Source organism: Pristiophorus japonicus, chromosome 4 (genome assembly GCF_044704955.1).
Source record: "Pristiophorus japonicus isolate sPriJap1 chromosome 4, sPriJap1.hap1, whole genome shotgun sequence".
Taxonomy (NCBI): domain Eukaryota; kingdom Metazoa; phylum Chordata; class Chondrichthyes; family Pristiophoridae; genus Pristiophorus; species Pristiophorus japonicus.
The window spans coordinates 11,280,087-11,352,175 of record NC_091980.1 but is presented as its reverse complement, the minus strand read 5'-3'; the positions used below and the strand labels follow the sequence as shown (position 1 = coordinate 11,352,175).

At 43.3% G+C, this 72,089-nt stretch overlaps 3 protein-coding genes and 1 pseudogene across 3 annotated transcripts in view; all 4 read right to left on the bottom strand.

Annotated features, from left to right (window-relative positions):
- LOC139262003 (protocadherin-10-like) overlaps positions 1-2,321 on the bottom strand; it is a 2,373-nt gene extending 52 nt beyond the window's left edge. Inside the window, exon 1 of the mRNA XM_070877172.1 lies at positions 1-2,321. This exon is cut by the window's left edge and continues 52 nt beyond it. Coding sequence (XP_070733273.1) covers positions 1-2,321 — 2,321 coding nt within the window.
- A 3,813-nt stretch (positions 2,322-6,134) lies between these two features.
- Positions 6,135-18,509, bottom strand: LOC139261954 (protocadherin gamma-A11-like; annotated as a pseudogene).
- Positions 18,510-29,956: 11,447 nt separating this feature from the next.
- LOC139262002 (protocadherin-10-like) lies at positions 29,957-32,350 on the bottom strand. Its single transcript, XM_070877171.1, has one exon. It carries the CDS (start codon positions 32,348-32,350, stop codon positions 29,957-29,959), a length of 2,394 nt encoding a protein of 797 aa, XP_070733272.1.
- Positions 32,351-47,824: 15,474 nt separating this feature from the next.
- Positions 47,825-57,704, bottom strand: LOC139261953 (uncharacterized). Its single transcript, XM_070877120.1, has 2 exons — positions 55,329-57,704; positions 47,825-50,282 (listed from the first exon to the last, which is right to left on the bottom strand). The coding sequence occupies exons 1-2, from the start codon at positions 57,702-57,704 to the stop codon at positions 47,826-47,828; spliced, it is 4,833 nt and encodes a 1,610-aa protein (XP_070733221.1). The 3' UTR covers position 47,825.
- Positions 57,705-72,089: the final 14,385 nt, after the last annotated feature.

Below are 72,089 nucleotides of genomic sequence, written 5' to 3'. Positions count from 1 at the left end.
GGGTGACAGGGCTTAAGAAACAAAAAATCGCTTTTGGATGATTCTGGAGATAAACACATGGTATAGCGATAACCTTGAGTCTGAGCAGGTCCGGTATAATTTAATGGTTCATTTGGTCCAGGTCTGCGATTAAAGGCATCAGTCGAATTCCTCCGCCTGTCATTTTCAGCAATAGTGCTGTCTTGTTTAAGTTTCAAGACGACCAAAAAAATTATGATTCCAAGAAATAAGAAAGTTGTTGATCCTAAAATGATGATTAAATAACGATTTAAATCCCCAAAATATTCCGACTGTCTGGATGTCTCCGTTCGTTCATACGTTTTTTCGGTGACGTTGGACAAGATTGTAAAGGAGATTGTTGTCGTACTGGAGAGAGTGGGCTGTCCATTGTCCTTCACGCAGAGGACGAGTCTTTCTGTCATGATGTCTTTGTCCAGTAAATGTCGAGTTGCTTTGATTTCTCCAGAGAGAAACCCCACAGTAAACAGACTGGGATCAGTGGCCTCCAACAGTTGGTAGGAAAGCCGTGCGTTCTGACCAGAATCGGCATCAGTCGCGATGATCTTGATGAGCAAGTATCCTGGATGCATTGACTGAGGCACAATCGCAACTGATGCTGTGCTGTTCCACGTTGAAGGTGAAACAATAACCGGAGCATTGTCATTTTGGTCCAAGATAATAACATTCACGATGGCAGTGCTGCTTAGTGGGGGAGATCCACCATCCTGAGCTTGAACATTGATCTGGAAATGCTTCAATTGCTCATAGTCAAAGGAGCGCAGCGCATAAATGTTCCCATTTTTGGAGTTAATCATGACGTAGGCCGAGGTAGAGAGTTCCCGCATCTTATTCCCCAGGAGAGAATATGTGATTTTTCCATTCTGAGCCAAATCTGCATCCAAAGCGGCAACAGCAAATATAGACGCACTTGGAGTGTTGTTTTCCATTAAATACACATTATATGAGGGTTGTGTAAACCTCGGTGCGTTATCATTTACATCAGTTACCGAAACTGAGAAGGCTTTATCTGTTGAAAAAGGAGGAGACCCTCCGTCCCAGGCTGAAATTGAGATGTTGTACACAGGGGCCATTTCACGATCAAGAATACCATCGGTAACCAACTTATAATTGTTTCTCAAAGGATTTTCAAGCTTAAACGGAATATTCCCTGGAATCTGACACTGAACGTGTCCATATTCACCAGAATCTGGATCCGTTACGCTGATCAGAGCGATCACAGTCCCGGGACGAGCATCTTCCCGCACCGCGCTGGACACCAAGGTCACGTCTAACTCCGGTGCATTATCATTCGTGTCTATAATATCGACCATAACTTTGGTGTGTCCTGCTCTACGATCTAATGCATTTTCCACAGCTTGTACATCAAGTTCATAAACTTTTGATGCTTCAAAATCCAGTACGCCTTGTACTCTGATCTCTCCAGTTACCGGATCTAATTTGAAAAGCTCCCGCATCCTTTTGGAAACGTGATTGGTGAAAGAATATGTTAGTTCAGCGTTCGTACCTTCATCTAAATCAGCAGCGTTAATTCTTGTCACCAAGGTACCTTTTGCGACATTTTCTACGATATTCGCCCTGTAGACTTCATGATCGAATAAAGGTGCGTTATCATTCGCGTCCAATACTGTAATGATAATCCGAGCTATGCAGGATCTCTGGGGAATCCCACCGTCAATGGCCGTCAGTACAAGATTAAATGTTGACTGTTGTTCACGGTCCAGGGACTTCTCTAATAACAGCTCCGCACTTTTACTGCCATCTCTTCTTGTTTGCACATTAATACCGAAGTACTCATTTGGACTGATCTGGTAAGAGCTGATTGTATTGGTGCCCACATCCGGATCGAGCGCGCTCTCGAGCGGAAAGCGCGCCACCGGCGCAATTATCTCACTGATCGGCAGGTAGAATTCACTCTTTGTAAAACTGGGCGAATTATCATTTACATCTAGTATCTTCACTGCAACGGGATGTATTTCCGAAGGATTATCCAGCGCTATTTGAAGAGAAAGGGAGCAGGTAGAGCTTTGTCCACAAAGCTGTTCTCTGTCGATTCTTTCATTCACAAATAAAATCCCATTCTCAAGATTTACCTCCATGTATTGTTTTATGTGATCAGAGATCAGCCGAAAGTTGCGAGACGATAATTCCCAAACGTTTAACCTTAAATCCTCAGCGATATTCCCCACAAAGGCCCCGTGCTCCAGCTCCTCCGGTATCGAGTAGCGAATCTGTTCCGAAACCAGGTCCGACACACAAAGCAGGAAAATGAATGACGCCCCGCTCATCAGTGCATTCGCCATTGTTATGCGCTGGATGTTGTAGCAAAATATCCAAACAACGACCAATCGTTTATATTAAATTGTCTATGATGCCACAACAGTGATTCGAATATATATCTAGATACTACTATTGAACCTTGAAATGCAATGACTCGATCAGAGCAGATTCTCCAAACATGGCTGCACAACATAAACGCAGGCACCGTCTGTCTCTTCGTTTCTGTTCTGTGTTGTCCTGGCGGTGGAGGGGGTCGATCTCTCGCAGCGTCTCGGCTCCTTATTGGTAGACAGCGACACGAAGAGTCTCAACCAATAACTGCAGCAATTATTCTTAAAGCTTGACTGTTTCGATGTGTTTAATCATCAACGACCGTTATATTTGCGAGTGTACAATTGCGTATATCTAGACTAGCGCTCAAAAATTACAGTTTCATTTTGTAGTTTTATTTTTTGAGGCTATATAACATACTTTATGCATCCTGACAATTACTTTGCACCAAATTAAACATTAGCAAATATAATTGCATCTTACCTTCTGAACAAGTGCATTGAAAGTAAAATATGAAAGAGTAGAGTGCTTTCAGTGCACAAATCTTCACATAACCGGATAGCAGGCTCGTTCCACTAAAAAAAGGTTCTCATCAAGTCAGATAATAACAGGTTTGCATCCCATTTTTGATAAACTTCTGACATCGTGCATCTTTGGCAACTGGGCTAGGCTGTTTTTTGTTTAGCCTGAGACATTCAGAATAGATTTTGTACAATTTGCCGGAGAGTATGAGCACGAAACATTTTAGTTTCAACTGCATTTTATTAATATCCAAGACCATATAAAATGTTGCTGTAAAACTCGATGTAATTTGTTGCTTATATTTCAACACATAACAGTGAAGTTGATGCTGTCGATACTCTTTCAGCTTGCCCTGTATTCCCGATAATTAGTAAGAATAATTTGATTTTGTACTAAAAGTCTGAACGATGATTGTGTGTATTGTTGAGAGAAAAAATCAGATTTTGAGCTGCAGAAGTGAGTAAATACGTTGATTCAGTCGAAAGTACAGAGTCATCGAGGAGGAAACTGCAGTGCAGACTGTCCCATCTCGAAGTTGCGTCCTTCAGTAATAGCAGAGGTTGTACAGGATGAAAGTGGTAGGTGCAAGTAGAACAGAATTATGAACAAATATTAGACGGTTATAAGTAACGTGTCTGTTTGGTTCCTGTTCAAACTTCAGGCTACTGGTTACAGCCGCATCTTGCACTGTTCACATGTCATCACTTTCGCTTTATCCAGAGTTTATATTGAAAGTGTAAATTAAAAAGTAACCTTCTATTGATGGTTTCATAATCTGATCAAAATTGTCACTGAAATGATTGCAATTTGTCAACCTTCATATCTTCAAGATGTATGTATTTTTATGGTGAAATCAGTGGTGCAAATAACATGTGTGGGCTTTTCAGTTAACCTTTTGGGATTTCTAGTAGATTCGTGAACAACGGTGGATATTTCCTTTGAGAATTTAGTGAAAAACACAATTCTTCTTAAACGCATTCACAATTTCACAATATTTAGTGCTCAAAGCAAACCATGTCATCTAATATATTTAACACACAGACGTGTGAGGTAGTGCTCATTTGACTTGTCGTTAGATACCTGACGGCCAGTTGCCGTCGCACAGACCATAACCAGCATTAATAACAGCAACTTTGACTTTCACATTCACATCATATCAAGAAATGGCTGAGCCCACTGGATACTGCATACCCGTTAGACCCTGACGAAATCTCGGCTCTGGTGCTCAAGACTTGTGCTCCAGAATTAGCTGCCCATCTGGCCAAGCTGTACTGGTACAGCTAAAACACTGGCACCTACCCAACAATGTGAAAAATGCACTGGGATATCCTGTCCATAAAAAGCAAAACAAATCCAATCCGCTCAATCACCAACATATCAATGAATTCGGAAGAACAATGAAAAATGCAATTCAATCCGGATTCCTGTGAGGATTGGTGCTGGGGCCTCAACTATTTACAATCTATATTAATGATTTGGATGAAGCGACCGATTGTAATTTAGCCAAGTTTGCTGATGTTACAAAGATGGGTGGGGAAGCAAATTGTGATTAGGATACAAAACATCTGCAAGGAAATTTCGACAGGCTAAATGAGAGGGCAGAAATTTGGCAGATGAAGTATAAGTGGCAAAATGTGAGTTTAACTGCTTTGGCAGGAAAAATAGGAAAGCAAATTATAATTTAAATGGAGAAAAATTGCAGAGTGCTGCAGTACAGATGGACCTGGAGGTCGTTGTGCACGAAACACAAATGGTTCTTATGCAGGTACAGCAAGTGACCAAGAACAAGTAGAATGTTGGCCTTTATTGCAAGGGGGATATAGACTATAAAAGCAGAGAAGTCCTGCTACATATCATCATCATGGACAGTCCCTCGGAGTCAAGGATGACATGCTCTATACTGAAAATGTGTTCTCAGGTGACTGAAGAATCCAATACAGGACCTACAATCTCTGTCATAGGTGGGGCAAACGGTGGTTGAAGGATCAGGGCGGGGGTGAAATGCCTGGGTTGCTGCGTGCTCCTTTCGCTGGCTTCAGCTTTCTTTCAGCGAAGAGACTAGAGGTGTGCAGCGCCTTCCCGAATGCTTTTCCTCCACTTTCGGCATTCTTGGGCCAGGAGTTCCCAGATGTCAGTGGGGATATTACATTTTTCAAGGAGGCGTTGAGGGTGGCCTTGAACCGTTTCCTCTGCCCACCTGTGGCTCTTTGACGTGTCAGTGCTCCGAGTAGAGTGCTTGTTTTGGGAGTCTCGTGTTATCCATGTGGTTGATGTGCCCCGTCCAACGGAGCTCTTCGAGCCTCGTCAGTGCTTTGTTGCTGGGGATGTAGCCTTGTGAGAACACTGACTTTGGTGCGCCTATCCTGCCAATGGATTTGCAGGATCTTGTAGAGGCAGCAATGGTGGTTCATCTCTCGGGTTATAATGTGCCTGCTGTAGATAGTGAATGATTCTGAGCTATATAGGAGGGCGGTTATAATCACTGCCCTATAGACCATGAGCTTGATGCTGGGTTTGAGGTCCTGGTGTTCAAACACTCTTCCTCAAGAGACCAAAGGCTGCACTGGAACACTGGAGTCAGTGTTGGACCTCGTCTTCGATGTCTAAACTTGTGGAAAGTAGGGTTGCGAGGTATGGAAAATGGTTCACCTTGTCCAGGGCCTCGCCGTCAATTTTGATAACGGAGGCAGTGCTTTGTGGCAGGGGTAGATTGGTAGAGGACCTTTGTCTTACAGATGTTTAGTGTAAGCCTCATGCTCTCGTACACCTCGGTGAAGGTGTTAAAGCTTGGAGTTCGGCCTCCAAATATGTACAAATGCAGGCATCGTCTGCGTACTGTAGTTCCATGATGGAGGATGGTTCGACCTTGGATCTGGCCTGTACGCAGTGGAGGTTGAACAGATTCCTGTTTGTCCTGCAATTTATCTCCATTCCAGCGGGGAGCTTGTTGAGGGTGTGATTGAGCATTGCAGTTAAGAAGATGAACAATGAGCGTTGGTTTGATGAAACAGCCCGAACGTAGAATGGGTCTGTCGTGGATCCGTTGTTCAGGATCATCTCTTGCATATCATCGTGGAGCAGGTGGAGGATGGCGACAAACTTTTGAGGGCAGCCGAATCTGAGGAGGACGCTCCATAATCCTTCATGGTTGACAGTATCAAAGGCATTTGTGAGGTCAAAGAAAGTCACCTACAAGCGTTGGTGCTGTTCCTTGCATTTCAATTAAATTTGACCAGCGGTGAAGATCATGTCCATTCTGCCCCTTATTGGTGGATTCCCCATTGAGACTCGGAGAGGAGTTCTTCAGCCACAGGAGGAAGGCGATTCAGGGGGATTCTTGTGATTACTTTCCCAGTGGTCAACAGCAGGGAGAATCCTCTGCAGTTACCGTAGTCCGCATTGTCAACTTTCTTGAAAGCGGTTATGATTACACCATCTCTGAGATCACCTGGCATGATCTCCTCCTTCCAGATCAGAGAGATAAGTTGATGAGTTCATGGATCCACACTAGTAGTGCTTCTCTGCCAAGTTTTATTGCTTCAGCGGGAATACTATGTGTTCTTGATGATTTGCTGTTCTTCAGTTGTTGGATGGCCTTTTCAACCTCGTGCCGGGCTGGGGCTGTGTTGAGATGATGGTGGGTGGCATGCTGTAGAATCAAGTCGAGGACATTCACGTCGAGGACAGAGTCTTGGTTGAGGATATCTTCGAAGAGCTCCTTCATTCCTTCAAGCGGGCACTGACTGCCTCTCTCTCCTTGATAAGCGCATCTCTGTTCTTGGCCAGTAGTGGGGTAGGCTTTGGGTGCTTGGGTCGTCTTGACTGCACGGCATCTTGAAGTGTGGAAGATGCCTGTGCGTGAAATTTTTTAATGTGGGGTGGCTGTTGCACACCAGCTACCATACGGGTCTGACAGAGCAAGGTCTTGGTCCAGTGGCAAGGGGATTCAAGTCCAGTGGAGACCAGGCTCTGCTGTATGGGCCTAGTTTCTACACACACACACACACATACTCTTACTGTAATCCTTCCTCCTTTCCACAGGTCTTCCTGTCCCTGGGGCCACGACCGCACTGTTGGTATATGCTGTTTCGCTCCTGGGCCACGACTCTGCTGCTGGTTCAAACTGTGCTGCTCCTAGGCCAATACCCCGCTGCTGGTTTCTGCTGCGCCGCTCCTCGGCCACGAACCTGCTGCTGTCTTCTGACCTCTCACTGTTCTCCGAACTCCGATCTCCCATTGTCTTCTTAACCCCCACTGTCCACCGACCTCTGGGTTCTCGTCATCGTTCCACTGTCCTCCGACCTCTGGCCTCTCGCTGTCCTCCGACCTCCCTTCAATCTCCCGCTCTCCTCCAAACTCCCACTGTCCTCTGATCTCCTGCTGTATTCTGAATTCACGCTGGCCTCCAATAATCCAGTGTCCTCCGAACTTCTGCTGACCTCCAAACTCCTCTGGGCCCCGACCCCGCTGCTGTGCTCCACCTCGCACTGAGAGTCGCCAAACAATCCGTTACCTAGGATGCTGTGACAGATTGTCGCCCAATTTGCCTTCGCCGCAACTCTCGAATTGGCTCATGCTGCTCTCTGCGGTGGCTTCGCTCCTCTTGCTGTTCCTACCCAGTTCGGGTGTGCCGACGCAGAGATGTGTCGCAGACCTGGGGCTCGCCTCTCTTTAAGCTCTTGCATTTGCTCTGCTCCTTTTGAAGTTACCACCCAGGAAACAATCCTTCTACAATTCTACAAGGTACTGGTGAGGCCACACCTAGTGTGCTGCGTATTAGTTGGTCTCCTTATTTAATGGAGGATATATTGCATTGGAGGCTGTTCAGAGAAGTGTCACTATGTTGATTCCGGAAGTGAGAGTGCTGATTTATGAAGATAGATTGAGTAGGTTTGGGCTAGACTCATTGGAGTTCAGAAGAATGAGAGGTGATCTTATTGAAACATATAAGTTAATGGGAGGTCTCGACAAGGTGGATGCAGAGAGGATATTTCCACTCATAGGGGAATCTAAAACTAGGGGGCATAGTCTCAGAATAAGGGACCGCCCATTTAAAAATGAGATGAGGAGGAATTTCTTCTCTCAGAGAGTTGTAAATCTGTGGAATTCTTTGCCCCAGAGAGCTGTGGAGACTGGGCCATTGAATATATTTAAAGTGGAGATCGACAGATTTTCAGTGCTAAGGCAATAAAGGTTTATGGGGAACGGGCAGGGAAGTGGAACTGAGTCCACGATCAGATTAGCCATGATCTTATTAAATGGGGGAGCAGGCTGGAAGGGCCAAATGGCTTACTCCTGCTCCTATTACTTATATTCTTATAGGTATATTGTAATGTATCTGGGGAGGTCTACCAAGGCAAGGGAATAAACATTAAATGGTAATGACACTGAAAAGTATAGAGGAACAAAGGGACCTTGGAATGCAAGTCCACAGATCCCTGAAGGTAGCAGGCCAGGTAGATAAGGTGGTTAAGAAGGCTTATGGAATTCGTTCCATTATTAGTCGAAGCATGAGCAAGGACGTTATGCTTGAATTGTATAAAACATTGGTTAGGCCACAGCTGGAGTACTTTATGCAGTTCTGGTCAGCGCCTTGCAGGAAACATGTGATTGCACTGGAAAAGGTGCAGAGAAGATTTACAAGAATGTTGCCTGGACTGGAGAATGTTAGCTATGAGGGAAGAATGAAGAGGCTGGGTCAGTTTTCTTTGGAGCAGACGAGGTTGAGCGGAGACCTGATTGAGGTGTATAAAATTATGGGACTGGATAGAATGGATAGAATGGATCTGTTTGACGGGTCACCAACCAGCGGGCATAGATGTAAAGTAATTGAGGGGGGGGAGTTCTAGAGGAGATAAGAAGGGAAGTTACTTCACCCAATGGGTGGTGTGGATCTGGAACTCACTGCCTGAAATGGTGGTAAGGGCAAAAACCCTCACCACATTTTTAAAAATACTTGGATGTTCACTGAAAGTGCCATAACCTACAGGACGACGGACCAAAAGCTGGAAAGTGGGATTAGGCTGGATAGCTCTTGGTCGGCCGGCGCGGGCTTGATGGGCCGAAATGGCCTCCTTCCATGATGTACATTTCTATGAATTATCGCCAAACAATCTACTCCCAGTCATCAGCAAAGGGAGGGAATGTGTCAACAACAGTACTATCAAACTGCTCTTACTCAGTAATAACCAATCACCGATGCTCAGTTTACATTGTGCCAGGATCACTTGGATGCGGACCTCATTCGAGCGCTGGTCTCAACATGGGTAAAAAAGCTGAGATCCAGAGCTGACGTGAGAGTGATTGCGCTTGAATTCAAGACAGCATTTGATTGAGTGGCATCAAGGAGTGCAAGTAAAATTGAATTCAATCGAATCAGGTGGAAAATCTTCAATTGCTGAAGTCATACCTAGTACAAAGGAAGATGGTTCAGTTCTTGACGGCCTTTATTCTCAGACCCAGGACAGAGATGCAAAATTTCCTGAAGGCAGTGTCCTAAGCCACACACCTTCAGCTGCTTCTTCAATGACGTTGCCTCCATCATAAGTTCAGAAACGTAACTGTCCGCTGATGAGGGCACATTATTCAGTTCCATTCGCAAGTCCTCATGTATGGAAGCAGTCGATGTCTATATACGTCAGGATCTGGTTGGCTTCAGGCTTGGACTGATAAGTGGAAAGTAACATTCGCCCCCACACCCCCACCCCCCCCCCACACACACACACAAGTACCAGGCAATGAATATCTCCAACGACAGAGCATCTAATCACCACCTATTTGCATTAATGGCATTACCATCACCGAATCCGATACCATCAACATCCTGGTTGTCACCATTGATCAGAATCTCAACTGGTCCAGACACATGCTTACTGCAGTTACAAGAGCAGGTCAGAGGCTAGGTATTCTGTGGTGGTGTGTCACCGCCTGAGTCCCCAAAGACTTTCCACCAACATACAATGCTCAAGCCAGGAGTGTGATGGAATACTCCCCATTGCCTAGATGAGTGGTGCACCAACACCACTCAAGAAGCTCGACATCATGCTGGATAAAGCAGTTCACTTAATTGACAACACACCCACAACCTTAAACTTTCACTCTCTCCACCATGAACACACTCTGGCTGAAGTGTGTACTATCTCGAAGATATACTGCAGCAACTCGTTAAGGTTTCTTCGAGAGCACTTCCCAACCCCACCACATCTACCTTCTAGGAGAACAAGGACAGCAGGCGCCTTTGAACACCATCACCTCCAAGTTCCCCTCGAAGTCAAACATCATCCTGAATTGGAAATATATCACCGTTCCATCATCATCGCTGGATCAAAATCCTGGATCTCCATCCCTAACAGCATTATGGGAGTACCTTCACCAAATAAACTGCAGCGATTCAAGGAGGCGGTTCACCACCACTTTCTCTAGAGCGAATGGGGATGGTCAATAAATTCTGGACTTGCCAACGAAGCCCAGATCCAGGAATGAATAAACAAAACATGAAAGCTTTGTAATCACTATGAAAACGATCTATACAGAAGTGAACTTTTATTTCACAACACTGACACGATAACCGAAGCATCTGAGCTGTCATCAAATGATTTTTGTCAAGGTCACGTTGATGTTCAATGAATGGACTCGTAGTTTGTGCATTGAACTGGGATCAGTAAGCCTTTGACTTAGACTTGGAAACGCAAGATATAATACTGTGGAAATACATGCGTTTTGTCTGTGACTGCATTCTAAATAAAAGTTACACGTGCTGAAAATAAACGCCATTTTGTGCAGTTACTTATATTAATAATCTGCACTGGCGAATGAGAAAAGCATATACCAAGATATTTCACTTATGAAGTCTTTTTAACATGAAGACTTTCGATGGCCTAATCTGAAACACATGTCCGCTGACCCAAAGAGGCTTTGAAAAGATGTGACCAGGCATGGTCAAAAAAGTGAGGGAGTAGATACGAAGGTCCATAATGACGCAATTTAGGGGTGTGGGACCTCGGTGGCTGACGGCACTGCCTCCAATGGTGGGGTTTAGGGAGGGGTGATGACAGGGAACTGCAATAGAGACCAGAGACGAGGAAACGCAGATTCCGTGATGGGGATTGTCGTTCTGAAAATGGTTGCAGAAATCGTGAGCGGATAGCCGTGAAGTAATTTGCACATAAGGAAGACGATTTAAAATCTAAGGCATTGGGAGACCATGGTATGATCCAAATAAGCGAGAACGGCACCATGAGTGAGCTGGAATTGGGATAGGATAAGGCGAGTAAAGTTTTAGCTGAGCTGAAGCGAGTCCGACCAGGAGAACTTTAGAATAATTGAACCCGGGAGTGATAATAATGTTGATGAGGGTTTCATCCAGAGGTGGGGTAAGTTAGGGCATAGTGGCTGATGTCATGCAGGTATAAGCTCCAATCTTTGTGATTCGAAGAAATGGAATATGAAGCCCAATTGGGGGTAGAATCGGTGCTAAGGTTGTTAAATTAGAATCACAGAAACTTACAACACAGAATGAAACCATTCAGCCTGCCGTGCTTGTGCTCGATTTTTAATAGAAACATAGAAACATAGAAAATAGGTGCAGGAGTAGGCCATTCGGCCCTTCTAGCCTGCACCGCCATTCAATGAGTTCATGGCTGAACATAGAAGACTATTGATTAGACTCATATCCAGGGGTTTTGTTCGTAACCCTGCAAGTTCTTCACCCTGAAGTGCCTGTCCAGCTCTGTTTTAAACCTATTTATGCAATCAGCTGCTACTACATTTTCAGGGAGAGCTTCGCAGATTGCAACAAATCTATGAGCGAAAAAAACTCCTCATCTCTCCTTTTTACCTTTTTCAAATTATTTTGAATGTATGACCTTTAGGTATTCCTCAGCTTCCAGACACACCACATAACTGAAGTCCCTCATCCCTGGTAACATCCTGTAAATCTCCTTGTACCCTTTCGAAGGCATTTACATCCTTCCTCAAGTGAGGTGCCAGAAATGTCCTCAATACTCTAGCTGACTTCTAACCAGTGATAACTTTCTGGCATGATCTTTTCGCTTTTAGATTCTATTCCTCTATTTATAAACCCAAGTATCCCAAATGCTTTTTAAACCATCTTATCAAAATGCTCTGCCACTTTTAAGGATTTTTTTCTAATGGACATCAAGGTGTCTCTGCTCATCTACCATTTCAAAATTGGATCATGTATGCTATTATGTGTTGCCATATTCGCCCATTCAAAATGCAGCACTTCACAGTTTTCCATAATGACGCCATCTGCCATACTTTTTTCCCATTTAACCTTCTTCTTTTTATGAAGACCCCGGAGTCGAGAATGGCCTGCTTCCACATTAAAATCCTGAAGCTTACAACTATCCTCATCGTCATCTATAACTTTACCAAGTTTTGTATAATCTGCAAACATTATATTGCTGCTCTCTACAATGAGTCTAGGGCCTAGAAATTCAGCTCTGATGGAGGAGCAAAACAAGACAGTTAGACACAGTACTTGATATTCGGTTCTATTGACTGCAATGGAGTTGAATATAACTGTGGCTGATCCAATACCGCCTGCTTTGCGCCACGGCCTGACACGAGTTTTGAGGCCTCGGCATCCATAACATTTGAAAAGACTAATGGATCCAAAGTTGACCCTTGGGAAACAGCACTGCGAACCACCTCCCCGTCTGACAAGCACCCATTCAGCACAAGCCTCTGCTTCCTTTCACTGAGCCAATTCTGTATTCACACCAAAACATTCTTCTTCATTCCATTGGCTTCCATCTCCTTGATAATCCTCCAGTGGCACATTGACAAATATTTTCCTAAAGTCTATCTATACAATATCCAGTGCAGTACTTTGATCAACCTTGTTACCTTGTACCTTTTTCGGTCATCAAAGAATTCAATCAATTTAGTCAGACACGATTTGTCTTGAACAAATTCATGCTGGCTCTTCTTGAATAACCCCTGAATTTCCTAATCATTTTTTCCCAGATAATAGTTTCCAATAACTTTGGCACCACAGAACAAAATGTGATTTTTGACTTAGTTCTCTTGTGGGTGGCAACTTGACCGAAGTGATTCTAACTCATAAAATTAATTTTTGTTTCCACGTTTCTTTGTAATTGTAGTTGACAAAAAGTTTCGAAAAGATATTTGCATATGCTCTATCAATTTCGAGCACTTGCGAAGCTATCTGCAAAGCTGCAGTACGAAAGGAGATCAGAGTCCAGTGTGATCTGGTAAAGAGCATTCTACAATACTTGATAGATCAATTGTTTTAATTTTCTAGTGGATCTCCAGTCATATCTTAATGACCTGCCTGGGTTCATTGATGAAGTAATGGGGAGGGTTGATAAAGTTAGTGCAGTAGATATATATGTGGACTTTCAAAAGGCACTTGTTAAAATACCACATAAAAGACTTATTCGAAAAAGAAGCACGTGGGTGCATAACTTTACTAAGGGTAAGGAGCCAGAGAGCAGTGCGGAACAGATGTTTTTATGACTGTAGTATGTAGTGTGGTCCCACAGGAATCATTATTAGGATCAGTGCTTTTCTTGTTATGATTAAATGACCTGCGTTATAGAGACTATAATTTCAGAGCTTAGGATGATTCAAAACATGGCAATAAATGGTGAGGAAAGTAGCAGACTTCACGAGGAAATAGACTCGTGAAATGCGCAGAAACATGGCAGGTACAATTTAGTTCAGAAAAACCGTTTGGAAGGCATATGGGATACTTTGCTTTCTAAATTGGATACAAAAACATGGATGTCATGCTAAAGGTTTCCAAATCACTAGTTAGGCCTCCGCTGGAGTAGTGTCTACAATTCTAAGCACCTCGCTTCAGTAAGGATGTAAGGAGTCGGAGAGAGTAGAGAGTATGGTTACAAACATGATAGCAGGGTTGAGGCAGTTGCGTTATATGGAGAGATTGGAGGAGCTGTGTTTGTTCTCCTTGGAGCAGAGAAGGTTAAGGGGAGACCCAGTAGAGAACTTCAAACATGTGAGATGTTTTGATAGAGCAAGTATGGAGAAACTGATTCAGCTGGCAAATGAATTAGTAACCTTTGAAATAATTGGAAAAAGAACTGGAGGAGAAATGAGGAGAAATGTTTTCACGCAAAAGGTTGTTACGATCTGCAACGTACTACCTGAAAGGGTGCTGCAAGCAGATCCATAGCAACTTTGAAAAGGCAATGGAACATCCACTAGAAGATGAATAACTTGCAGGGTTGCCCGAAAAAAGCTGCGTTGTAGGAATAAATGCAATAACACAGCCGACACAGGTACGACGGACCGATTGATCACCTTTTCTGCTGTAATATACTATGATTCTATCAGCCATTCCAAGCAAAGATATTGCTGTTACATAATATTCTTGCGTTGGTGTCCTGGGTACCCAAGTCATTGAAATGCAAGGTACGATGACACGGTGTCAGAAACAGAACATCACTTTTGGTTGATTCTGGAGACAAACACACGTTATATCGATAACCTTCATTCTGTTGGGATGCAGTATAATTGAATTGTTCGTTTGCTGCAGGTCTCCGATTAAAGGCACCAATCGAATTCCTCTGGCAGTAACCACATTCTGTAGAGCTGTTGTCTTCAGCAATATTGCTGCCTTGTTTAAACTTCAAGACGACCAGCAAAAAATTATGATTCCAAGAATCAAGAACAATGCTGATCCCAAAAATGGGATTAAATAAAGATTTAAATCCGAAAAATATTCCGAGGTTCTAGTTTGTTGAGTTCGGTCAGAAAACGCTTGTGTAACATTGGATAAGACTGAAAAGGAGATTGTGATGGTACTGGAGAGACTCGGCTGTCCATTGTCGTTCACACAGAAGACCAGTCTTTCTGTGATGATGTCTTGGTCCCGAGCACTTCGCATTGCTCTGATTTTGCCAGAGAGAAGACCCATACTAAACAGACTGGGATCAGTAGCCTCCAACAGTTCCTAGGAAGGCCGTGCATTCTGACCAGAATCGGCATCAGTGGCGGTTACATTGGGGCGCTCATATATTTGATACACTGGCTGGGGCACAATATCCACTGAAGCTGAACTGTTCCACGTTAACGGTGAAACAATAACGGGAGCATTTTCATTTTGGTCCAAGATAATAACATTCACGATGGCAGTCCTGCTCAGTGGGGGAGAGCCAGCATCCTGGGCTTGAACTTTGATCTGGAAATCTTTCAGTTACTCATAGTCAAAAGCGCAGCATGTAAATATTCCCATTATTTGAGTTAATAGTAAAGTAAACAGAAGCAGACATTTCTTGCACCTGATTTTCTACAACAGAATAGGAGATTTCATTATTCTGGTCCAAATCAGGATCTAAAGCAGTAACAGCAAATATAGAAGTACCTGGAGTGTTGTTTTCTATCAGATACACATTATATGCCGACCTTGTGAAGGAAGTAGGGTATAAGACACTTCTCTGATGAACTCCTGTAGCTGTTTCCTGGGACTGAGATGATTGACCTCCAACAACCACAACCATCATCCTCCTGTTTTGTCCTATGACTCCAGCCACTGGAGGGTTTTCCCCCGATACCCACTAACTTAAATTTTACTAGGGCTCCATGATGGCACACTCGGTCAACTACTGCGTTGATGTCAAGAACAGAGAGTCCCACCTCACCTCTGGAATTCAGTCCTTGTTTGGACCAAGGCTTTAATGAGATCTGGAGCCGTGTAATCCGAGCGGAATCCAAACTGAGCATCAGTATGCAGGTTATTAGTGAGTAAGGGTCGCTTGTTGCACTGTCGGCGACACCTTCCCTCACTGTGCTGAACATTAGCAGTAGGCAGCTCATAATCACATCTATGTGCAAAATTTTCAAGTCCAAACACAAGCTTTTAGCCGAGGTAAAACCTTCAAGTAATCACTTTAATTAGGTCATTAAGCAACATTTCAGTTGACAACTTCAGAAAAGTGTTTCTTTGTTTATTTTTGTTTATTTGTTCTAAGTACTTATTGAGAGCATTAAAAATATAGTTACTGGGGAAAATAGCAGTAAAGAAATCATGAGAAAACATATTGAACAATTTGTAGGAAGCGTTGCGCTTTCACCTTCTCTATACAATAGCAGCCAGTTCGTGACACAGACTATAGCAGGGAGGTGTTACACTTCCCTTTGGAGAACACTATCACACCAGCACTTGCAGAAAAAACAGATTCTGGAAAAAGTTCTAGTGAGAGTTTGCGCTCCTGCGCTTCCCTAATTAATAAAAAATAAATAGATTATTTCCCAAATAAAACTGTTTTTTTTAGGTCTGCAGCAAAGCTCAAACAATGTTTACCTTTAAGATATTCAATGTAATTGTCAGAAACTTAATTTTGGGCTGTATACACCATTTTCAGGCCGATTCACTGCATGCAATTAAAACATAAAATATTTTAATTCAATGTGAATGAAAAATTTCGTTCGAAAAAACCTCACTATTATGTCACTGGTGAATATGTAACAAGTGCTAACATTATGCATCTGTGAAACAAACCATTTCAATATGCATGCAATTAAACACACAGTACAACAGCGATGAGAGGAATGAGAGAGGCGCACATTGATATACAATTCATGAAAACAGAAAACATGCTAACGTTAATTGAGTATGTATTATTCAGCGCTATCATAAAGGCGGATGGTATCTTCAAAATCACTAATTTGTAGGTTCATAGGAACAGAAAAAAGCAATTTCGCGTATCAAACATTCTACTACCAATGTGAGTATATAGCTATCTACAAAGCACTTAACCTCTAATTCAACGCGTAACAGATAGCTCTTCACCAAAGTGAATTATCATCAATTCCTAGCATGTAAATTGCTTCTGAACTATTTGGATGCGTTGATGTCTCGAACATCCAAGTCATTGAAAGGCAAGGTAGGATGACAGGGCTTAAGAAACAGAAAATCGCTTTTGGATGATGCTGGAGACAAACACACGGTATCGCGATAATCTTCAGTTTGAGCAGATCCGCGATAATTTAATGGTTCATTTGGTACAGGTCTCCCATTAAAGGCATCATTCGAATTCCTCCGACTGTCACATCAAAGAGCACAGCTGTCATTTTCAGCAATAGTGCTGTCTTGTTTAAGCTTCAAGACGACCAGAAAAATTATGATTTCAAGAAACAAGAAAGATGTTGATCCTAAAATGATGATAAAATAACGATTTAAATCACCAAAATATGCTGAATGTCTGGGTTGCTCAGCTCGTTCAGAAATTGTTTCTGTAATGTTGGACAAGAATGTAGTGATTCAAAGTGATAACAGCAAATATAGACGCACTTGGAGTGCTATCTTCCGTTAAATACATATGTGAGGATTGTGTAAACCTCGGTGCGTTGTCATTTGCATCAGTTACCGAAATCGAGATGGCTTTACTTGTTGAAAGACAAGGAGACCCTCCATTCCAAGCTGAAATGGTGATCTTGTACACAGGGGTCGCTTCACGATCCAAAATACCAACTTATAATTGTTTCGCACAGGATTTTCGAGCTTAAACGGAATATTCCCTGGAAACTGACACTGAACTTGTCCATATTCACCAGAATCTGCATCCGCTACGCTAATCGGTGTGATCACATTCCTGGGACGAGCATTTTCCAGAGAACCGCGTTGGACACAAAGGTCACGTCCTTCTATGCAGCCTGATGCATTATCCACAGCTTATACATCAAGTTCATAAACATTTGATGCTTCAAAATCCAGTACGCCTTGAACTCTGATCTCTCCTGTTTCCGGGTCTAATTCTAACAGATCGCGAAACCTCTGGCAAACGTGATTGATGAAAGAATATGTTAATTCTGCGTTCGTACCTTCATCCAAATCAACAACGTTAATTGTTGTCACCAATGTACCTTGTGCGACATTTTCTAGTATAGTCGCCCTGTAGACTTCATGATTTAATAAAGGTGCATTATATTTCGCGTCCACCACAGTAATGATAATCTGAGCTGTGCCAGATCTGTGGTGTATTCCACCGTCAATGGCCGTCAGTACGAGATTAAATATTGACTGTTGTTCACGCTCCAGGGACTTCTCGAATAACAGCTCCGCACTTTTACACCCATCTCTTCTTGTTTGCACTTTAATACGAAAGTACTCGTTTGGACTTATCTGGTAAGTTCTGATTGTGTTCGTGCCCACGTCCGGGTCGAGCACGCTCTCGAGAGGAAAGCGCGCCCCCGGCGCAATTATCTCACTGATTTGCAGGGAGAATTCACTCTTTGTAAAACTGGGCGATATATCATTAACATCTCGTATCTTCACGGCAATGGGATTCAGTTCCAGAGGTTTATCGAGCACTATTTGAAGAGAAAGGGAACAGGTAGAGCTTTATCTACAAAGCTGTTCTCAGTCGATTCTTTCATTCACAAATAAAATCCCATTTTCCAGATCTACCTCCATGTATTGTTTTATGTCATCAGAGACCAGCCAAAAGTTGCGAGACGATAACTCCCAAACGTTTAATCTTAAATCCTCAGCGATATTCCCCACAAATGCCCCGTGCTCCAGCTCCTCGGGAATCGAGTAGCGAATCTGTCTCGAAACCAGATCCGCCACACAAAGCAGGAAAATGATGAGTAATGAAAGACGCTCGACTCATCATTACACTCGCCATGGTTCTGCGCTGGCTTTTGTAGCAAGTGTCCAAATATCGCCCAGACGATTATATTAACTTGTCTACTATGCCATAACAGTGATTGCAATATCTATCGAGATACTAATATTGAACCTTGAAAGACAAAAACTCGATCAGAGCAGATTCTCCGAACATGGCCGCACAGCATTATCGAGGCCACCGTCTGTCTCTTCGCTTCTGTTCTGTGTTTCCCTGGCGGAGGAGGGGGTCGATCTCTCGCAGCGTCTCGGCTCCTTAATGGTATTGAACGACACGAAGAGTCTTGAACAATAACTGCAGCAATTATTCTTAAAGCTGGACTGTTTGATGTGTATAACCATCTACCGACCGCTATATTTACCAGTGTACAATTGCAAAGATCCAGGCTAGCGCTCACAAAATTACACCTTCATTTTGTAGTTTCCTTTTTTAAGTCTATATAACATGTTTATGCAGCCTGACAATTATTTTGCACTAAATTAAATATTAGCAAAATATAATTTTATCTTATCTTCTGAAAAATTGCAGTGAATGTAAAATATAAAAGACAGCAGTGTTTGTATTCGAATAAACATCACATAACCAGATAGCAAGCTCGTTCCACTGAAAAACGATTTTATTTCCGTCAGATAATAAAAAGGTTAGCATCGCATTCTGGATAAACTTTAGACTTCGTGATGCTTGGGCAACTGGACTAGGCTGGATTATGTTTAGCCTGAGACATTAATAATAGTCCTTTCCTACATCTTGCACGAGAGACTGCGCACGGAACATTTTAGATGCAACTGCATTTTTTAATATCCAAGGCCAAATAACGTGTCCCTAAATTACCACCAACTCGGTGTAATTTATTGCTTCAATATCCAGACATATCAGCGCAGTTGGCTGTTGTAGGTGCTTTTCACCTTGCCCTTTCTCTGCGGTAATTACTATGAGTGATTTCATTTGGTTACTAATGAACGAGAATTGTGTATATTATTGAGTAAAAAATCTGATTTTGAGGAAATATGTTGATTCCTTTAAAAGTACAGAGTCATCGTGGAGAACATTGCAGCGATTGGAGAGGCTGTGGCGGATAGTCTGAAAAGGAGAAGTGTAATTCAAGCAGAATTCTGAACATTAGCAGGTTATAAGTAACGTGTCTATGTGGTTCCTGTTCAAACATGAAGCTTCTGTCTCCGGCCGCACCCGCCACTGTTCAGATGTCAACCTTCTCGCTTTGTCCAGAGTTTATATTGAATAGGTACGTTAAAAATTAACCTTCTATTCACGGTTGCATAACCTGTTCAAAAGTGTCTCAGAAATGATTGTCCTTTTTTCAACGTTCACAAAATCAAAATGTATATATTTTTACGGTGAAGTGAATGTCGTAAATATCATGTGTGGTATTTTGCAGCTAATGGTATTTCTAGTGGAATCGTAACAACGGTGGAAATTTCGTTTGAGAATCAAGTGATCAACACAACTATTAAACGCATTCACAATTTCGCAACACTTAGTCCTCAAAGGAAATGCTGTCATCTGGCACATTTAACACATACACCCTGAAAACCTGCTTGCAAAAGTGTAACATTCCCACCCACAACTGGGAATCCATGCCCCAAGACGGATTAAAGTTGAGGAGAAGCATTTGGGATGGCGCAGAACATCTCGAATCTCTTCTCCGGGAGCAAGCTGAAGCCAAGCACAAAGAGTGGAAGGAGCGCATGACAACCCAACCACCCGACACACCCACCCTTCAACCACCGACTGCTCAAACTGTGACAGAGACTGTCATCGTCAGAGGCAGTCCCTCGGGATCGAGGAAGACTAGCATCCACTCTTAGCATGAGTTCTTCGGTGGCTGTAAAGTCCAATACGAGAACCACAGTTTCTGTCACAGGTGGGACAGATAGTTTGTTGACGGAAAAGGCGGGCAGGGAGAATGGTTTGCCGCATGTTCCGTCCGCTGCCTGCGCTTGATTTCTGCAGGCTCTCGGCGATGATACTCAAGAGCTCAGCGCCCTCCCGAATGCACTTCATCCACTTAGAGCGCTCTATGGCCAAGGACTCCCAGGTGTCAGTGGGGATGTCGCACTTTATCAGGGAGGCTATGAGGGCCTCCTTGTAAAGTTCCCTCTGCCCGCCTTTGGCTCATTTGCCGTGGATGAGTTCCAAGTAGAGCGCTTGTTTTGGAAGTCTCGTGTTGGGCATGCGAACTATGTGGCCTGCCCAGTGGAGCTGATCAAGTGTGGTCAGTGCTTCAATGCTGGGGATGTTGGCCTGGACAAGGGTGCTAATGTTCGTGTGTCTGTCCTCCCTGGCGATTTGCAGGATCTAGCGGAGACATCGCTGGTGATATTTCTCCAGTGACTTGAGGTGGCCACATCTCTGAGCCATACAGGAGTGCGGGTATTACTATGGCCCTGTAGACCATGAGCTTGGTGAAAGTTTTGAGGGACTGACCTTCAAACACTCTTTTCCTCAGAAATCCGAAGGCTGCACTGGCGCATTGGAGGCGGTGTTGGATCTCATCATCAATGCCTGCCCTTGTTAATAAGAGGCTCCCGAGATAGGGGAAGTGGTCCACATTGCCCAGGGCCATGCTGTGGATCACGATGTATGGGAGGCAGTGCTGTGCGGCGAGGACAGGCTGGTGTAGGACCTTTGTCTTACTAATATTTAGTGTAAGGCCCATGCTGTCATACGCTTCCGTGAATACATCGACTGTGTCGTGGAGTTCACCCTCTGTGTGTGCACAGACGCAAGTGTCATCTGCGTACTGTAGCTCGACGACAGAGGTTGGACCTGGCCTGGAGATGGCGAAGGTTGAACAGCTTCCCACTTGTTCTGTAGTTTAGCACCACTCCAACGTGGAGCTTAGCAACTGTGAGGTGGAGCATGGCAGCGAGGAAGTTTCAGAAAAGTGTTGCGGCGATGAAGCAGCCCTGCTTGACCCCGGTCCGGATATGAATTGCGTCTGTGAGGTAAGGATCATGGCTTGCATGTCGTCGTGGAGCAGGTGGAGTATGGTGACGTACTTTTGGGGGCACCCGAAATGGAGGAGGACGCTCCATAGACCCTCGTGGTTGACAGGTCTTTGTAACGTCGAAGAAGGCCATGTATGAGAGCTGGCACGGTTTCATGCATTTTTCCTGCAGCGGTCGTGCTGCAAAAATCATGTCCATTGTGCCCCGGAGGGGAGGAAATCCTCACTGTGACGCTGGCAGGAGTTCCTCGGGGATAAGACGATTGAGGAGGACTCTAGCGACGACTTTTCCCGTGGTTGATCGCAGGTAGATTCCTCTGAAGTTGCTGCAGTCGAACTTGTCCCCTTTTTTAAAGATGGTCACGGGCACTGCATCTCTAAGAACTCCCAGCATGCTCTCCTCCCTCCAGATGAGAGAGATGATGTCGTGTATTCGCACCAGTAGTGCCTCTCCACCGTATTTCAGTGCCTCAGCGGGGATACCATCCGCTTCCATAGACTTGATTTTTTTTAGCTGTCTTTTGGCCTTTTCTACCTCATGCAGTGTTGGGGTCTCACTAAGGTGATGGCGGGTAGCATGGTGCGGAATGGAGTCGAGAACACCCAAGTCAAAGGTAGAGTCTCGGTTGAGGCGATCTTCAAAGTGTTCCTTCCAGCGGGCCCTGACTGCCTCAGTGTCCTTGATGAGTGTTTTCCTGTTCTTGGCCAGGAGTGGGGTGGTGCCTTGAGAGTTTGGTCCATATGTGGCCTTGACTGCAATGAAGAATCCTCGCACATCATAGCTGTCGGGCAGCTGCTGTATCTCCTGTGCTTTCTCCATCCACCACCTGTTCTTTAGGTCCCAGGTTCCTTGTTGGACCTTAGTCTTTAGCCGTCTGTAATGCTGCTTTGCTGCTCCCGAGTTGGGTTGCTGTTTAAGGCTCGTAAATGCCCTGCGCTTGCAATCTATTAGTTCTTGAATCTCCTAATCATTCTCATCAAAACAGTCCTGGTGTTTCCTTGTTGAGTGACCGAGCGTCTCCTTGCAGACATTGGTGATGGAGGTCTGGAGGGCAGACCGAGCACTGTAGGCATTCAGCATCTCTGGTTCATCAAGGCACGCCAGGTTAGCTGTGAGGCGCTGACTGCAAAGGGCTCTCTTAACTGGGTCTTTATGTGCCCTGGCATTGACTTTTCTGCAACACTGCTTCTTCTACCCCCTTTACCTTAAAACTATGTTGATGTCAATGATAGATCTGATTAGGCAGTTGTCTGTCCAACAATCATCAGCTCCTGTCATGGCACGGGTGATGCGCACATCCTTGCGATCCGTGGCTTGGACGATGCCAGTGCTTGAAGCGATGGTGTTGCCACGACAACTTGTATTTGTCTCTCTGGTGGAACAAGGTGTTGGTGATGACAAGTTCATGCTCTAGACATTTTGTCAGGAGTTGGGTACCGCTGGAGTTGGCTTTCCTACTCCCTCTCTGCCGATCACGCTTCCCCAGAGGTCTCTGTCCCTGCCAACTCTGGCACTGAAGTCACTGAGGAGGATCAGTTTGTTGCTCGCGGGGATGCAAGTCATGGATTTTTCGAAGTTGGAGTAAAAACACTCTTCGGCCTCATCTCTTGCAGGGAGTGTTGGGGCATAAGCACTGATGATTGTGGCGCACTGGTTCCGGGATAGGGTGAGTCAAAGTGACATGTAGGCGTTCGTTAGTCCTGCAGAGGGAGTCTTTGAGGTCAACCAGCTCATTTTTGATGGCGAAGCTGACTCTGCGGAGGCGGCGTTCTGCCTCCGGTTTCCCTTTCTGGAAGAAGGTGTAACCTCCACCTTGTTTCTTGAGCTGGTTTTCACCTGCCCACTGGGTCTCGCTTAGGGCTGCGATGTCGATATCAAAGCATCTAAGTTCTCTGGAAATGATAGTGGTGTGGCATTATGGTCTGTCGCTGTTGGGGTTGTCCATGACGGTCCTGACGTTCCAGCTCCCGCACTTCATGCTAATAGAGTGGAAGATGCCTGTACGTGCACGGCAGCAACCACACGGGCTTAGATGAGCGAGCGAGGTCTTGGTCTAGTGGCAAAAGGTTCCAGGACGACTGGAGACTAGGCACTGCTTTATGGATCTAATTGCCTATGGCGAGGTGCTGCCCGCAGGCAGTAGGTCTGCATTCAAAGCATCATACTAGTGTTGTCGCAAGTCATCCTCGATTCCAGGGGGCAGCCTAAGAAAACAGACATTAAACCGCAAAGTATAATGCTGTGGATAAAGTCACATGTATTATTTATTTATTTTAGAAACTTTTAGAATGGATTCACACATACAAGTGTTGAAAATCAAGCTTGGATTGTGGTTATTTATGTCAGTAAACTGTGCTGGCGAACAAGAATGGTTCACGACAAGAATATATTTTAAAAGATGTTAGCGATTAAGAGTGTCGTTGCAGAGTGCCGTTTCACCATTGCTGAATAATTCTTTTCAGGCTATCTGTAAAGCTGCAGTACGAATGGATAAGCAGGTCTCAGAGCCTGTAGAAGAACCGCTCTCAATACCACTTATTTTGACCATTTTTTAAAAATAACTAATGTATCTCCAGTTGCTTTACCCAGGATAAATTGACCATATTGTCGGCATGGGTATGGGGATCCTTCACTGCTGAAACTTAAGTAGGAACTGCAACTAATTGTGTGTGGCAGATGGAGTATGTGACATATATGTACCAATAATATATCGGTGGAGTTACTCTCCAATGGGAGTGTATGTATCACGCATGTGATAACATCAGGCCTGCTAATTGGTTCTAGCTAACTTCCATTTAAAAAACGGCATTCTGGCAGTTTTCCTGTTGTTTTATCGATTGAATATCAGAACTACGCCAATTCGTTAGTGGAAACTGTAAAGAAAAGAAAGACGTGCATTGATATAGTGCCTTTTACGACCACTGAACGTCCCAGAATGCATTACAGCCCATTAAGTAATTTTTGAAGTGTGGGCACTGTTGTAACGTAGGAAACGCAGCAGCCAATTTGCGCACAGCAAGACCCTACAAACAGCGATGTGATACTGACCAGATAATCTGTTTTTGTGTAGTGATTGAGGGATAAATGTTGCCCAGAACACCGGGGATAATTCTCTTGCACTTCTTCGAAATTGCGCCACAGGAGAGTTCACATCCACCTGAGAGTGCAGACGGAGTCCTCGATTTAACTCATTCAAAAGACAGCTCCTCCGTCAGTGCAGCACTCGCTCAGTAATTAGGTGTGTACATATACCCGCGTATTTAACTTTTATTTCAACTGATGATTCACTGCAACATAGTATGATGCACTAATTCAGGTTGTATATCATTTATTTAAAGATTAAAGCGGGGTATGTGGTTGTATTTCCCTTTGAAGCATACCTGTGCGTTGGAGGCAATGGCGGGAGTCACGGGCTTTTGTAGCGCTAACAGAGATGCTGGGATTTGGCAATTATCCTGAATTTTTGCGAAACTCGGGTGAGGGTCCTGTGGATTTGACTGCACAGCATTGGGACTGCTGGAGTTTAGCAGCATGCTCGTTCTTCATAGCTGTGCAGGGCAGCCTAGGGCGTGTTAGAACCATCGAAACTCCGCGTGGTGCTTGGCGAAATTATGGGTTAAACATAAACTTTTCCTCAGTGGTGTTTTCCTGTCATTTCTCAGCACGGAGGAAGGGTATACTGTGGTAAATCCCAAGTCTAACACTATTTCTTTATAAAATTTATAGTAACACTCAATGTTGTGCTATGTGATTGCTTCCTTGACTTATATTGCTCTGTCTTTCTCTTTCATACACACAGCGTCTTGTTTTTCTTTAAAAATAGAATATAACATGAAAAGCTTTTGAGTGCAAACAGTTATGATATAACATCAATATATAGCCCTTAACAGCATTGGGGCATCCTCGGAAATTGGTCACAATATGCTTACTCAGAAGGTAACAAAACAGGTTTTCTTTTATAAAAGTTTCAAGGAAATGGCATTGCAGACAAAGCCAGCATTAATTTCCCATCCTTAATTACCTTTCAGAAAAAGCCTTTTCAACCGCTGCAGTCCGTGTGGTGAAGGCACGCACACAGTTCTACAGGGAGGGAGTTCAAGGATTTATATCCAGAGCTGATGAAGGAACGGCGATATATTTCTAAGTCAGGAAGACGTGTGACTTGGAGGGGAACTTGGAGGTGGTCCTGTTGCCGTGCGTCTAATGCCCTTGTACTTCTAGGTGGTCGAGGTCGCGGGTTCGAGAGGTGTTGTCGAAGAAGCTTTGGCACCTTGTGGATGATAAACAATGCAGCCATGGTGCGCTGGTGATGAAGGGTGTCGAGTTTATTGAGTATAGTTGGAGCTGCAGTCATCCAGGCAAGTGGAGAGTTTTCAATCACAAATCTGGCTTGTGCCTTGTAGATGGTGGAAAGGACTGGGACGAGTGGAGGGATGAAGTTGAGATTCTTGCCACAGAATATCCAGCTGCTGATCGGCTCTTGTAGCCACAACATTAAGGGGTTGGTCCAGTTAACTTTCTGGTCAATAGTGACACACCCCGCCCTGCCGCCCGCCCGCCCCCATGATGTTGATGGTTGGAGATTCGGTGAAGTAATGTTGTTGAATATTAAGGGAGATTGTCTGGCACCTCTTTATCGCAAATGTTTCTTGCCGCTTATCAGCCCAAATCTGCATGTCATCCAGGCTTTGCTGCATATGGGCATCGACTGCTTCATCACCTTAGGTTTTCCAAGTGAAAATCAACACTGCAATCATCAGCGAACAATCTCATTGCTGACCTTTTGATGGAAAGATGGTCATTGATAAAGCAGCTGAAATGTTTGGACCTAGTGCATTGCCCAGCAGAACTCCTGGAGCTATTTCTTGGGGCTGACATCGTTCACCATCAAGAACCACAACGATCTTCATTTCTGCTATGCATGACTATAGTCATTGGAGTGCCTTCTCCACTTAGCATTGGCTTCAATTTTACTAGGGCTCCTTGATGCCACAATCGGTCAACTGCTGCCTGGAATTCAAGGAAAGACCCTCTCAGCTCACCTCTGGAATTCAGCTCTATTGTGCATGTTTGGACGAAAATTGTAATGAGATCTGGAGATGAGTGCTCCTGGAAGAACCCAAACTGAGCATCGGTGGGCAGGAGATCGATGAGTGAGTGTCGCTTGATAGCACTATCGCTGACACCTTGCCTCACTTTGCAGATCATGGCGAGTACACAGCTCAGAGTCACATCTACATGTAACATTTTCATGTCCAAAAGACAGGAGTTTAGCAGATGTTAGACCTTTCATGAGGAAATTGAAAACAATTCATTTGACAACTTCCGAAAGGTGAATTTTTGTTTGTTTTTGTTTATCTAGTATAAGTCCTTATTGCAACCATTAGAAATATAGTTACTGGGGAAGATGGCACCTACAGAATTCATGCAAAACATATTGAACAATTTTTAGGACGTGCTGGGCTTTCGCCCTCACTACACAGTAGCAGCTATTTGTGAAACAGGCTATAACAGGGGGCTGTTACATTTCCCTTTGGAGAATACTATCGGACAAGCACCAGCAAAAATAGTACACACTGGAAATAGTTACAGCGAGATTTTGCATGCCCCATGTACCAAAATAAATATAAAATGAATAGATTATTTCCCCAATAAAGCTATGATTTTCGTCAAGCCTTGGGCACAGCTCAGGCGTTGTTTATCTTTACGATATTCAATGTAATTGCTATATAATTAATTTTGCAAAATATTTGCCATGTTAGAACCATGGAAACTCGGCGTGGGGCTTGGCGAAATTATGGGTTATACATAAGATTTTCCTCATTGGTGTTTTCCTATCATTTGTCAGCATGGAGGTAGGGTATGCAGGGTTAAATCCCAAGTCTAACATTATAGCTTTATAAAATTTACAGCAACACTCGACTTGGACTTATGTGATTGCTTCCTGGAATTGTAGCGCCCTTTCTTTCTCTCTCAGCTGCACAGCGTCTTGTTTTTACTTTAAAAATAGAATATAAAATCAAAAGCTTTAGATTGGAAACTGTAAGGATGCTCCATCAATATACAGAACTCAACAGCACTGAGGCATCCTCGGATATTGGTCACAATATTCTTGCTAAGACTGCAAAAAACGAGTTTTCTTTTATATAAGTTTACAGAGATGTGGCATTGCAGACAAGGCCAGCATTAATTGCCCATCCCTAATTACCCTTGAGAAAGTGGTGGTGAGGCCCCTTCTTCAATTTCTTCAGTCCGCGTGGTGAAGGCTTGCTCACCATTCTATCAGGGAGTGAGTTCAAGGATTGTTACCCAGAGACGATGAAGTAACCATGATATATTTCCAAGTCAGGATGCCGTGTGCCTTGGAGGGGAACTTGGAGGTGATCCTGTTCCCATGCGCCTGCTGCCCTTATCCTGCTAGGTGGTTGAGGTCGGGGGATTGTGAGGTGCTGTCGAAGAAGCTTTGGCGAGTTCCTGAAGTGCATCTTGTTGATGATACACAATGCAGCAATGGTGTGCTGGTATTGAATGGTGACGAGCTTATTCAGTATTGTTGGAGCTGAATCATCCGGGCAAGTGAATAGTATTCAATCACAATCTTTACATGCGCCTTGTTGATGGTGGCAAGTATTCGGGGAGACAGAAGTTGAGACTCTTGCTGCAGAATACCCAGCCGCTGGCCTACACTTGTAGCCACAGTATCATGTGGTTGGTCCAGTTAATTTTCTGGTCAATGGTGACCCCCCCCCCCCCCCGCTCCAGTATGTTGATGGTGAGAGATTCGGTGATGTAATGTTGTTGAATACGAATGGAGATTGTATGACACATCCTTATCGCAAATGTTATTGCCACTTATCAGCCCAAGCCTGAATATTAGCCAGGGTTTGCAGCTTTTGGGCATAGACTGCTTCAAAATCTGAGGGATTCGAAAGGGAACTCAACACTGCAATCATCAGCGAACATTCCCACTGCTGACCTTTTGATGGAAGGAAGTTCATTGATGAAGCAACTGAAAATGTTTGGGCCGAGGACACTGCTAGGAGGAACTCCTGCAGATACTTCCTGGGGCTGAGATCATAAACCATCAAGAACCACAACGATCTTCATTTGTGCTAGTTATGACTATAGTTAGTGGAATGTTTTCCCCCGCTTTCCATTGGCTTCAATTTTACTACGACTCTTTGATGCCACACTCAGTCAACTGCTGCCTTGTTGATAAGCAAAGAACTTCCCACCTCACCTCTGGAACTCAGCTCTTTTGTCCACGTTTGGAACAAGGCTGTAATGAGTTCAGAAGCCGAGTGATCCAGGTAGAACCCAAACTGAGCATCAATGGGCAGGTTATTTTTGAGTGAATGTCGCTTGACAGCACTATCGCTGAAACCTTACCTCACGTTGCTGATCATTGAGAGTACATTGCTCAGAGTCATATCTATGTGCAACTTTTTCAAGTCCAAACACAGGCTTTTAGCCGATGTAATACCTTCAAGTAAACACGTTAATGAGGTCATGAAAAGTAATTCAGTTGACAACTTCAGAAGGTGACGTGTTGGTTTTCTTTGTTTATTTGGTCCCAGTCATTATTGAAATCATTAGAAATATAGTCAATGGGGAAAATAGCACCTAAAAAAATTCATGCGAAAACATAATGAACAATTTGTAGGAAATGCTGGGCTTTCGCCCTCACTATACAGTGGCAGCTATTTGTGACACAGGCTATAACATGCAGGTGTTACACTTTCCTTTGGAGAATACTATCGGACAAGCACCTGCAAAAATAATGCATACTGGATATAGTTACAGCGAGATTTTGCGTGCCCCAAGAACCCAAATTAACATAAAATAAATAGATTATTTCCCCAATAAAACTGTGTTACTTGTGAAGTCTGGGGCCCAGCTCAGGCGTTGTTATCTTTAAGATACTCAATGTAATTGCCATATAATTAACTTTGGAAAATATTTGCCACTTTCAGACGGAGGTATTCACTGAAATTTCTCACTGCATGTACCGATAAAATAAAATATTTTATGACTTTTCAAAGAAAGGATTTCGTTCTATGAAACCTCACTATTAAAATCACCGGTGATTACGCATCAAACCTTTAAATTACGCATCTGTGAATAACTAGTGAAATGTACATGCGATTGACCAATCAGCATAGCAACGATGAGAGGGCTGAGAGAGACACACTTTGATTATACAATTCTTGACAACAGACAATGGAACAGGTGAGAGCCAGCTTTCATGCTAACGTTAATTGTGTATTCAGCGCAATCAGAAAAGTGGATGGTATATTCAATATCACTAATTTTAGAGTCATCGGAAGAGGATTAAGCTATTTGGCCTCTCAATCATTCTAATACCAATGTGAAGATTTGGATATATACAGAATACATATCCTGTAATTTAATGCACAACAAATAGCTATTTACCAAAGTGAATTATCTGCCATTCCCAGCATAGAAATTGCTGCTGAATTATTTGTTTGCGTTGGTGTCCCGGACAGCCAAATCATTGAAAGGCAAGGTTGGCTGACAGGGCTTAAGAAACAGAAAATCGCTTTTGGATGATTCTGGAGATAAACACACGGTATAGCGGTAATCTTTTGTTTGAGCAGGTTCGGTATAATGTAATGGTTCATTTGGTCCAGGTCTCCGATTAAAGGCATCATTCGAATTCCTCCGCCTATCACAACAAACTGTACCGCTGACATGTTTAGCATTAGTACTGTCTTGTTTAAGTTTCAAGACGATCAAAAAAATTATGATTACAAGAAAGAAGAAAGATGTTGATCCTAAAATGGTGATTAAATAACGATTTACATCCCCGAAATCTTCCGACTCTCTGGATGTCTCCGTTCGTTCATAAGGTTTTTCGGTGACGATGGACAAGATTGAAAAGAAGATTGTTGTCGTACTGGAGAGAGTCGGCTGTCCATTGTCCTTCACGCAGAGAACCAGTCTTTCTGTGATGATATCTTTGTCCAGTAAATGTCGATTTAATTTGATTTCACCAGAAAGAAGCCCCACAGTAAACAGACTGGGATCAGTGGCCTCCAACAGTTGGTAGGAAAGCCGTGCGTTCTGACCGGAATCGGCATCAGTCGCGATTACCTTGGTGAGCAAGTATCCTGGATACATTGACTGAGGCACAATCTCCACTGATGCTGAGCTGTTCCACATTGAAGGTGAAACAATAACTGGAGCATTGTCATTTTGGTCTAAGATAACAACATTCACGATGGCAGTGTTGCTCAGTGGGGGAGATCCAGCATCCCGAGCTTGAACTTTGATCTGGAAATGTTTTTGTTGTTCATAGTCAAAGGATCGCACTGCATAAATGTTCCCAATTTTGGAGTTAATCGTGACGTAGTCAGACGCGGACAGTTCCTGCATCTGATTCTCTAGGATGGAAAATGTGATTTTTCCATTCTGATACAAATCAGCATCCAAAGCAGTAACAGCAAATATAGATGCACCTGGGGTGTTGTTTTCCATTAAATACACATTATATGAGGATTGTGTAAACCTCGGTGCGTTGTCATTTACATCAGTTACCGAAACTGAGATGGGTTTAGTTGTTGAAAGAGGAGGAGACCCTCCATCCCAGGCTGAAATAGTGATGTTGTACACAGGGGCCATTTCACGATCCAGAATACCATCTGTAACCAACTTATAATTGTTTCTCAAAGGATTTTCGAGCTTAAACGGAATATTCCCTGGAACCTGACACTGAATGTGTCCATATTCACCTGAATCTGGATCCGCTACGCTGATCAGAGCGATCACAGTCCCGGGACGAGCATCTTCCCGCAGCGTACTGGACACCAAGGTCACGTCTAACTCGGGTGCATTATCATTCGTGTCTATAATATCGACCATAACTTTGGCGTGTCCTGCTATACCATCTAACGCATTTTCCACAGCTTGTACGTCAAGTTCATAAACATTTGATGCTTCAAAATCCAGTACGCCTTGAACTCTGATCTCTCCAGTTTCTGGGTCCAATTTGAACAGCCCGCGCATCCTTTGGGAAACGTGATTGGTGAAAGAATATGTTAATTCAGCGTTCGTACCTTCATCTAAATCAGCAGCGTTAATTGTTGTCACCAAGGTACCTTCTGCGACATTTTCTGCTATTTTCGCCCTGTAGATTTCATGATCGAATAAAGGTGCGTTATCATTCGCGTCCAATACCGTAATGATAATCTGAGCTGTGCCAGATCTGTGGGGAATCCCACCGTCAATGGCCGTCAGTACAAGATTAAATATTGACTGTTGTTCTCGGTCCAGGGACTTCTCTAATAACAACTCGGCGCTTTTACTCCCATCCCTTCTTGACTGCAATTTAATACCGAAGTGCTCATTTGGACTGATCTGGTAAGAGTTGATTGTATTTGTGCCCATATCCGGATCGAGCGCGCTCTCGAGAGGAAAGCGCGCGCCCGGCGCAATTAGCTCACTGATCTGCAGGGAGAATTCACTCTTAGTAAAACGGGGTGAATTATCATTTACATCTAGTATCTTCACTGAAACGGGATGTATTTCCAGAGGATTATCCACTGCTATTTGAAGAGAAAGGGAACAGGTAGAGCTTTGTCTACAAAGCTGTTCTCTGTCGATTCTTTCATTGACAAATAAAATCCCGTTTTCCAGATTTACCTCCATGTATTGCTTTATGTGATCAGAGACCAGCCGAAAGTTGCGAGCCGATAATTCCCAAACGTTTAATCTTAAATCCTCAGCGACATTCCCCACAAAGGCCCCGTGCTCCAGCTCCTCCGGAATCGAGTAGCGAATCTGTCCCGAAATCAGATCCGAAGCAGAAAACAGGAAAATGAAATACACCCCGCTCATCAGTGCACTCGCCATTGTTCTGTGCTGGATTTTGTAGCAAATTATCCAAATATCGGCCGATCGATTATATTAACTTGTCTATTATGCCACAACAGTAATTAGAATATAAATCTAGATACTAATATTGAACCTTGAAATGCAAAGATTCGATCAGAGCAGATTGTCCGAACATGGCCGCACAGCATAAACGCAGGCACCGTCTGTCTCTTCACTTCTGTTCTGTGTTTCTCTTGCGGAGGAGTGGGTCGATCTCTCGCAGCGTCTCGGCTCCTTATTGGTAGACAGCGACACGAAGAGTCTCAACCAATAACTGCAGCAATTATTCTTAAAGCTCGACTGATTCGATATGTTTAACCATCGACCGACCGCTATAATTATGAGTGTGCAATTGCAAAAATCCAGACTAGCGCACACAAAATACAGTTTCATTTAGTCGTTTTCTTTTTTAAGTTTATGTAGCATACTATATGCAGCCTGACAATTATTTTGCAAAAAATTAAATATTAGTAAAATACAATTTTATCTTACCATCTGACAGAGTGCAGTTAATGTAAAATATAAAAGTCAGGAATGTTTTCAGTCAATTAATCATCACATAACTAGATAGCAAGCTATTTCCACTGAAAAAAGGTTTTCTTCCAGTTAGATAATAATAGGTTAGCATCGCAATCTCGATTAACGTCAGACATCGTGATTCTTCGGCAAGATTCATGTTAAGCCTGAGAAATTAATTGTAGTCCGTCCCTACGTCTTGCAGGAGAGGATCAGCACGAAACATTTTAGATCTAACTGCATTGTATTAATATCTACTCCAAATAAAGTTTCGCTAAATTACGACCTACTCGATATAATTTGTTGCTTATATTTCCAGATATATCAGCGAAGTTGGCCTTTGTAGATAATCTTTCGCCTTGCCCTTTCTCTCCGATAATTACTATGAGTTACTAAAAATGTGAACTATAATTGTGTGTATTGTTGAGGAAAAACATCTGATTTTGAGTAAATATGTTGATCCATTCAAAACTACAGAGTCATTGATGAGGAAACTGCAGCGCATACTCTTGCAGCTCGAATATGCACCCTTCAGTAATCGGAGAGGCTGTGCAAGAAGCTTTGAAAAGGAGAGGAGCAGGTCAAGCAGAATTCTGAACATTAGCAGGTTATAACTAACGTGTCTATTTGGAACCTGTTCAAACAACAAGCTACTGCCTACCGCCGCATCCTCCAATGTTCAGATGTCTAACCTTACATTTTATCCAGAATTAATATTGAAAAGGTACGTTAAAACGTAAGCTTCTATTCACGGTTGTATGAGCTGAACAAAATTGTCCCTGAAATAATAGTCCTTTTTCAACCTTCACAAGTTCAAGATGTACGAATTTTATGGTGAATTTAACGTGGTACATATCATGTTTGGGGTTTCCAGATATTCATTTGATATTTCTTGTGGAATCGTGATCAACGGTGGAAATTTCCTTTGAAAATTTAGTGATAAACACAATTCTTAAACGCATTCTGAATTTCGCAGCACCTAGTGCTCAAAGAAAATGCTGTAAACTGCCACTTTAACACATACACCCTGAAAACCTCCTTAAAAAAGGGCAACATTCTCAGCGACGACTAGCAATCCATGGACCGAGACCGATTAAAGTGGAGGAGAAGCATCTGGGAAGGCGCCGAACACCTCAAATCTCTTTTCCGGGAGCAAGCTGAAACCAAGCACAACAGCAGGAAGGAGCGCACGACAACCCAAGCACCCCACACCCACCCTTAACCCACCGACTGCCTAACCTGTGACAAAGATTGTTGGTCTGCATTGGAATCATCAGACAGCTGAGAACTCATTTTAATGTGGATGCAAGTCATCTTCGACTCCAAAGGATTGCCTACGAAAACTACATTAAACCACAAAGTATAATGCTGTGGATAAAGGTGCATTTATATATTATGTGTTAAGAAATATTTAAAAAATGCATTCACAGACACAAGCGTTGAAATCCTAGTTTGGTTTGTGGTTATTTATATCTGTAAATTGTGCTGACGAACAAGAATGGTTCACAAGAACAATTTGTTTTAACTATGTTGGAGATTAAGACTGCCGTTACAAATGCCGTTAAACTATTGATGACGTGTTCTTGTTAAGCTATCTGTAAAGCTGCAGTAAGAAAGGATAATCAGGGCGAACAATCTGTTGAAAAACCGCTCTCAATACCATTTATTTGACCATTTTTCTTTAATTACTAATGTATCTCCAGTTACATTGCCCAGGTTAAATTGTTCATTATGTCGGCATGGGTTTGGGCACCCTCGACTTGTGGAACTTAGCAACTGCAAATAGTTGTGTGCGGCAGATGGAGTATGTGAATACATGTACCAATAATATATTGGTAGAGTTACTCACCAATGGGAGTGTTTCTATTACGCAGCTGATAATATCAGGCCTGCTAAGTTGTTCTAGCTAACATCCAATTTGAAAACTGCATTCTGCCATTTTCCTGTTGTTTTGGGGATTGAATGTCAGAGCTATGCCAATTCTTCAGTGGAAACAGTAAATAAAACAAAGGTTTCCATTTATATAGTGGCTTTCACGACCACTGAACATCCCAAATTACAGCCAATTAAGTACTTTTTGAAGTGTGGTCACTGTTGTAACGTGGGAAACGCAGCAGTCAATTTGCGCACAGAAAGCCCCCACAAACAGCAATGTGATACTGACCAGATAATCTGCTTTTGTGATGGTGATTGAGGAAGAAATGTTGCCCAGGGCAACGGGCATAATTATTCTGCACTTCTTCGAAATGGCGCCATAGTAAAATTCACGTCCACGTGAGAGAGCAAACGGAGCACTCGGTTTAACGTATTATCCTAAAGATAGCTCCTCCGTCAGCGCAGTACTCCTTCAGTAATGAGGTGTATATTTTATATATATATATATCTACACGTACCTTTAATTTTATTCGCTACAATGTAGGCTGATGATTCACTGAATCATGGTATGATGCACCAATTCAGGTTGTATATCATTTATTTTAAGATTACAGCAGGGTATGTGGCTATATTTCCATTTGAAGCATACCTGTGCGTTGGTGGCAATGGGGGAAGTCAAGGGCTTTTGCAGCTCTATCAGCGATCCTGTGATTTCGAAATGATCCTGGAGTTTGGCGGAACTCGGCTGAGGGTCTTGAGGACTTGAAAGCATTGCAGTGGGACTGCTGGAGTTTAGCAGCATGCGTCTTCTTCTACAATATAGCTATGCAGGGCAGCTTAGGGCGTGTTAGAACCATGGAAACTCGGCATGGGGCTTGGCGAATTTCTGGGTTACACATAAGCTTTTCCTCAGTAGTGTTTTTCTATCATTTTTCAGCACGAAGGAATGGTATGCAGGGTTAAATCCCAAGTCTAACATGATTGCTTTATAAAATTTATAGCCACAATCAATTTGGTGTTATGCGATTGCTTCCTGGACTTATAGCGCCCTGTCTTTCTCTCTCACACACAGGTTCTTGCTTTTACTTCAACAATAGTTTAATCATTGACAGTTGTTCACGGTCCAGGGACATCTCTAATAACAGCTCCGCACTTTTACTCCCATCCCTTCTTGTCTGCACATTACAACACGAAGTGTTGATTTGGATTGATCTGGTAAGCGCTGATTGTATTTAGGCTCACATCTTGATCGAGCGCGCTCTCGACTGATCTGCAGGGCGAATTCACTCTTTGTAAAACTGGGCGAATTATCATTTACACCTAGTAACGTCACTGCAACGGGATGTATTTCCAGAGGATTATCCACCGCTATGTGAAGAGAAAGGGAACAGGTCGAGCTTTGTCTACAAAGCTGTTCTCTGTCGATTTTTTCATTGACAAATAGAATCCCGTTTTCCAGATTTACCTCCATGTATTACTTTATGTGATCAGAGACCAGCCGAGAGTTGCGAGCCGATAATTCCCAAACTTAAATCCTCAGCGATGTTCCCCACAAAGGCCCCGTGCTCCAGCTCCTCCGGAATCGAGTAGCGAATCTGTCCCGAAACCAGGTCCGACACACAAAGCAGGAAAATGAAAGACGCCCCGCTCACCAGTTCATTCGCCATTGTTCTGTGCTGGCTTTTGTACCAAAATATTCAAATATCGGCCAATCGATGATATTAACTTGTCTATTATGCCACAACAGTGATTAGAATATATATCTAGATAATAATATTGAACGTTGGGATGCAAAGACTCAATCTGGTCAGATTTTCCGTACATAGCCGCACAACATAAACGCAGCCACCGTCTGCCTCTTCGCTTCTATTTTATGTTTCCAAGGCGGAGGAGGAGGTCGATCTCTCGCAGCGGCTCGGATCTTTATTGGTAGACAGCGACACGAGGAGTCTCAACCAATAAATGCAGCAATTATTGTTAAAGCTAGACTGTTTCGGTGTGTTTAATCTTCTACCCACTGATATATTTACGGGTGTAAAATTGCAAATATCCAGACAAAATTAGAATTTTATTTTGTAGTTTTATTTTTTTAACTCTATATAACATATTATATGCAGCCTGACAATTATTTTGCATTAAGTTAAACATTAGCAAAATACAATTTTGTCGTACCTTCTGAACAAGTACAGTGAATGTATAATATAAAAGACCAGAATACTTCACATAACTAGATAATAAGCTCGCTCCACCGAAAAAAATGTTTTCCTCCAGTCAGATTAGCATCGCATTCTCGATAAACTGCATACTTCGTGCTTCTTCGATAAGTGGATTTGGCTGATTTAAGCTTAGCCTGAGAAATCAATAATAGTACTTTCCTACATCTTGCAGGAGAGGCTCAGCAGGATGCATTTTAGATCCACCTGCATTTTATTAATGTACAGGACCAAATAAAGTGTTGTTCAATTACCGGTAACTCGATGTAATTTGTTGCTTATATTTCCAGAGATATCAGCGCAGTTCATGCTATAGATACTATTTCACCTTGCTCTTTCTCTCCGATAGTTACTATGAGTGAATTGATTTCGTTACTAAAAGTGTGAACCAGATATGTGTGTATTGTTGAGAGAAAAAATCTGATTGTGAGCTATAAAGATGAGTAAATATGTTGATGCATTCAAAGGTCAGAGTTATCGAGGAGGAAACTGCAGTGCAGACTGCTCCAGCTCGATTATGCGCCCTTCCGTAATAGGAGAGGCCGTGAAGGTTGGTCTGAAAAGGACATGCGCAAGTCAAGCATAATTACGAACAAATATTAGCAGGTTACAAGTAACGTGTCTATTTGGTTCCTGTTCAAACTTCAGGCTTCTAGCTATGGTCGCATCTTCCATTGTGAGTGGTAGTATTTGCTAGTGCTGTTGGGGAGGGGTTAATCTAATATGGCAAGGGGATGGGAACCTATGCAGGGAGACAGAGGGAAATAAAATGGGGACAGAAGCAAAAGATAGAAAGAAGAAAAGTAAAAGTGGAGGGCAGAGAAACCCAAGGCAAAAATGAAAAAGGGTCACATTACAGCAAAATTATAAATGGATAAAGTGTGTTAAAAAGACAAGCCTGCGGGCCCTGTGACTCAATGTGAGGACTATTCATAATAAATTGGACGAATTAACTGTGATATAATTGGGATTACGGAGATATGGCTCCAGGGTGACCAAGGGTGGGAGCTCAACAACCAGGAGTATTCAACATTCAGGATGGGTAGGCAGAAAGGAAAGGAGGTGGGGTAGCTTTTCCGGTTAAATAGGAAATTAAAGCAATAGTAAGGAAGAATATTAGCTTAGATTATGTGGAACCTGTATGGGTAGAACTGAGGAATACCAAAGGGGTGAAAACGCTAGTGCGAGTTGTGTACAGACCACCAAACAGTGGTAGTGAGTTTGGGGACAGCATCCAACACGAAATTAGGGATGCGTGCAATAAAGGTACAGCATTTATCATGGGTGACTTTAATCTACATATTGATAGGGCTAACCAAACTGGTAGCAATGCAAAGCAGGAGCATTTGCTGGAGTGTATTAGGGATGGTTATCTGGACCAATATGTCGAGGAACCAACTAAAGGGGTGGCCATCCTAGACTGGGTGATATGTAATGAGAAAGAACTAATTAGCAATCTTGTTGTGCGAGGCCCATTGGGGAAGAGTGACCATTATATGGTAGAATTTGTCATTAAGATGAAGAGTAACACAGTTAATTCAGAGACTAGGGTCCTGAACTTAAGGAAAGATAACATGGATGGTATGAGACGTGAATTGGCTAGGAGAGACTGGCAAATGATATTTAAAGGGTTGACAGTGGATAGGTAATAGTAGATATTTAAAGATCATATGGATGAACTTCAATAATTGTACATCCCTGTCTGGAGTAAAAATAAAACGTGGAAGCTGGCTCAACTGTGGCTAACAAGGGAAATTAGTGATAGTGTTAAATCCAAGGAAAAGGTATATACATTGGCAAGAAAAAGCAGCAAACCTGAGAACTGGGAAAAATTTAGAATCCAGCAGAGGAGGAAAAGTGATTAATTAGGAGGGGGGAAATATAGTATGAGGGGAAGCTTGCTGGGAACATAAAAACTGACTTCAAAACTTTCTATAGATATTTGAAGAGAAACAGATTAGTGAAGACAAACGTAGGTCCCTTGCAGTCAGAAATCAGGTGAATTTATAATGGGGAACAGAGAAATGGCAGACCAATTGAACAAGTACTTTGGTTCTGTCTTCACGAAGGAATACATGAATAACCTTCTGGAAATACAAGGGGACCGAGGATCTAGCGAGAACGGGGAACTGAGGGAAATCCTTATTAGTCAGGAAATGGTGTTAGGGAAATGGATGGGATTGAAGGCCGATAAATCCCCAGGGCCTGATAGTCTGCATATCAGAGTACTTAAGGAAGTGGCCCTAGAAATAGTGGATGCATTGGTGATCATCTTCCAGCAGTCTATCTACTCTGGATCAGTTCCTATGACCTGGAGTGTAGCTAATGTAAGAACACTTTTTAAAAAAGGAGGGAGTGGGACGACGGCGATTTATAGACCAGTTTGCCGGACATCGGTAGTAGGGAAAATGTTGGAATCAATTACTAAAGATGAAATAGCAGCGCATTTGGAAAGAGGTGACATGATAGGTCCAAGTAAGCATGGATTTGTGAAAGGGAAATCATGCTTGACAAATCTTCTGGAATTTTTTGAGGATGTTTCCAGTAGAGTGGACAAGGGAGAACCAGTTGATGTGGTATATTTGGACTTTCAGAAGGCGTTCGACAAGGTCCCACACAAGAGATTGATGTGCAATGTTAGAGCACATGGGATTGGGGGAAGTGTGCTGACATGGATTGAGAACTGGTTGTCAGACAGGAAGCAAAGAGTAGGAGTAAATGGGTACTTTTCAGAATGGCAGGCAGTGACTAGTGGGGTACCGCAAGGTTCTGTGCTGGGGCCCCAGCTGTTTACACTGTACTTTAATGATTTAGATGAGGGGATTAAATGTAGTATCTCCAAATTTGCGGATGACACTAAGTTGGGTGGCAGTGTGAGCTGCGAGGAGGATGCTGTGAGGCTGCAGAGCGACTTGGATAGGTTAGGTGAGTGGGCAAATGCATGGCAGATGAAGTATAATGTGGATAAATGTGAGGTTATCCACTTTGGTGGTAAAAACAGAGAGACAGACTATTATCTGAATGGTGACAGATTAGGAAAAGGGGAGGTGCAAAGAGAACTGGGTGTCATGGTACATCAGTCATTGAAGGTTGGCATGCAGGTGCAGCAGGCGGTTAAGAAAGCAAATGGCATGTTGGCCTTCATAGCAAGGGGATTTGAGTACAGGGGCAGGGAGGTGTTGCTACAGTTGTACAGGGCATTGGTGAGGCCACACCGGAGTATTGTGTACAGTTTTGGTCTCCTAACCTGAGGAAGGACATCCTTGCTATTGAGGGAGTGCAGCGAAGGCTCACCAGACTGATTCCCGGGATGGGGGGACTGACCTATCAAGAAAGACTGGATCAACTGGGCTTGTATTCACTGGAGTTCAGAAGAATTAGAGGGGACCTCATAGAAACATTTACAATTCTGACGGGGTTAGACAGGTTAGATGCAGGAAGAATGTTCCCAATGTTGGGGAAGTCCAGAACCAGAGGTCACAGTCTAAGGATATGGGGTAAGCCATTTAGGACCGAGATGCGGAGGAACTTCTTCACCCAGAGAGTGGTGAACCTGTGGAATTCTCTACCACAGAAAGTTGTTGAGGCCAATTCACTAAATATATTCAAAAAGGAATTAGATGAGGTCCTTTCTACTAGGGGGATCAAGGGGTATGGCGAGAAATCAGGAAAGGGGTACTGAAGTTGAATGTTCAGCCATGAACTCATTGAATGGCGGTGCAGGCTAGAAGGGCCGAATGGCCTACTCCTGCACCTATTTTCTATGTTTCTATGATAGGTTCGCTTCCAGTCAGCATGGATGTGCGAAAGGGAAATCATGCTTGACAAATCTTCTAGAATTTTTTGAGGATGTAACGCGTAGATTGGACAATGGAGAACCAGTGGATGTGGTGTATTTGGACTTTCAAAAAGCTTTTGACAAGCTTCCACACAAGAGCTTGTTGTGCAAAATTAGAGCACTTGGTATTGGGGGTAAAGTATTGATGTGGATAGAGAACTGCTTGGCAGACAGGAAGCAGATAGTCAGGATAAATGGGTTCTTTTCAGAATGGTACACAGTGACTAGTGCGGTGCCGCAGAGCTCAGTGCTGTGACCCCAGTATTTACAATATACATCAATGATTAAATGAAGGAATAGTGTGTAATATCTCCACGTTTGCAGATGACAATAACCTGGGTGACGGTGTGAACTTTGAGGAGGATGCTAAGAGGCTGCAGGGTGACTTGCACAGTTTAGGTGAGTGGGTAAGGGAGAATCTAACCACTGTCTTTTGACATTCAATAGCTTTACCATGACCGAATCCCCCACAATAAACATGCTGGGGCTTACCATTGACCTGAAACTAAAATGGACCAGACACATCAATATTGTGGCTACAAGAGCAGGTCAAATGATGGGCATTCTTTAGCGACTGTCTCACCTCCTGTCTCCCAAAAGCCTTTCTATCTACAATGCACAAGTCATGAATGTGATGGAATAATCTCCACTTGTCTAGGTGAGTGCAGCTCCAACAACACCCAAGAAGCTAAACACCACCCAGGATGAACCAGACTACGTCAATGCCAAGTCACCCACCACATTCAAATTTCACTCTCTCTACCATGGCTGCTGCAGTGTGTACCATCTAGAAGATGCACTGCAGCAACTCGCACATGTTTCTTCACCTCCCAAACCCACGACCTCTACCACCTAGAAGGCCAAGGACAGCAGGCGCAAGGGAACGCCATCACCTCCAAGTTCCTCTTCAAGTTACATACAGTCCCGACTTGGAAATATATCGCCATTCCATCATCGTGACTGAGTCAAAATCCTGGAAGTCCCCTCTAACAACACTACGGGAGTACCTTCACCAGACACACTGCAGCGGTTGAAGAAGGCAGTTCACCAGCACCATCTCAAGGGCTATTAAGGATGGGCAATAAATGTTGGCCTTGCCATCGACCCCAACATCCCAGCAATAATAAATACAATTTTTAGTTTTTTAATCCCTATTAAAATGTGCTATACATAAATATATTGTTATTTCACAACACGTACATGATAACCGAAGCATCTGGGTTTTCATCAAATGATCTTATCAAGGTCATGTTGAGGTTCAATGACTGGACCCGTAGGTTGTGCATTGAACAGGGGTTTGTAAGTCTTTGACTTTGTCATGGAAACGCAAAAGTTTAATACTGCGGACATACACGCTGTTTGTATGTGATTCCATTCTAAATATAAGTTACAAATGTTGAGAATAAACGCTTGCTGTGCTGTTATTTGGATTAATAATCAGTAATGGCGAATGGGAAAGGCCATTAACGAGATATTGCATTTGTTAAGAGTATTTATGGCAAATATGTTCGAACGCCTCATCTGAAAGACATGGTCGCTGAACCAAAGACGCTATTGTAACGTAAGAACAACGGTTTGGTCAAAAAAGTGGGTGTAACGAAGAAATTGGAGGAACAGATGCGGAGGTCCCGAGTGGCGCAATTTAGGGATGTTGGATCTCGGTGGTTGAAGGCGCTGCCGCCAATGGTGGGGCGTGGGGGCGGGGGCTTTGGGGGGGGGGGGGGGTTGAGGGGGGGAGGGAGTGGAGGTGATGGGAGGAATCTGTAACAGAAGCCAGAGGCGAGGGGACGCAGATTCCGGGACAGAGTTTGTGGGTCTGGAGGAGGTTGCAGAAATAATTGACGAGTAGCCTTGAAGTAATTTCCATATAACGAAGAGGATTTAAAATCTGAGGCGTTGCGAGACCAGGGGGCTTTGCAGATAACCGAGAACGGCGCAACGGGTGAGCTGGACTCGAGATAGGATAAGGGCAGCAATGTTTTACATGAGCTGAAATTCATGTAGGGGAGAGGAAGGGAGGCCGACCAGGAAAACATTGAAATAATTGAACCCGGTGGTGATAAAGGCGTGGTTGAGGGTTTCATTATTAGGTGAGATAAATTGGCTGATGTTATGCATGTAGAAGCTGGCAGTCTTTGTGCTGTGAAGAAAGGGGACATGAAGACCAGCTCTGGGTGTAATCGGATGCTGAGGTTATGAAATTAGAATCATAGAAACTTACAGCACAGAAGGAAGCCATTCGTCCTGCCGTGCTTGTGCTGGTTCTTTGATAGAACACTTGTGATTAGACTCACCTCCCGGCATTTTGTCCATAGCCCTCGAAGTTCTTCATCCTGAAGTACTTATCCAGCTCTCTTTTTAAATTATTTATGGAATCAACTGCCACCATCTTTTCAGGGAGAGCTTTTCCGATCTCAACAACTCTCCGAGGGAAAAAAGTCGCCTCATCTCCCCTCTATATCTTTCGCCAATTATTTGGAATCTATAACCTGTTGATCTACTCGCCAAAGCAAAAGCGTATTCTTTATTTACTCTATCAAAAGCTGTCATTATCGTGAAAACCTCTATTAGGTCATCTTTAATCTTCTCTGTTCGAAGGATAAGATTCTGAACGTTTCCAGCCAGACCTGATAACTGAAGTCCCTCGTCGCTGGTAATATCTTGTAAACATCCTCTGTACCCTTTCTAATGCCTTTACCTCTTTCCTGAAAAGAAATGCCCAAAATAGTCCTCAATGCTACAGGTGAGGCCTAACTAGGATCACTTCGCTTTTATATTCTATTTCTCTGTTTATAAACCCAAGTAACCCATATGCGTTTTAAATCACCTTATCAACTTGCTCGATCACCTTTCAGGATTTTTTCTAATGGACATCAAGGTCTTTCTGCCCAGCCACAGTTTTCAGAATTTTTTCATTTATGGTATACTGTGTTTCCATATTTGTCCTCCCAAAGTGCAGCATTTCACACTTATCTGTATTGGACGCCATCTGCTATGTTGCTACCCATTTAACCATCTCTCTGTGTCATTCTGAAGCCTCTAACTATCCTCATTACCACCTACTATTTTACCAAGCTTTTTATCATCTGCAAACTTTATATTGCTGTTTCCTACAATGAGTCTCGGGCCTATAAATTCTGCTTAGATGGTGGCTCAGAACAGATGCTATCGGATCGGTCACCCAATAGATACAATGCCTGATATTCAGTTATGTTGACTGCAATGGAGCTGAATATAAATTGCAGTCATTTTGCAGCATCAGCCGAGACAAAGCTCTCGGCCTAGGTCATTCATAAAAATTGAAAAGACTAATGGATCCAAAGCTGAGAAACACCACTGCAAACCACCTCGCAGTGAGAGAAACATCATTCACCATCACCGTTTGCTTCATTTCACTGAGCCAATTCTGTATCCGCATCAGCACTTTCTCCATCATTCCATGCGTTTCAATTTTCTTAAAAATGCTCTTGTGGCATTTTGATGTATGCTTTCAGAAAGTCCATATATCCAATATCTACGGCAGTACCTTTGTCAACATTCGATATTACCTCATCAAAGAATTTAATCAATTTAGTCAGACACGATTTTCCTTTAACAAATCAATGCCGGTTCTATTTGAATAACACGTGCATTTCCAAATGAAAGTTTATTTTGTCCCTGTTAATTGTTTCCAATAACTTCTGCACCGCCGAACTCAAGATATCATTTTTGACTTTGTTTAGGGCCGTTTTAGTTCTATTGGGGGTGGCAAAATTGACCAAAGAGATTCTAACACGTAATTTAATTTATGTTCCCACCTTTTTTTTAACATTGTAGGTGACAAGCAGTTTTTAAAATATGTTTGCTTATACACTATTAATTTCGAGTACTTGCCAGGCTACCTGTAAAGCTGCAGGACGAATGGGGATCAGAGTTCTGTGTCAGTTTGCAGAAGAGCCGTTCTCAATAATACTTGATTGATCAATTTATATTGTTCGGGGTTCAGCAGCTAATTCACACGGAGAAAATCAGCACCAAGCGAACTTCATTCAGATTAAATTAGAACTGGAGTGTGTGGCATATATCCATACAACTATGGGTTTAAAGTGAAGTTATGTTCATTGGTAGTTTCCTGGCATCTTTCAGCAGTGAAGGAGCGAGCGTCATGGTATGCATGGCGGTGCGTCTAATCTCCAAATCATGCAGCTTTGACTTATAACTTTCTAAGGGAGCTCTGTACATTCTGAATTTGGTGTTTTGTGATTGCTTGCTGGACATGTACTTCTGTGTCTGTCATTCTCTGACACGCACACGCCTTGTGCCTTTTTTAATATTCAATCTATAAATTGGAAAATAATTGAGAAAACAAAATCAGTATGCAAGACTGAGTGGTACTGATGTATCTTCAGACAATAGTGACACTATACAAGCTCAGACGTCCCAGACCAATTTCAGCACACAGAGTGGCATATACTTGCAAAAATATCAATTCTAAACCCAGGCTTTTAGACGAAGTAGGGCCTTCAATTAGAAACGTTAAAGAAGCGATAGAAAGACGATTCAGTTGCCGAATTGAATCATATAATTGTAATATTGTTGTGATTTTATTCAGTAGCAGATTGAAAAATATTTAGAACACATTTAAAGCAATTTTTAGGAAATCTGACGCTATCAATTTCACTACAGTATAGCAGTTACATTGCGTTTCATCGTGTGTAACAGGGAGTATGATCTTTTTGCTATGGAGAACACTGTCACAGGAGCACTTACAGATAGAGCACACACTGCACATACTTATATAGGGATTTCTGCACTCCGGGTAGCCAACGTAATATAAAATAAATAGATTATTTCCCCATCAAAACAAAGTTTTATACCAATTCCAGAGCAAAGCTCAGAAAATATTTATTATTAACATAATCGTTTTCGTGCTATATATTGTATTCTTGGAAAATCTCTAACATTTTCAGCGAGAGGTATTTACTTAAAAGCCACAACGTTCCCACTGCATGCACTGATAAAAAAACTATTTTTTGATTCAGTGTGGGAAACGAAAGAAAGGCTTTAATTCTTTGAAAAGTCCCGTTAGTGTGATTAGTGACTGCGCCTCAGGTCCTGAACGTTGGCGCAATGACGCAGCCCTGTTTGACTCCGGTCCGGAAGTGGGTTGGTTCTGTGATGGATGAGTTGGTCAGGATCACGGTTTGCATGTCGTCGTGGAGCAGCGCAGGGTGAGGACAAACTTTTGGGAATTATTCCTTGTTTAACCAATTTCATATATATTCGATAAAACAACATCACAACAGTGCAAAGAGAAATGACAGAGGGACATATTGATATGCACTTTATCAAAACAAAATTTGCAACAAGCAAAAGCCAGGTTTCATGCTAAAGTAAATTCAATATGTACTACGCAGGGCTGCCACAAAAACAGCAGTTATATTTAGCATCATTGACATGCAGGCTCATAGCAACAGCAGCAAACAATTTGGCCTATCAGGCATTCAATTACGAACGTGAGAATGAGCAATTTACAAATAAAAATCTCTGTTTCATCACATGACAGATGCCCTTGAATATGGGAGTGCTCCAAGATGTTTGGAGGAATGCAAATGTTACCGCCCTATTCAAACAAAGGGTGAGGGATAAACCTGGTAACGACAGGACAGTTAGTCCACGTGTAGTGGTTGGAAAACAAATAGTCAAGGACAAAAAATATTCTCACTTAGAGCAGCATGGGTTAATAAGGGACAGCCATTACGGTTTGTTAAATGAAAATTGTGCCTGAATGACCTGTCTGTGCTCTTCGATGAAATAACAAGGAGGGTTGATGACGTTAGTGCAGCAGATATGTATGTGGACTTTCAAAATGCATTTGATAAAGTGCAACATAACAGACATTCGAAAAAGAAGCACGTGGGATTAAAGGGAAGGTGGTAACTTGGGTATATAAAGTTGCGAAGGGATATGAAGCAGGGAGCAGTGGTAGGCGTACATTTGCTTTGACTGGAGAGAAGTATGTAGTTGGGCCCCACATGGATTGATGTTAGGACCAGTGCTTTTCTAGTTATATAAAAATGACCAGGGGTATAGGGAGTACAATTTTGAAGTTTGCGGATGATGCAAAACATGGAAGTTTAATAAATTGGCGAGAAGGATATCAGCAGACTTCAGGAGGACACAGATAGACTCCAGATATGTGCAGAAACATAGCAGCTAAAATTTAATGCAGTTAATTGTGTAGTGACGCACTTTGGTAGGAACAACATGGTACTATGTTACGGGAGCTGCAAGAGCAGAGGGAACTGCATGGGCCTATTCACAAATCTTTGAATTTTGCAGGGTTAGTTAAGAAAGGTGGTTAAGAAAGCATATGGGATACTTTGCTTTGTAAGTTGGATTAAAAAAACATGGAAGTCATGCTACACGATTCCAAATCACTAGTTATGACTCCTCTGGAGTAGTATATGTAATTCTGAGCACCACGCTTAAGGAAGGATGTAAGGACTAGGAGAGAGTACAGAGGAGGTTTACCGGGATGATACCAGGGTTGAGGGAGTTCCGTTATCTGGAGAGATTGGAGGAGCTGTGTTTGTTCTCCGTACAGCAGAGAAGCTTAAGTGGAAACCTAAAAATGATGTTCAAAATTAATCGGGGTTTGATAGAGCAAGTAGGGAGAAATGATTCCTCTGGCAAATGAATTGGTAATGAGAGGTCATAACTTTAAAATAATCAGCAACTGAACTGGAGGAGAAATCAGTACAAATGTTTTTACGCAAAAGATTGTTAAGATCTGCAACGTTCTACCTGAAATCGTGATGCAAGCTGATTCGTCGGAACATTTGGAAGGCAATGGAATATGTGCTAGAAGATGAATAATATCCAGGATTATCGTAAAAAGCTGGGTTGTATGAAAACATTCGATAGCACTTTCAAAGAGACGACACGGCCACGACGGACCGACTGGCCGTCCTTTCTGCTGTAATATTCCATGATTCTATCGGCCATTCCCAGCACAGACATTGCTCTTGAATTATATTCTTGCATTGGTGTCCTTGACAGTCAAGTCATTGAAAGGCAAGGTTGGATGACAGGGCTTTAGAAACAGAAAATCACTTTTGGATGATTCTGGAGACAAACACACCGTATAACGATAACCTTCATTCTGGCCGGCTGCAGTATAATTTAATTGTTCGTTTGCTGCAGGGCTCCGATTAAAGGCATCATTCGAATTCCTTCGGCTGTAACAACATTCTGCCCTGCTGTCCTCTTCAGCAATATTTCTGCCTTGTTTAATCTTCAAGACGACCAAAAAAATTATGATTACAAGAAACAAGAACGATGTTGATGCCAAAATGATTATCAAATAACGATTTAAACCGGAAAAATCTTCTGAGGTTCTAGTTTGGTGAGTTCGTTCAGAAGAATTTTCTGTAACATTGGACAAGACTGAAAACGATATTGTGACAGTACTAGAGAGACTCGGCTGTCCATTGTCCTTCACACAGAGGACCAGTCTTTCTGTGATGATGTCCTGGTAGCCAGCACTTCGCATTGCTCTGATTTCTCCAGAAAGAAGCCCCACAGTAAACAGACTGGGCTCAGTGGCTCCCAACAGTTGGTAGGAAAGCCGTGCGTTCTGACCGGAATCGGCATCAGTCGCGATTACCTTGCTGACCAGGTATCCTGGATACACGGACTGGGGCACAAACTCCACTGATGCTGAGCTGTTCCACGTTAACGGTGAAACAATAACCGGCGCGTTGTCATTTTGGTCCAAGATCAGAACTTTTATGGTGGCAGTGCTGCTCAGTCGGGGAGATCCAGCATCCTTTGCTTGAACTTTGACCTCGAAATATTTCATTTGCTCATAGTCAAAGGAGCGCAGCGCGTAAATATTCCCATTTTTGGAGTTAATCGTGATGTAGGCGGACGCAGACATTTCTTCCACTTGATGTTCTATAACATAATAGGAGATTTCAGCATTCTGTTCCAAATCAGGATCTAACGCAGTAACAGCAAATATGGAAGCACCTGGAGTGTTGTTCTCCATCAGATACACGTTATATGAAGACTGTGTAAACCTCGGAACGTTGTCATTTATATCAGACACAGAAACTAAAAGGGTTTCATTTGTTGAAAGAGGAGGAGACCCGCCATCCCAGGCTGAAATAGAGATGTTGTACATCGGAATTGTTTCGCGATTCAACGTAAATTTGGTAACCAATTTATAGTGGTTTGTCAAAGAATTTTGAAGTGTAAATGGAAGTTGCGCTGGAACTTGACACTGAACTTGTCCATATTCGCCAGAATCTAAATCTGTTACACTGATCAGAGCTATCACAGCCCCTGGAGGAGCATCTTCCCGCACCGCGCTGGACACCAAGGTCACGTGTAGTTCGGGGGCGTTATCATTTGTGTCTATTATTCCGACTATTATTTTGGCGTGTCCTGTCATGCCAGCTGGACCATTGTCCACAGCTTGTACATCAAGTTCATAAAAACGTGATTCTTCAAAATCCAGTACTCCTTGAACTCTGATCTCTCCAGATTCCGGGTCCAATTTGAACAACTGGCGAACTCCCTGGGAGACGTGGCTTGTATAAGAATATGTCAGCTCAGCATTCATGCCTTCATCCAAATCAGCAGCGCTAATTTTTGTGACCAAGGTACCTTTGGCGACGTTTTCGATTACATTCGTCCTGTATACTTCATGATCGAATACAGGCGCGTTATCATTGACGTCCACTACAGTAATTATAATCCAAGCTGTGCCAGATCTGTGAGGAATCCCGCCGTCAATGGCCATGAGCAGCAACTGAAAGGTCGCCTGTTGTTCACGATCCAGGTATTTCTCCAACAAAAGCTCCGGACTTTTACTCCCGTCTGTTCGTGTCTGCACTTTAATACCGAAGTGCTCATTTGCACTGATCTGGTAAGTGCTGATTGTATTTGTGCCCGCGTCGGGGTCGTGCGCGGTCTCGACAGGAAAGCGCGCCCCCGGCGCAATTAATTCACTAATTTGCAGGGAGAATTCATTCTTCGGGAAACTGGGCGAATTATCGTTTACATCTAGTACCTGCACAGCGACGGGATGTATTTCCAACGGATTATCCAGCACTATTTGAAAAGAAAGGGAACAGGAGGAGCTTTGTCTACAAAGCTGTTCTCTGTCGATTCTTTCACTAACAAATAAAATCCCATTCTCCAGATTTACCTCCATGTATTGCTTCCTGTCATCGAAGACCAGTCGACACTTGCGAGCCGATAATTCCCAAACGTTTAGCCTTAAATCCTCAGCGATATTCCCCACAAAGGCCCCGTGCTCCAGCTCCTCGGGAATCGAGTAGCGAAATTGTCCCGAAACCAGGTCCGTCCCACAAAACAGCAAAATGAAAGTCGCCCCGCTCATCAGTGCATTCGCCATTGTTCTGCGCTGGATTGTGTTGTAATATTTCAATATATCTGCGAGTCGTTTACAGTAGCTTCTCTGTTATACCTCCACCATGAGTCGAACATATATCATATACTAACATGGAACCGAGAAACGCAAAGACTCGAACTGAACAGCTTTGCTGAACATGGCCGTACAGCATAAACGCAGGCACCGTCTGTATCTTCTCTTCTGTTTTGTGTTTCCCTGAAGGGGAGGGTGTAGATCTCTGGTAGCGGCTCAGCTCTTATTGGTAGACAGCGACACGAAGAGCATCAACCAATAACTGCAGCAACTGTTCTTAAAGCTAGAATGTTCCATCATCATTTGTAATATAACGAACTGGACTATTTAGGAGTGCGCAATTATAAATCCCCTCAAACGCGCATGTAAAATATAAGTTTATTTTGTTGACTCATTTGTAAAATCGGTATAATATACTGACGCAACCGAAATGTTAAAATTCCTCTCAAGATCATCTTCACGTCATCAATAGTTGCGGATGATTCAAATCCATATTGTGAAATTGATAGCCGTAAGTGTATTTGTCTGATCTATTATTACGCAGTATTTTCCGTCGTTTACCTGATGCCAACTATAGATTACCATTAGTGTCATCCAGATAGTTGCGGAGTAATCTCGTTGGTAGCGTAGACTCAGGTCCGAGTAAATTCGGCAATGCTTGCAAAGAGTAAGTGCATTTGTGAAGCAAAAATTACTTTCAAATTTATGTTTTTAGAAGATCTTTTAGCCCGTATTAATGTAATCGAAATTTCTGTTATTTTAATTACGTTCATGGATAATATTTTCACTATCATCAAAATTATTTTTGAATAAAATGTATTATTAACAAAATGTGATTGTAATTTACTTTTTGAACAAATGGAGTACATTTGATATGAAAAAAGGCATGTGGTCAGTCAATGGTCATCGTTGATAGCTAGCCACGCTTGTTCCATTGACAGACTAATATTATTCCAGTCAGATCAAATAGGTATGCATCGCAATCTCGATTAGCATTAGACATCATGGCTTAGAAATTGATTCCCGGATCCCCTCACCCACTTTCCTTAATCCCTAATCCCCGGCCCCGCATTCTCCGCCATGAAAATCCCAACCGCACTTAGCTGCAGCCAGATTTTCCACGACTCTGCGCAATCGGGCTCTTAGGCCGAGCCTGTTTCTTTATAATGTGGCCCAATGTCAGTGGAGCCTCGGGCATCACCTTTCCGGTGTAAGGAATGCATCCTGCGATCCCCCACCACCCAAACCAAAATGGGCTTGCCTGGATAGCTTCACCATGTGTCGTCAGAAACGGGATTTGGCTTGATTATGTTCAGATTGAGAAGTTCGTGTCAGTCCGATCTTACATCTTGATGGAGAGACGGGGCCGAAACATGCAGCGAGCGAGTTATCTTGGCTCCAACTGCATTTTTGTTATTTCCGTGACCTACTGAACGAATTATTAAATTACTAGCATGTCGATAAAATAGTGCAATTTGTTACTTAGAATTCTATCCAAAGCAACGTAATTGACTGCTGTATTGAACTTAGACGTTGCCAATTCTTTCCGTTAATTGCATTGAGTGATATGATTGTGCAAATGAAAGTGTGGTCGCGAATTGTGTGCATTATTGAGATAATAACCTATTCTGAGCTATGGCGGCCGGTACATGTGTAGAGTCATTCAGAGAAACAGTGAGCGATCGTGGTGGACATTGTAACGCAGACTTTTCCACTGTCAGTGTTGTGTCCTCCAGCGATACAAGGGCCGGTCTCAGAGGGATCGATGCATGTATAGCAGATTTATGAAACATATTAGTGAGTTTCAAAATGTTATTGCTTTAACGATGTAATTTAGCCTTCTATTCACCGTTGAACAACTACTTCAACATTGAGCCTAAACACACGGAACGTAACTTACAAGGTATTAGAGCATGAACAAATCATTGGGTTAGATCTTTTTGAGATATTGTAAAACGTGTGATAGCGAGTCGGCTGCACGTTTTGCATCTCTGCCGATATTTATTTGATTTAAATGGAGCAAAAGTCGGGGATAGCTGTCAAACGGGCATGCAGACTCCCTACTGACAGTTTCACACTTAAACACAAAGTCAAGATCTACCCAACATAGCCCTTCGTTTATCCTACATGTTCAAGTTGTATTTTATTTTAAAAGCATGTTATAGATAAAATGTGTGCGCGTTTCAAGCCACCTCTGTTATTTTCCGTGAACGTGTGAACAGCGGGGGAAATTTCTCCTGCGCTTTTCGTGTGTTAACAAAGTAAATCATTCTTCATAAGTGCTGTTTTTTGAAATGAGCAAAAAACTGCTTCTGCAAGCCACATGCATGTGGGGTTGCCATCAGCATATTTATGGCAGATGGCCCCATGAAAAAAGATGTGGTCTCTAATGGGTAGCATATAGATGAGGAAGCAAAAGGGATAAGGATATCTCCTTGGAGTTCTCCAGCGAGAATACTATGGGAGCGGAAAGAGAAGCCATTGTTAGAGATGATCTGGCTGGGACCGGATCGGGAAGTGTGAAACCAAGCCAAGGCAGTCCCATTGTTCTGACCAACAAAGGAAAGGCGTTGAAGGAGGATATTGTGGACTATCATATCAAGGGCTGCAGAGAGGGCGAGAAGGGTAAAGAGGGATAATGCTCCATGGCCACAATCACGGATGAATCAGAAGATTCTCTGTTTTATAATAATAGTGGTTGCGTATATCATGTGGTAGATAATACAACAGCCACTATTTTACACTGCCCAAATTCTACTGAAAAATGCAATGTAGGTTCATTACTGGTCCTTGGGATCGAATTTTGGAACTCTGAATAAAAACGTCAAAAGGTGAGTAATCAGTATCTGTTAGAAACATAGAAACATAGAAAACAGGTGCAGGAGAAGGTCATTCGGCCCTTCGAGCCTGCACCACCATTTAATATGGTCATGGCTGATCATGCAACTTCAGTACCCAATTCCTGCTTTCTCTCCATACCCCTTGATCCCTTTAGCCGTAATGGCCATATCTAACTCCCTTTTAAATGTGTTCAACGAACTGGCCTCAACAACTTTCTGTGGTAGAGAATTCCACAGGTTCACAATTCTCTGAGAGAAGACGTTTCTCCTCATCTTGGTCCTAAATGGCTTATCACTTATCCTTAGTCTGTGACCTCTGGTTCTGGACTTCTCCAACATCGTGAACATTCTTCCTGCATCTAACCTGTCCAATCCTGTCAGAATTGTATATGTTTCTATGAGATCCCCTCTCATTCTTCTAAATTCCAGTGAATATATGCCTAGTCGATCCAGTCTTTCTTATATATCAGTCCTGCTATGCCGCGAATCAGTCTGGTGGACCTTCGCTGCACTCTCTCAATTGCAAGAATGTCCTTCCTCAGATTAGCAGACCAAAACTGTACACAATATTCAAGGTGTGGCCTCACCAAGGCCCTGTACAACTGCAGTAAGACCTCCCTGCTCCTATACTCAAATCATCTAGCTATGAAGGCCAACATGCCATTTGCCTTCTTCACCACCTGCTGTACCTGCATGGCAACTTTCAATGACTGATGTACCATGATACCTAGGTCTCGTTGAACCCCCCTTTTCCTAATCTGTCATCATTCAGATATAATCCTGCCTTCCTGTTTTTGCCACCAAAGTGGTTAACCTCACATTTATCTACATTATACTGCATCTGCCATGCATTTGCCCTCTCACCTAACCTGTCCAATTCATCCTACAGCCTCTTAGCTTCCTCCTCACAGCTCACACTGCCACCCAGCTTAGTGTCATCTGCAAACTTGGTGATATTACATTCAATTCCTTCTTCTAAATCATGAATGCATATTGTAATCTTTCATGCCTAAACGTGCATACAGCCTTGTTTAAAACATTATCCAATCTAAATTTTACCTCAGAATTATGTATTAATTAATTCTATAACACTTCTTCAATAAAATAAGAAGCCTAGAACAGAGACTGTCAGAATATTCTATCAGTATAAATTTCTGAATGATCCTGACCTGACCTATTCTCTGAAGTTAATTACAGGGCTCATGCTCAGGCTGCACAGTCCAAATTCAAATGTGTGTCATAGATATGTGCCCAAATATCAAGCCCAGGCTGCTGGAAGAGGTATTGCCTTCAAGTAAAAACGTTATTGAGGACAGAAAAGATAATTCAGTTGATAAATTTGATCATATCATTATTAAGTGTGTGATCTACTGATTTTAGTTCACTCCTTATTTTGAACATTCGAAATGTTAGTTATTGTGGGGAAAGTGATACACTAAAATAATTCAGTGTCATACACTGTCATTATAAGAAGCAACTAGAGTGCGAGACATATCTTTCACGACACGATAATACAGAGTAACAGATATTGCAAATACTTATAGTGAGAATTTTGCGAGTCCCTGGTACCCAATTTATTCGAAAGTATATTACACTACCAAGAACTCAGTGTCTTGCGTAAAGTCATAAGCAAATGTGAGAAATAATTTGACTGAGGCAATTTCGATTGAATTGCTATATATTATGTGTAAATCACATCGAACATTTTAAAACGGGGTGTTTATTAAACCGCGTCAACGTTCTCGCTGCACGCAGTGGTGAAACAAATGATTAAATTCAGCGTGACTTCTATTAGAAACCTTTTAGTTCCATCAAACTTCAGTCTTCTGCGAAACCGCCCCTGACCCTGAAAGTATGCCTTGTTATATTAACCAGTTTATTATATAAGCGATAAGACACAAACACAGCAGGGGAGAGAGGAATGACAGGGGGATATGTTAATGTGTACTTTATCAAAACAGAAATTGAAACAAATAAAAGTTAGATTTCATGCTAATCTTAATACAGTGGGTACTACTCAGTGCTGTTAAAAAGCGGTAGGAATAATGAGCACCACGGGCATACAGCGCCATAGGAACAGCAGTAAACAATTTCGCCTATCAAGCTATTTACCACCAACGTGAGGATTTAGTCAAATATACAAAACTTATCCTCTAATGGAACACATAAAATGTAATTCTTCATCAGAGTGAATTACCTGTCAGCATAAAAGTTGCTGTAAAAATTATTTCTGATTCGCGTTGTTGTTCCGGGCATTCACTTCATTGAAAGGCAAGGTAGGATGACATGGCTTCAGAAACAGAAAATCGCTCTTGGATGATTCTGGGGATAAACACACGGTGTAACGATAACCTTCAGTCTGAGTAGGCCCGCTATAATTAACTGGTTCCCTGGGGGCAGGTCTCTGATTAAAAACATTATTCGAATTCCTCCGTCTGCAACAACAAACTGTAGAGCTGTAATCTTCAACAATATTTCTGTCTTGCTTAAATTTCAGGACGACCAGAAAAATGATTGTTACAAGAAAGATAAATGAAGTTGATCCTAAAATGATGATTAAATAACGATTTAAGTACGAAAAATATTCCAACTGTCTGGGTTCGTAGGTTCGTTCAGAGGATTCTTCAGTACGATTCGATGCGATTGAAAATGAGATTGTGGCCGTACTGGAAAGGCTTGGCAGCCCATTGTCTTTCACACAGAGGACCAGTTTTTCTGCGATGGTGTCTTGGCCCCTAAATCGTCGAGTTACTCTGATTTCCCCAGAGAGAAGCCCCACAGTAAACAGACTGGGATCAGTGGCCTCCAACAGTTGATAGGAAAGCCGTGCGTTCTGACCGGAATCTGCATCAGTCGCGATTACCTTGGTCACCAAGTATCCTGGATAGATTGACTGGGGCACAATCTCCACTGATGCTGAACTGTTCCACATTAAGGGTGAAACAATAACCGGAGCATTGTCATTTTGGTCCAAGATAATAACACTCACGATGGCAGTGCTGGTCACTGGGGGAGATCCAGCATCCTGAGCTTGAACTTTGAACTGGAATTGCTTCAGTTGCTCATAGTCAAAGGAACGTAGCGCGTAAATATTCCCATTTTTGGAGTTAATCGTGACGTATCCAGGACCCTCCTGTATGCGATTCTCCAAAATAGCATAATCAACATCCCCATTCTGGTCCATATCAGAATCTAATGCGGTAACAACAAATATAGAAGCACCTGGGGTGTTGTTCTCCATCAGATACACATTATATAAGGATTGTGTGAACCTCGGTGCGTTGTCATTTATATCAGAAACAGAAACTAAGATGCTTTTTTCATTTGAAAGAGGGGGAGAGCCGCCGTCCCAGGCTGAAATAGAGATGTTGTATACTGGGGCTGTTTCACGATCGAGAATATCATTTGTAACCAATTTATATTTGTTGCTGGATGACTTTTGAAGTTTAAATGGAAGGTGTTCAGGAACCTGACATTGAATTTGCCCATTTCTTTCCGAATCTCGATCAGTGACACTGATTACGGCGACCACAGTCCCAGGCTGTGCATCCTCGGGGACGGTACTGGATACCGATGTCACCTCTACCTCCGGGGCATTGTCATTCACATCAATTAGTCCCACCATAACCTTGGCATGCACTGCCATACCGGGTGGCGCATTATCCACTGCTTGTACATTAAGTTCATAAACAGTTGATTCTTCAAAATCCAATACTCCTTGAACTGTAATCTCTCCGGTTATCGAGTCCAATTTGAACAACTCACGAATCCTTTGGGAAACGTGTCTTGTGAACGAATATGACAACTCTGCGTTTGTCCCTTCATCTAAATCAGCAGCGTTGATTTTTATTACTGATGTATCTTTAGGAGCGTTTTCAGCTACACTGGTCCTGTATATTTCATGATCGAATACAGGTGCGTTATCGTTGCTGTCCAGTACAATAATGATAATCCGAGCTGTGCCGGATCTGTGAGGAATCCCACCGTCAATAGCTGTCAGGACCAACGGAAATGTAGACTTCTGTTCACGGTCCAAGTGTTTTTCTAATAACAGCTCAGCACTTTTACTCCCATCGCTTCTTGTCTGCACTTTAATATCGAAGTGCTCATTTGGACTGATCTGGTAAGTGCTGATTGTGTTTGTACCCACATCCGGATCGTGCGCGCTCTCGACAGGGAAGCGCGCCCCTGGTGCAATTAATTCCCGGATCTCCAGTGAAAATTCGTCTTTTGAAAAACTAGGTGAATTATCATTTATATCCAGTATCTCCACTGTAACATGATGCAATTCCAGAGGGTTATCCAGCGCTAATTGCAAAGAAAGGGAACAGGTAGCGCTTTGTCTACAAATCAGTTCCCTGTCGATTCTTTCATTAACAAATAAAATCCCATTTTCAAGATTTACCTCCATGTATTGCTTCCTGTTATCGGAGACCAGCCGAAATTTACGGGATGATAATTCCCAAACGTTTAATTTTAAATCTTCAGCGACGTTCCCCACAAAGGCCCCGTGCTCCATCTCCTCGGGAATCGAGTAGCGAATCTGTCCCGAAACCAGGTCGGACACACAGAGCAGGAAAATGAAAGACGCCCCGTTCATCAGCACACTCGCCATTGTTCTGACTGCTGGATGTTAATGTAAAAATATGACAATCTCCGCCAATCGTTTATATTATCTGCAATATTGAGCCACATATAATTCCATCGCCGATATTAAATCGAGAAGTTCAAATATTAAACCTGAACTGTATTGTTGAACATGGCCGCACAACGTAAACGCAGACACAGCATCTCGCTGTCTCTCTCTCTCTCTCTCTTCGCTTCAGTCTGCGTTTCCCTGATGGGGGAAGGGGGTAGATCTCTGGTAGCTTCGCAGCTTCTAATTGGTAGACAGCGCCACAAAGAGTCTCAACCAATAAATGCACCAAACGATTTTTCTTAAAGCTGGACTGCTTCGATATTGGAATACATCAAACCACGACATTTAAGATTATGCAATTGAAATTTCCAGATACATTTGGAATAAAGTAGTTCATTTTTAGAATTAGTATAATTTTCGCTATCCATTCGAAATACTGATCTTTTCCATAATTATGTCTATTATAGCAGCACCGGATCGATACCAGATGTATTTTCCTATTTAAATAGTCAAGCCATGAAGTGCATCATATAGTAGAGGAATGGCTACACCGCCGAGCAGCAGCATCGGTCTGCTGCCGATATCACTTATCTTCAGTCATGCAATGCTGACCCGATCACTGGAGCTAGGAATTCATCAGGTCTCTGTGTGTAACAATGCGGTAAGCGCATTGAAGAACAACTGTTCAGCATTTCAGGCGCATCGTAAACATCAAAACGTCAAACTAGAAACGTGCTTGTTGCAAATCTGCAGATACAACCGGTACAATTCCCCCACTGTCCTCGCTCGTGTCACGGTATCCTGCTCGTCATTCGAGCACCTCTCTTCCGACGTACCGAAATCTTTTGAATGACGAACTTAATGTGGATCAATCTTTGGTGAAGTTATCAGCGTTTTAAAATATTTATTTCACTTTGCAATATGCTTGAATGTTAACTGTAAAAATGATCCAAGACCAAAAAAATATATTTCATGAGTTACAGCTGATACGGCGCAATTGTGCGCACAGAAGATTGTGCATGCCAATTGAAAAACTGTATTCGGTGTTTTATTCGATCCATTGCAATGAGCGGCATAAGTATTGTTCTGGTGAATTATGTATATTTTACCAACATTAAAAAATATTAATCAAAACAAAAAAGACTGTGAGGGTGGGCTTTGTCCATTGACCAGAGGTATAAGTGGTATGCGACATTTATTTCTCAGGCTATATAAAATATACGGTAATGCAAATTGCTAATCGAAATATTCAAAGCGGGGTTGGGTCTCAACGTGGAAAAGCAAATAAAAAAGATTTCTTTATGATTATTGACAATTCACTGAAAGTAACCAGCGGATGTTAAGAGACTAAACAAGTTATCGGACAACCGCGAAGAAACAAACACTAAATTGTTGCAATGACAACAAACGAGAGTAGTAGATTTCAATTCCTTGCAATATTTTTAGCAAAAGCTAAATTTGAATCTGCTGTGACTCCTGAATACCTCAATTATCTAGATGTTTGAGTGTAATAGCACTGGAATGATTCTCATGCTGCATTATTTGAACTGCATACATTGGGCTCGAACATGGGGTAGTTGTTGACTTTTTGCGATCCTGTAAAACGGACAATAGCGAGCCGGCAGTCCGTTTTACATCTCTCTCGATTTTTAGTTCCATTAATGTCAATGACATATATTAGTAACTTTTCTACATCTAAGTCGTCGGTCACCAGTTGTTTCGGAATAAAGACACTTTCTCTAAGTAAAGGTTTCAATCAGACTGAAATTCCCAACACAACACTCGACTTGGATGGCCTTAGCCACGGCCTTGTTGTTCATCATTTCTTTAAAGATCTGATCATGTGTTCTATTTAAAGTAGAGGTAATGGCTAGCGCACAGGGAAATCCATTGAGATGGGTCCCCTATATGGGACAGTCATGCGTTAGTTGTCATCACTTAGACCATGGATTTGTCAGGATTCCTTTGGGCTGAAATTCAAATGAAGGCTACAAGATTTGAAAGCTATTTTGGCATCTGCCAACAATCAACCATAACCATATGAAAACGGTTGTATCCTTAGATGCTCTAAGAATGACTCCACGAGGCAGTGTGTTGTACTTGAACTGTAGTGATCTTAGTCCTATATTAATTAAGTTCCAGAGTGAGGATCACACCTGCTGGCTGACATTTTATACTAGGCCAGGGGAACCTGTGCAGGTAACCTATGAGTCTCCCACTGCTGTGCCCTCTGGTGGCACACGTTAAGATTGTACCAACAGTAGCCATATAAGATACATGACAACACTCCCCCCGAACCCTCAGTGCAAATCGCCCCTGCATTAAGTGTGCTCTGGGCTTAGCTCTATGTTGGATTTGTGTGGTAGACCTCTGGCGGGCCAGCTCAACCTTGGGTGGGTAGTTGGTGCAGTTGCGTGCTGGTGGTTGCTGTTTGTGTTTGTGTGTGTCCCTGACCACTCAATTTTCCTCCCCCCCCTCCCCCCCCTCACTTCCCATATTGTGTGGTGGGGGCTCCTAACATTCATGCACATTCAAGTTCAGGTAAGTGGCTTTTGCGGGTTTTTTTTGTGGTTGACCGGTCTGTGAGGACGAGCTAGTTCCAGAGCTGCTGGGTGGTGTCCCTGCTGTCTGGTGGCGGCTCAGTGCTCGGTGCTGGCAGTGGGAAGTCGGTTGACTCGTGTAGCCTGCTCTCGGGGTTGTTGCCGTGGTCCCTAGCATCATGCAGGTTCACAGATGTTTTAACCGCGCCACTCCCACCCCCGTCCTTCCTTTACACACTGGGTTCCAGCTGCTCCCTGAGGATCTATCTTCTAGCAGTGCACAGGGAACTGCTGACTCGTTGGCCTGAGCGTCACTTGGTTTGAAATGCTGGCTGTTGCTTATTTCCTCTGGGGGATCAGTGGCCGCTGACCCTACATCTACAGGTATGGCTTTGGTGCAGTCTGCTCCTTCGGGCTCGTGGCCATTGGTGCCATTGGTTGCCTGAGAGATGGAGCCGACCCAGAGCATGGTATGACTACCATTGCCATTGCCCTGTTGAGGTCGCTTGCTTCGCAGTTCGTTTGTGTTGCCTGCTTGTGGTCACCCTTTGTGGTGCCTGATTCTGGTCCCAGCGACCCAGGCTGCAGCATTGGGTAGCTTGCTGGACCTGTGTGCACCCGATGGGTTTCTGTTCACTGCATTGGATGCATGCAGTGGAAATCCTGCATCGCACAGCTTTTCCTTATGTATGATGGACACTCAGGAGGTCTGATCATGATCGCACAACTTTTCCTCGCCAGTTGCATATGCACAGTCCAGATCATCAATTACAGATTTTACATAATCGCATGACTTTTCCTCGCCGGTTCAATGTATACAATTCCAATTATCAGTTACACATTTTACATGATCAGTTACACGCTTTACATGATCCGTTACACCTTTCGTTTCTAACTTACAATTACTGGTACATTGCTTAAATGTGTGGAACTGTCCCTTTAATTATAGTGGGTTGCAGGCCTCCTTTAAGAGAGCCTTGCTTGCTTTACCCCAATCCGCTTCTCCGTTTGGTTGCACGTGTTGCTCCATCAGTGCTGCACCTCGTGGTCTGGCCACGGCCATCTTTGTCTTCAGTGCATCACCTCGTGATATGGGCGCCATCTTTTCTTCATCTACGCTGTCGACTGCAGTGATACTCTTCTCCCCGGAATCTGCCTCCACAGTTGGGAAGTTGCTGCTGGATCTAATTTTCTCCCTCCTGCCACTGGAGCCTGGAAAGTGCGTTTGGGTAGTCTCAGCTGGATCATCTCCACGCAATCATGCTGAGCTGTTTGTGTCTCGGGTGCCATGCTGTGCTGCTCACCGGTGTTGGGTCCACCCTCAGGTGAGGGCTTGCTTTGTCTCTGAGTGCAGAGGGCTCCAATCGCTGGAGGGGTGAAGTCTTCCCACGTCCAATGGATCTTCTCCATCCACGTTCTGCCGAGCAGTGTTGGTTCATCACCTGCAACAATCCACAGAGGTAACGTGTGCACTGAGCCATCATGGAATATCTTTACATTCAAACCACCAATGACTTCGATGATTACATTGGTGCAGGTGAGCAGCTTTGCCTAAACCAGGGCCAACTCGGGTCGTTCAGCCGGTTTGTCCCATAGCCTCTCAAAATCTCCTTGATTCATCCTGACTGGCTCGCCCCCCCCGTGTCCACTTCCATGAAGACTGGACTTCCCTCTATCTCGATTTGCATCTTCAGCGGGGAGCACTGGGTGGTGCAGGTAAACATGTCGTGTACCTCCCCGTGGGGCTGGGCTGCCTCCCTGTCCAACAATTCATAATCCACGCTGGATTCATGGCCATCTGCGGACACCTCATCGACACAATGAGTCATATTTTCTTACACATTCACTGGAGATGGCTCCTTGTGCTGCAGCCTTTGCAAGCATAGTCTTTAAAACGGCACTGGTGAGCCCTGTGATTCCCTCCGCAACACTAGCATGGTGCTCCTCGATTAGCCCCCCGTGTCAGACTTTGAGTTAAGGGACTCGGGGTCCTGTTCTCTCTTCCCTGAGAGGATTCACGCTCTACAGTCCAACTACTAAACGGCGTCACTCTGTGCACAGTACCTGCCGGGTTTGGTAGTCCTGAGGGTGAGACATCTGCCTAGAGCCGTCGGTCGATGTCATGAATGACTGGCTCACAGAGATGACCTTCTGCACTGTGACTTTTGCATCCGACAGCAGCTTGTGAAGAAGGCCCTCACGGCCGATTCCATTGACAAAATGTCTTGCAGTGCTTCGTTGAGGTGGATGCTAAATTTGCACAGTGCTGCCACTCTCTTGAGGTCGCGACTTCCTGGCCTTCGGGCCGTCGATGGGTATAGAACCAGTGTCTGGCTGTGGGGATACTCTCCTTGGGATTGAGTTGCTCCTGGATGATGGTTACAAGCACCTTGTATGACTTGGTCATTGTTTTCGCTGGTGCCAGCAAGTCCCTGATGAGGCCATAGACGTTGGGCCCACAACTGGTTAGCAGGATAGTGCGGCGCTTATCAGCCAGTGCAGCCAGGTCGTACCCTACCAGGCTGTTTGCTGTAAACAAGTGTTCTAGCCTCTCCACAAAGGTGTCCCAATCATCACCATCGGTGAATTGCTGCAACTTATCAAGGGTAGACATTTCCATGTGAATGTTCGTAATCTCATCGCCAGTTGTTGTATCGTTAGATGCTCTAACAATGATTCCACGAGGCAGTGTATTGTACTTGAACTGTAATGACTTTGGTCCTTTATATTTAACTCCAGAGAGAGGATAACACCTGGTGTCTTGCCTTTTATACGAGGGCAGGCACACCTGTACAGGTAACCTAGTGTCTCCCACTGCTGTGCGCTCTGGTGACACAACTTAAGATAGTACCAACAGTAGCCATGTAGAATACATGACAAAAACTATCTCAGTTAATACATATAAATCATATTCTTACAATCCTCCATAATATATTTTCTAGTCATATGTCAATGTGCTTTGCCATTGTTCAACAAGGATTTGCTTTAGTGGACTCAGAATTTTTCTTGTACCCGTTCGTTCCATTTCTCTTTGTTGCCAGAATTGTTCTTGTTCAGTCAAAATTAAGTTTCGTCTCTGCCCGCCGTTAGGATTTAGTTCTATTTACACAATTGTGAGGCATTTCAAAGAAGCTCACTTATCTTTGACATTCGAAAATTAATCAAAAAGATTTGAACTTTCCACAGTTGGAAACGTTTTTTTTGTTCATTCATGGGATGTGGGTCTGGCTGGCAATGCCAGTAATTATTGCCAATCCTTCATTGCTCTCGAGAAGATGGTGGTTCACCGTCTTCTTGAACACAACAGTCTGTGTGGAGAAGGTACTCCCACAGTGCTGTTAGATATGGAGGTCTAGGATTTTGATGCAGGGAGGATGAAGTAATATCAATATTTTCCAAATCCAGAATAGTGTCAGACATAGAGGGGAACTTGCAGATGGTATTTTACGTAGGATTACATGGGATACACGGCATAGAAACAGGCATTCGGTCCAAACAGTCCATGCCAGCATTTATGCTCCACTTGAGCAATCTCCCATCTTTCTTCATCTAAATCAATCAGCATAACCCTATATTCCATTCCCTCTAATATGCTTGTCTCCCCTTAAATGCATCTATACCATTGGCTTCAACCACTCTCTAAGGTAGCGAGTTCCACATTCTCAGCACTCATTGAGTAAATAATTTTCTTCCGAATTCCCCATTGGATTTATTGGTGACTATCTTATATTGATGGCCTCGAGTTATGTTCTTCCCCACAAGTTAAACATTCGCTCTGTACCCACTCTAGTAAAACCTGGAGTGGAGCATTACAGAGATAATCAACACAGTTTGATTCGGTTTAAAGTAAAAGCTGTTTATTCAAAATTAACGGGAGAGGAGTCTCCACGTCTGAGCGTTGCCAGCGCCTCCATTCTCTCTCTCTCTCTCTCTGAACAACATTTCGTCATGACTGTTATACAGTTACTCGAACTATTTTGGTCGGCAGTATGTTCGTTTAAAATTCGCATGAAGTTTGTGGTTTGTACATTCAAAGTCATGTTTGCTTCCTGGAACTAGCAAACTACGCCTTTCAAAATAAGCCATATCCCGTGCTCGCACTTCTGATGTTATATCGGGGGGCATACTTTAATAAAAGAATGTATGCGGTGTGAGAACATAAGAACATAAGAACATAAGAATTAGGAACAGGAGGAGGCCATCTAGCCCCTCGAGCCTGCTCCGTCACTTAACAAGGCCATAGCTGATCTGGCCATGGACTCAGCTCCACTTACCCGCCCGCTCCCCATAAGCCTCAATTCTCTTATTGGTTAAATATCTATCTATGTGTGATTTGAATACATTCAATGAGCTAGCCTCAACTGCTTCCCTGAGCAGAGAATTCCACAGATTCACAACCCTCTGGGAGAACAAATTCCTTCTCAACTCGGTTTTAAATTGGCTCCTCCATATTTTGAGGCTGTGCCCCCTAGTTCTAGTCTCCGTGACCAGTGGAAACAACCTCTCTGCCTCTATCTTGTCGATCCCTTTCATTATTTTAAATGTTTCTATACGATCACCCCTCATCCTTCTGAAATCCAACGAGTAAAGACCGAGTCCACTCAATCTATCATCATAAGTTAACCCCCTCATCTCCCGAATCAGCCTAGTGTATCGTCTCTGTACCCCCTCCAAAGCTAGTATATCCTTCCTTAAGTAAGGTGACCAAAACTGCACGCAGTACTCCAGCTGCGGCCTCACCAATACCCTATACAGTTGCAGCAGGACCTCCCTGCTTTTGTACTCCATCCCTCTCACATTGAAAGGCCAACATTCCATTTGCCTTCCTGATTACCTGCTGCACCTGCAAACTAACTTTTTCGGATTCATGCACAAGGACCCCCAGGTCCCTCTGCACCGCAACATGTTGTAATTTCTCCCCATTCAAATAATATTCCCTTTTACTGTTTTTTTTTTCCAAGGTGGATGACCTCACATTTTCCGACATTGTATTCCACCTGCCAAACCTTAGCCCATTCGCTTAACCTTTCTAAATCTCTTTGCAGCCTCTCTGTGTACTCTACACAACCCGCTTTCCCACTAATCTTTGTTTCATCTGCAAATTTTGTTACACTACACTCTGTCCCCTCTTCCAGGTCATCTATGTATTTTGTAAACAGTTGTGGTCCCAGCACTGATCCCTGTGACACACCACTAACCACCGACTTCCAACCCGAAAAGGACCCATTTATCCCGATACTCTGCTTTCTGTTAGCCAGCCAATTCTTGATCCATGCTAATACATTTCCTCTGACTCCGCATACCTTTATCTTCTGCAGCAACCTTTTGTGTGGCACCTTATCGAATGCCTTTTGGAAAACCACATACACTTCGTCCATCGGTACACCTCTATCCACCATGCTCATTATATCCTCAAAGATTTCTAGTAATTTAGTTAAACGTGATTTCCCCTTCATGAATCCATGTTGCATCTGCTTGATTGCACTATTCCTATCAAGATGTCCCGCTATTTTTTCCTTAATTATAGCTTCAAGCATTCTCCCTACTACAGATGTTAAACTAACCGGCCTATAGTTACCTGCCTTTTGTCTGCCCCCTTTTTTATACAGAGGCGTTACATTAGCTGCTTTCCAATCCGATGGTACTTCCCCAGAGTCCAGAGATTTTAGTAGATTATAACGAAAGCATCTGCTATAACTTCCGCCACCTCTTTTAAAACCCTGGGATGCATTTCATCAGGACCAGGGGACTTGTCTACGTTGAGTCCCATTAGCCTGTCCAGCACTACCCCCCTAGTGATAATGATTGTCTCAAGGTACTCCCTTCCCACATTCCCGTGACCAGCATTTTGTGGCATGGTTTTTGTGTCTTCCACTGTGAAGACCGAAGCAAAATAATTGTTTAAGGTCTCAGCCATTTCCACATTTCCCATTATGAAATGCCTCTTCTCATCTTCTAAGGGACCAACATTTACTTTAGTCACTCTTTTCCATTTTATATATCGTTAAAAGCTTTTACTATCTGTTTTTATGTTTTGTGCAAGTTTACTTTCATAATGTATCTTTCCTTTCTTTATTGCTTTCTTCGTCATTCTTTGCTGTCGTTTAAAATTTTCCCAACCTTCTAGTTTCCCACTAACCTTGGCCACCTTATATGCATTGGTTTTAATTTGATACTCTCCTTTATTTCCTTGGTAATCCACGGCTGGTTATCCCTTCTCTTACCACCCTTCTTTTTCACTGGAATATATTTTTGTTGAGCACTATGATAGAGCTCCTTAAAAGTCCTCCACTGCTCCTCAATTGTGCCACCGTTTAGTCTGTGTTTCCAGTCTACTTTAGCCAACTCTGCCTTCATCCCACTGTAGTCCCGTTTGTTTGAGCATAGTATGCTCGTTTGAGACAACACTTCCTCACCCTCAATCTTTATTACAAATTCAACCATACTGTGATCACTCATTCCGAGAGGATCTTTTACGAGGAGATCGTTTATTATTCCTGTCTCATTATATAGAACCAGATCTAAGATAGCTTGCTCCCTTTTAAGTTTTGTAACATAATGTTCTAAGAAACAATCCTGTATGCATTCTATGAATTCTTCCTCAAGGCTACCCCGTGCGATTTGATTTGACCAATCGATATATAGGTTAAAATGCCCCATGATTATTGCCGTTCCTTTTTCACATGCCTCCATTATTCCCTTGATTATTGTCCGCCCCACCGTGATGTTATTATTTGGGGGCCTATAAACTACGCGCACCAGTGACTTTTTTCCCTTACTATCTCTAATTTCTACCCACAATGATTCAACATTTTGTTCATTAGAGCCAATACCGTCTCTCACAACTGCCCTGATATCATCCTTTATTAACAGAGCTACCCGACCTCCTTTTCCTTCTTGTCGATCTTTCCGAATTTTCAGACACCCCTGTATGTTTAATTCCAAGTCTTGGCCACCCTGCAACCACGTTTCCATAATGGCCAGCAAATCATTCCCATTTGTAATGATTTGTGCCGTCAACTCATTTACTTTGTTTCGAATGCGGCACAGGTTTAGGTAAAGTGTTTTAATACTAGTTTTTAAACAAAGATTTTTAGTTTTGTCCCTATCTATAGCCCCTTTATATTCATACATATTATCCCTTCCAATCACCTTGTGGTTTACACTTACCCCAGTGCTACTCTGCTCTGTTGCCTCCTGCCTTTTGCATCCTTTCTTGGAGTTCTATTCATCTGAGCTCTCACCCACTCTAACTAGCTCAGAGCCCTCTCGTGGTTTCCCATCCCCCTGCCAAGCTAGTTTAAAGCACTCCCAACCGTACTATCAAAACCACCCGCGAGATCATTGGTCCCGTCTCTGTTGAGCTGTAACCTGTCCGACTTGTACAGGTCCCACCTACCCCAGAAGTGGTCCCAATTGTTCAGGAAACTAAAACCCTCCCTCCTACACCAATGTCCCAGTCACGTATTTATCTGACTAGTCTTCCTATTTCTACCCTCACTAGTACATGGCACTGGCAGTAATCCCGAGATTACCACCTTTGAGGTCCTGGCTTTCAATCTTACTCCTAGCTCCCTAAATTCAGCTTTCAGGACCTCACCTCTCTTTCTACCTATGTCGTTGGTACCAATGTGGACCACAACCATTGGCTGTTCCCCTTCCCTCCCCAGAATGTCCTGCAGTCGCTCAGTGACATTATTGACCCTTGCACCAGGGAGGCAACACACCATCCTGATGTCACTTTTGCTGCCACAGAAGCGCCTATCTGCTGCCCCAACTATTGAATCTCCTTTAATTATAGCCCTTCCCGTCTTCTTCATCCCCCCATGTGCAGCTGAGCCACCCACGGTGCTGTGGACTTGGCCCTGGCTGCACTCCCCAGAGGCATCACCGCCCTCGCCAGTAGTCAGAATAGAGTACCGGTTGGAGAGCGGGATAGCCTCAGGGGATTCCTGCACTACCTGCCTCGCCATACACTTGTGTGCGACGGTCACCCATTCCCTATCCTCCTGTACCCTTTTAATCTGTGGGGTGACCAACGCCTGAAATGAGCTATCCACGTACCTCTCGTTCTCTCGGATTCTCCTCAGTGCCTCCAGTCCTCGCTCAAGCTCCGAGACTCGGCGCTCGAGTTGGAGGAGCTGGAGACACATCCTGCACATGTGGTCATCCCCGTTGCGGCAAGCATCCAGGAATTCCCACATGTCAGAGATGTTGCATTCCATTTCAACGAGCTGCCCTGCCATCCCACTTGTTACCCTTAAATTACCCAGCAAAAACACTGACTCCCACTACACACACTAAACAGTTATTTAGTAATGTATCCTCTTATCTATTAGAACACAAAACCAAAGAGATATACTCACCAGCCGATCAGCCAACCACTGGTGTCTCATCATCTGCTGCTAGTGTGCAACTTGCATTGTTAAGCCCTTAATTCCTGAAGGGCGCAATGTCCCACTCCAAAACCTTTCAAAATTTTAACCACCTATATTCGGTCACCCCTCCACCTTCTTTTTCAAGAGAAAAGAGACCTAGCCTGTTCATCCTTTCCTGATATGGATACCCTCGCGTCTCTGGTATCATCCTTGGAAATCTTCTCTGCAACCTCTCCACTGCCTCTATGTATTTTCTATAATATGGCAACCAGAACTGTACGTGTGGCCCAACCAAGTTTCTATATTGGTATAACATAACTTCCCTACTTTTCAATTCTATGTTTGTTCCTCTCCGCTTGATGCCCTTATCCACCTCGATGGTAGAGGTCGCAGGTTTGGAGGTGGTGTCAAAGAAGCCTTGGTGAGTTGCTGGCACGAATCATGTAGATGGTCTTGCAGCCACGGTGCACTGGTGGTGGAGGAAGTGAACGTTCAAGCTGGTGGATGGAGTGCCAATCAAGTGGGGTGCTTATTCCTAGATGGGAGGGAGATTCTTCAATATTGTTGGAGCTGCACACATGCATGCAATTGGAGAATATTTCATCATATCCTGATATGTGCCTTGTTGATGGTGGAAAGGCGTTCGGGACTAAAGAAGACAGTCACTCACTGCAGAATTCCAAGCCTCTGGCCTTCTCTTGTAGCCACATTATGAAGTGATTGTTCCAGTTAAGATTCCCGTCAGTGGTGATCCAAGGATGTTGATGGTCGTGGATTTGACTATGGTTATGCCGTTGAATGTCAAGGGTAAGTGGGTAGACTCCCTCTTGTTGGAGAGAAACATTGCCTGGCACTTGAGTGCCACAAATGTTGCTTGCCACTTGACAGCACAAGTCTTAATGCTGTCCAGGTTTTACTGCATGCAGGCAAAGACTACATCATTTGCTGAAGCTTTGCGGCTGGAAGTGAAAACTGTGCAATCATCAGTGAACATCCCCACTTCTGAATTTATGTTGCCAGAAACATCATTGATGGGCCAGCTGAATATGGTTGGGCCCATGACACTGCCATCAGGAACTCCTGTTCCAATGTCCTGAGAATAAGACGAATGGCCCGCAACAACTGCAAACATCTTCTTTGTGCCAAGTATTACTCCACCCAGCAGAGAGGCTTCCACCAAAGTAAGACTGACTTCAAATTTTCTGCGGTTCTTTGAGGCCACACTCGGTCAAGTGCTACCTTGATGTCAAGGGCAGTTCCTCTCTCCTCACCTCTGGAAGTCAGAAACCAAACTGAGCAACATTGAGCAGGTTATTGGTGAGTACGTGCCACTTGATAGCACTGTCGACGACCCCTGCCATCACTTTTCTGAATCTTAAGTGCAGGTTGATTCAACTGTGACTCAGTGGGTCGCACATTCGCGTCTGCATCAGCGGTTGTGGGTTCAAGTCCAACTCCAGTAACTTGAGCATATAAACAATCTAGGCAGACAGTCCAATGCAGTGCTGAGGGATTGCTGCACTGTCTGAGGTGGAGGCTTTTGGATGAGATGTTAAACTGAGGCCGCATCTGTCCTCTGAGGTTTATGTAAAATATCCCGTGGCACTATTTCTAAGAATAGCTGGGGAGTTATCCCTCAATCAGGATAACAAAAGCAGATGATCTGGTCATTACAGAAACATAGAATTTTACAGCGCAGAAGGAGGCCATTCCGGTTCATTATGTCTGCACCAGCCGACAAAGTGCTCCACGGCCCTCGGTCAGCAGTAACCTGAAGGTTACATATAAACCTCTGAACAATGAACAATGGCAGAAAGGTAAAGAACACCCAGCCCAACCGGTCTGCCCCACACAACTGCGACACCCCTTATACTGAAACAATCTACAATCAACCCCGCAACCGGAACCATGTGATCTCCTGCGAGAGGCAAAAACCAGATAAAACCCAGGGCAATGGTTACGAAATCTGGGAAAATTCCTCTCCGACACATCCAGGCGATCGAAGCTAGTCGAGGAGATCACCGTGGCCGTATGTAATTCCCTGCAATACTTACCATCGTATCTTTGCTGGCAAACAGAGGTTATCCAGTCTAATCCCAATTAACAGCTCTAGGTTTGCAACCCTGCAGGTGGTGAGGATTTCTGCATCCACCAACCTTCCAGGAAATGAATTCTAGACGCCCACAACTCTCTGCGTACTGAAGCACGCCCTCGAATCCACTCAGAACCTTTCACCAACCACCTTAAGACTATTCCCCCTCGTAACTTACCCCTCCACCAATGGAAATAGGCCCTTGCTATCCACTATATCCAGGCCCCTCAAAATTCTGTACACCTCAATGAGGTCTCCTCTCAACTTCCTCTGTTCCTTTGCGAACAGAGGCAGCCTATACAATCTGTCATCATAGCGAATATTCTCCATTCCAGGCACCATCCTAGTAAATATCCTCCTTTGTGTAATGACGTCCATACTATAATACAGTGACCAGAATTGCATGCAGTACTCCAACTGTGGCCTAACCAGAGTATTATACAATTTAAGCATAACTGCCCTGCTCTTGTATTCTATGCATCGGTCAATAAAAGCAAGCATTCCATATGCCTTCTTAACCACCTAATCCAATTGGCCTGCTACTTTCTGTGAACAAACAGTTCAAGGTGTCTTTATACATCTACACTATTAAGTGGCCTACTGCTTAATATGTATATCCTTTCCTTATTAGCCCTCCCAATGTACATTACATTATACTTCTCCCAAGTAAATTCCTTTTGCCACTGCTCTGCCCACATAACCATTACATTGGTATGCTCCTGCATTGCATGACTTTCCTATTTATTATCAACCACACAGCCAATTTTTTGTCATCTGCAATCTTCTTAATCATACTCCCTATCTTCAAATCTAAATCATTGATATGTACCTGCAAAAGCAATGGGCCCAGTACTGAGTCCTGTGGAACTGCACTAGAAACATCCTTCAAGTCACAAAAAAAACATCAAACATTACCCTTTGCTTCCTACCTCTAAATAAAATTTGGATCCAACTAGCCACTTTGCCCTGGATCCCATGGGCTTTAACGTTTGTGACCAATCCACCATGTGGGACCTTATCAAAAGCATTGCTAAATTCCATATATACTAAATCATATGCACTACCCTCATCGACCCTCATAGTTACCTCCTCCAAAAATGCAATCAGGTTAGGCAACCATGATCTTCCCTTAACAAATCCGTGCTGACTGTCCCAAATTAATCCTTGCCTTTCCAAATGTAGATTTTCCCCTGTCTTTCAGGATTTTTTCCAATAATTTTCCTGCAACTGAGGCTAGGCTGACAGGCCTGTAATTACTTGACCTATCCCTTTCTCCCTTCTTAAGCAAGGGTACCACATTAGCGGTCCTCCAGTCCTCAGCACCATACCCAATTCCAAAGAGGACTGGAAG

What these genes read in the sequence shown, in the direction of transcription:
- LOC139262002 (XM_070877171.1), bottom strand. Translation starts at nt 32,350, where the DNA reads ATGGCGAGTGCACTGATGAGCGGGGTGTATTTCATTTTCCTGTTTTCT.
- LOC139261953 (XM_070877120.1), bottom strand. Translation starts at nt 57,704, where the DNA reads ATGGCGAGTGTGCTGATGAACGGGGCGTCTTTCATTTTCCTGCTCTGT. An exon ending in TGAATGCCCGGAACAACAAC is followed by an intron (nt 50,283 to 55,328) that starts GCGAATCAGAAA and finishes GAGGTATAACAG; the next exon opens with AGAAGCTACTGTAAACGACT.